Below are 71,346 nucleotides of genomic sequence, written 5' to 3'. Positions count from 1 at the left end.
GCTATCTGCAGTAGGTTTTAATGTCTTGTGTATAAATCTATTCTTAAATTACACCAACCATCCACCCTAGAATAAGAAGTAAGACCAGTGCATTATCTGTATTCTGTGCAAAGGATGAAGTGTAATGTCTCCAGTGATACAGAACAGCCACGGGTCTGTCATGCTACTGCACCAGACAGATGTGATTGGAGCATCATTACTGGACAAGCAAGAAAGCAGAAGAAGGTAATTAAGGGAATCTGGAACACATTCTCCCTATAGGAGCTGATGATGTGATGGTGTCTTAGGCCAGCAGAAAAGCTGGTCCACTGAAGCTTATCTAAGATTTTGGGGTTATTGAGTTAAAAACTACTAACGGTATATTTTCACCTCCAGCTGATAAGGAGATGGGTGCTCTGACTAATTATCCTGACTGAAGAGCTTGTTTGGAACAAATAGATGAGCTTTCGTAAATCTGGAGCTATATGTGGTATGACTGACGTCTTGCACTTAGCTAGCTTTAATTGTGTGGTATTGGAGGATGCTTCAACTGGGTAGGGAGTGACAAAGCATGCAGAACCAATGACACAAGGGTAAAAACTAGGTCTCCCTTCTCATTTCCACTAAGGCCAATGGGAGCTTGCCTTGTGTTTCAGCATTAAGTATGTTAGGATAAAGGTGCTCAATTCTGATTCCACTTGGATCCATGGTAGTGAGCCTGGTTAAGTCAATCCTGTTTCCGATTAGGATAAGCAAGATCAGAGAGCAATTCCTAGCAAAGAAATTCAGAAACAGCTTTAGGAGCTGAAATCCCGTTTCTCCCTTCCCCAAGTTTCAGCTGTATGCTTCAGGGTAGGGTAGGATAAGAAGAACTAATAGACTGGACTCAGGTCTGTCTTCCATTTCTGATAAATCCTTTCAGTCCCAGAGCATTCCCAGCTTACAAAAAAATCAGCTTGCATGCATGCACAGCTACGGCTGTAAACGACTGTCAGCGGCTGTCCTTCATCATTAAAAGGACATTTTGCCAGAATCTTTATTCTTCCATCCAGTGCCACCCAGAATGGATTGGTCAGTTTTTGCTCATGTCATTTAAAAGATTTTGCCTTGGAAAACTGTTCCAACCCATTTTAATCTCAAACTATGAAGGCCAGATGGGCCCCTACATTGTGCTTGCAGGGAGCTGGGGCCTTATTTTAAGGATTTTAAACAGTCGCATAAGCTAACTCTGATCTACAGCAATATCTGCAGTGAGCAGGTCCAAGAGCTGCACCTCTCACTCTCCAGAAGTGAGTGTAGCAGGTTTGCAAGGATTAACTTTTGCTCTGATGCGAGAGGGAGAAACAATTGGGGTGTAGAAAGAAAGGGCTACCCTCAATAACCGACCTCTAACTGGTACATCACAGTTCTCCCATTCCTTCATGATTTCAGCACTTACTGTCTTCTCTCAGACAAAAAAGCAGCATCTCATAAATTGATCATTTGAAAGGAAAAAGGGGAAAAAACAGTGAGATTAAAAAATTTGGATCAGGGGCACTTGAAACACTATGTTTCAAGCATTTTGAAATATCTTGCTTTGATTTAATAGTAAAAGCTTTACAAATTTGTTTTAGTGGAAATTAACATTTCACAAGTAAATTACTCAAGTTCTGGAAAAAAGGAAATTTATGTTCAGTTTGAAAAACTGAAAAAAGAAAATTCAAAAATTGTGTTTTTCAGACAAGTTAAATTAAGAAAAGATTTGAAACCAGAGGAGAAACGTAATAAAAATGTTTTCCATTATGTTCCCATATGTGCTGAAAGCCAAATTTCCTAAGTTTTTAACCTGAAGGAGACATGGTAAATGCATGCTGTCCCAGCCAAACTGTTATATGAATCTGTAATTTTTAAATGGAAATCTATTATAGCCTGAATTCTGAGAAAGGAAAGGATGCTGCCTAGCAAGCAGGACATTATTGTTTCATTGGAGAGAAGAAAATAACTGAAAAACCTCCAACTAAAGGTATTTGTTAAGGTTTTACGCATAATAGGAAACATTGCACGTTTTTAAACAGGGTGCAGTTGTAGTGGCTTAATGACAACGACCACTGAGTTTGTGAGGAGGCACGTGTAAGTGAGACATGGGGAGAAGATTTCTCCAAAATCTTACGGAGGTTGTGGCATGCAGATTCAACACCAAACTCCTTTTGTAAGGTGTGGTGCTCCCTTCATTTTTTTCTAGTTAAACTGTATCTGAAAAATTCGTTGGTCCTGCAAAGTTTCTTTCATTTGCAATGAAAAGCACTCACTGGGTGAGTCAGGGCTGCAACTGAGCCCCAGCTAACTGTAAAGTAAGTTGCCACGTGTGCTTATTGCTGCTTTCAAACACGGGCACTCTTATATTTTTACGTATGAAATAAAACTGTGGCTCCCACCAATGCTCTAAACACTGGTATCATAACCAGCACTCTGTAGACCTGTTTAGACCTGTATTGCATTTATTAACAGCTCCTGTGTTTTTCAGTCAGTGAAAATGGAGTTAGCTTTTCAACTCTTCAGCTTTTAACAGTAGCACCAACACTTGGCTTCTATCAGGGAAATACCCTACTGTTTCCATTCAACAGTATTGTTTGCAAATAAAGACAGTCTTTCTCTTGGTTTGCATTATGGATTTAAACAACTTGACCAGACTAACTAGGAACTGTTTCTCATTTTCATTTCTGCCAGGAATCACAACCATCTATCTGAACATTCAATTCGAAGAAGGTTAGAGGGATCCTGCACTGCGAACTAATACACCAGGGCAATATACATCATGCACAGTCTGAAAGGTAATGTCAAGACATAACTTGAACAGCTATCAATAAATGGCTTTTGCAATGTACAAGCTTCATCAGTTCTACAAAATATGGGGGCTTGATGCTTCTATCAGTCCTACAAAACTAGGTGATAGCAGGCTAAGTGCTGTAAAACTGCAATGCTCTGATGACTCCTTCTACCTCTTTTACAACTTTGCTGTGTGTCATCACCACCCAGGGAAAGAAACGCGTAAATCTAACTTGCCACCTCCCAAAATAATTTCCAAGACTGAAAAAGGGAACTGAAATAACGACTATCACAAGAACTTTTTCAGGAAAAGAAATGTTTTAGCCTTCTTTCCAAAGATTTCCATATGATATCCAACTGATGGCTTGCTTGGAAGGGACAGCTACATTGTAACAGGTTCATGGGTTATTTCTTTTCTGCCTGTGTGTTCTTAATGATAAAGGATAAATAGGTAGATCTGATGCCTGGGTTAGCAAATTTGCGTGGAACTTCTCCAATTCAGAGGGATGAGTTAATTTTTTTTTTTCTTTCCACTGCTATTTCATGCATCATATGACAAGACACATCTGTTCAGTGACTAATATAAAGGGAATATCCCATGCGTGTAAGCGGCACAAGCCTGCCTCACAGTCAACCTTTCTGAATTTTTTTCGAGGGCTGGTTATGCAATAAATAAATGGGGACAAATTCATCCCAGGGAAGAACTTTTAGTCAGCTTTGAAAGCAGCAATTTGGCTTGGAAAAATATCCAACATCAAAATAATAATGAGTGCATGTTGCTGATGACAGTCCTGGAGACAAGAATTCTCCGTGCATCCAGAGCCAACTTCTCAAGTCCTCTCTCCTTCATATCTTAGCTCTTACATATGGAAGACCCTCAGCAGAGGGGGTGGAGGAGGGGAGTGGGAAGGGTTTGTAAGACTAAATGCTTCGAGATTTGGCTTTCAGTGAGCAAGCATGCCAAGCCTTGAAAACCAGCAGTGAGGACATTGATGGCACCCTTTGCTGTTTGCTCCAGTGCTGAGTCTAAGGGATCCCACAGGGAAAGAGAAGGGTAGAGAAGAGGGGCCATTGATGTCTTCACGCTGACTAAGGTGCCAATAAAACACCAGACATTTGCCTTTTGCAATCCATACGCAGGTTCTGTAGGACCTCCCTGTAGGCCACTGAGCAGTCAGCCGAAGCGAATGGCATTTGGTCTGTGCCATCTGGAGTTGTCAGTTTAATGATGTAGGACTCAGGGAACAGTTTAATAAATAAATCTAGCCAGTAGCCCTAGCAGTCCTTGGAGCTTTGCAATACTTTGAAACAGTTGTGCAATAAAGAGGAAAATAAGAACGTATTGAAAAGGAGTATTTCATCAGCTAGAGGCTGGGGAATAAATCAGAGAAAACCATGTACTGAAAGTAATGTATCTGCTAGGTTTGGCCGGACTTTGGGATTTGTTTTCCTTTTTTTTCCTATTCACAAATTATTCATCTGCAAATTGCAGTCCACAGCCTCAAATGGTGTATAACTGCATCATGCCGTTAAAATTTATGAACCAGTGTCACCAGTGGAGCTCTGTTACTTCCACTAGCTGTAATGTTGGCCTCATGTATGTTTTTATGACCTTTTTCATTATTCTTGATTGCTTGATGATGACAATATATTCCTTCCTTTATGTAAGTGACCCACTATGTCTTTCATTCTCCTTTTTGAGAAATTAAAATTCACAACAGAAGTAATCGCTGGCATAGCAGAACCCTTCGGATAAGGGAGGGGAGTACTCCAGGGACAGAGAACAGTTATAGAATCATAGAATCATTTAGGTTGGAAAAGACCCTTAAGGTCATCAAGTCCAATTGTTAACCTAACACTGCCAAGTCCACCACTAAACCATGTCCCTAAGCACCATGAACAGGCTTAGCTCATAGCTAGATAATCTGCACATGAATCACCATCCACTGCATGAGGAATTGGGTCTGTGGAGTCTATCTCCACCATCTCATCCTCTGTAACACTGGTGGCACAGGCATTCTGGGAACTCAGTGAGCCCTAAGACAGTATTGCTGGTGGTAATGACAAAACCAGAAGACAATTGTTTGGTCCTACGAGAGTTTTAGAGTTGTAGAAGTTATTTCCTCTTCCAAAGGTGAGACAAAAAGTTGAGCGCTGAATAATTTACTCATTACTTTGCTAAAGTAGTTTTGGAAGGTCTGTATCTTCTCTTTCTCTAGGTGAGTTTTAATGTTCTAATCTGGGTCTTATTTTAACACCCAGCCCACCCCTCCAATGGAGCTTTTGGATATGATGACATTTAAATGCAGTTTGTTGTAAATAATAGCATGCTTTTCTGGACTTGTTTAGAAAGGGGATATTGTCCCTAGCTGACTGTTTTCCATTAAGACTTTTGATTTTTAACAAACTATTTCTAACAGTCTGCAATCAGGTCTAATGATTGTCAACCACAAGCTGTAGATTAAGCAACTGTACCGTTCCAGTGTTAGCCTTTGACTGAAGCTATAGCTCAGTTTTTACTGATCAGCACTATGGATTTATCCTGCTTAGACACTCCTTTGAAGCACGCAGGCAGTCTTTACCACGTCAGTGGAAAGATGAGGGTAATATTGTGAATGGCAAGGTTCCAGTTCTTCATAACTGAAGCCGTGGGATGACTGCCTTTTGTTTAAATGTCAGAGGATCATAGATGTCAGAGACGAGAAACGGCCTTTTAGATCATCAAATCTGCATGACAGCATGGAAGTCATAGAAAACCGAGGCAAGAGTAACATTGTGTGAGCATCAGTGTTATCCCATTGGAGTTACTGTGAATTAGCAGTTCTGACTGACATCCCAGCCGAATCCAACTGATGGAGGGGCACATGGCATGAAGTATTCACTGAAGAATTTTACTGAAAAACACATATGGCTATATTTTATATTTCACGGTTAAAGTAATATGAACTATGTTAGGAATTAACATGAAGAAACTTTGGAGGCCAAGGTAATCACAATTCTTTAAAGTATAGGCAATGAACCATAACCTGGATATAAAATATTTCCCAATAGCTATTATAATACAACCAGCTGTACTCTGATTCACTTGCACTGGTTAGCTCTTACACCAAAAATAGCTTTAAGATCAATACTACTGCTCATGAAGGAAAGGACTGCTTTTGGTACAAACCAGCACAGCTCTGTTGGCAGCAACACAACATCCACTTCTACTAGCTGAGAATCCAGCCAGTATTTCTTTAATACTAATACTGTTATGTAACCTGGAATAACTGTTACCCCTCTTTCCTTAATCTTGCTAATTATAAACCAAGAATACATTTATATCCTTATCTTTCTGGGTGTTGCTCAAGCACAGAGTAGTCGAAGAGTTTACTATCTGGATTGTGAGGCTCAATTTGCTTCAAGCAGATTAAGACCTAAAGTAGCACTGTGAGGTTGCAAAGTTCTCCTGTCCCTGTTTCAGAGATGGTAAAAAGGAAATACTGGAAAGTTTAGTTGACTCGGTGAATTCTCTGGCAGAGCAGGAAAGCAAAATTACACTTCCTGACACCTTAGTTTACCCACCAGATTAGCCTCTCTCTCTTTTGCTCTACATTTATTGTATTCTCTTCCTTTTTTCCTTTTTTTTTTCCATGGGTTAAATCTATTTTTTTTTTCCATTTTGTTTTTTTTTTTTTTAAATGTGCTTTGGCAGGAGTTGTGATTTTTTGGTTAGTAATCCACTTATTTTGTGGTTTAGAAAATATCTCAAATAACAACTTGGACACGTTGTTGACTGTCATTGTTGGCCGCTCATGTGGCATGAGGAACATGCAAGGAAACACGTCCTTTCATGTTTAACCCCCTCTTCCCCCCCCAAATTATCCACTTCCTACCATGTGCATACCTTTAGGGTTGGAGAGGGGCTGCAAATTTCATATAAAAATACTCACAGGTATGTAACCTTGACAGATAGATATAGCCACAAACATATGCATATCATTATGTTTTTGTCTCTCTGTACTTCTCTACAAGTAGGTGTATGTATCTGTCTTCACAGTCAAACATAAAAATTCACTTTTTTAACTGGAGTTATATTTGTTCCTATAAATACATTTGCCTGTGGTTTGCATTTTCAAACACTGTAGCTGCCACATAGCTCAAATACTGGTTAGATAAAAGCTCACTTTTTCTTTCTTTTCTGTAAACTTATGAACTGATGGGGGCATTTTTTTCATAACCCATAGATTAAGTCAATATGCCTTTTTCTCAAGGATGAGGAAAAGAAGCTGAACAAATAGCAGCTGTCTTTCAGTAAAATGCATATGATGGCCGTAGGATGTTTGAGGATGTCAAATTTCATTGGAAATAACAAGTTTATTTGCGTACGTTTGTTCGTGCTTGTGGTTACAAGAATAAAACTTGCGCTGAAGATGAAAGCTAAGCCCTTGAAGAGCAGATGTATCATATAGATGGAGTAAGTTTGTTGTATATATTTATGGTGCATTCTATAGGTCCCAGTCAAGGTCTTGGCTCCGTTGCGCTAGGCACTGCATAAACAATTTGCAAGAGCCTGACTCTTCTCCAAGGAGCCTAAATAGGCCAGGGAAACAGTTTGACAAAGGAAGAATTATTAGTTCCTTTCCACAAATAGAAAAGCAGGCAGGGGATGAGGAAGTGGCTTGCCAAAAATCATGTATAGCTAGGGTGACAACCCAGATCCCCCAAGTCTCAACCCAGTGCTTTAAAACAGAAGATCAGAGGAAATAGGGGCATATACCTCCATAAAGTAGAAGTTTGGAGTCTCAAATGCGTTTTCGGTCAACTCAGGTTACGGGCTTGGAGAGCAACAAAATTTGAGTGGGGACAGAATGTGAGGGATGCCGAAGTAGTCAGGTTTTATCGGCCTGTTGGAAAAAAGACGACCAAATATTATTAATGGCAGCATCATTGTTGAGTGTTGCCTGACTAAAGACCGCAGGACTCTAACCACGCTTTCGAACCACTGTCTGCACAGGCCGTTGCAAACTGTTCCATGGAAGGCATGCTGCCACCCGGCATTAGACCTGCTTCACTTCCTCACTCTGTACTTGCCATCAAAGCTATCATTCATGTTAACATGTAACAGGGGAACCTCAGGCTTGAATTTGTTATGAAACCCTTGGAGTTGAACCAGCCTGGACAACCAACCTTCTGTTTAGCGGCTTCAATGTACGTTTTTATTAGGGAACCAGTATGGACTTCCTGCAAAGTGATTCATAGGTCATCTTCCCTAAGCTGCGGTGATTATTGCAATGGTTTCTTGCTTTTTAACCGCGTTCACTTACAGACTGTCATTCGAAGACTAATAAATCTGACTCCAGTCACCAGACTCCGTGGTATATATTAGGCGACTGGAGAGTCTAAATTGTTCACCACTGTCTTGTTTAGAGGCTGTTTTGAATGATGCTTTTCCATCATTACAGGCTTTACTAATTATTTAGTTTTATTGCAGTGATGCTAACAGGCTGAGTACTGCAGCGGCACAGCGCTAGGCAAACACACAGTAAAATGTCTGTGCCTGAATCCTGACTAAATACTTAATTAAGTACCCTGGAGGTATTCAAAAAGCAAGTGGACAGGGTACTCCAGGGCATGGTTTAGGGGGCATGGTTAATGGTTGGACTTGATGATCTTGAAGGTCTTTTCCAACCAAAATGATTCTATGATTCTATGATTCTATGATTAATTAGCTCTCACAAATAAATAGAGGGCTGGAATGCTTATAGTACATTTTAGGTTGGGTTGGACCTCAGTGTGGATCCTCTTACAGATCCTCAGCAGAGGTGGCAAACTCCCCTTTAGTGGAGTAAAACTCTTAAGGTTCAGAAAGAAAACTTTCATATGGCCTTAAAGAAAATCCTCACACTAGGTGAAGTTGGCTGAATTTGGTTCTTTTGAGTCTTCTCTGTATGGAAACTGGTTTTAATACCACCTTCTTGAAGATACAGTAAGCTTTCAGACACATTCAGGCTGTGTTAATTTGTTAAATATTGGAAGTTCTGAGTATTAGTCCTTCTACTGATGGTTATTATCTTCAAAAAGATAATGAGAGGGCGTTAAGCAATGCTTTTGCTTGAAAGCCCTCTCTTGTTTCTTCAAATGGAAAGCTGCTCAGAAGGTCAGAAAAGCAACAGGGAAGTAAGAAGTGACTGTGATATAAAACTTCCTGGGATTCCCAGAAGTTAATAGCTCACTGATGCATCTCACAGTAGTACTTAGGCGCGCAAGCTGAAATAAAATACTGAAAGTGTCAGAAAGATGTTCGTCAAATACTCTACAAATATAAAATAAAAAACATAAAAAAGAAAAAAGCCTCAACGGCAATATTTGGAAAGATGGCCAGGATCCCAACTCCCTGTGGGTGCTATGTACCTAACTGATTTAAATCTTCTCCTACATCCAAAATTCCGCCAACCGTACCTCAGAAGAGTCCTTTAATAATGTTGTTCAAGTTCCATGTTAATAACTAAACGTAGGCTCTGAAGTGAAATGCCTGTATTAGGGACACAGTTACATTATGCTTCTCCTGCTGCTGAGTGCAGTTTCGTAGTCACCGGACATTTCTCTCCTTATGCTTTTGATGAACCCTATCGGGCATCTTAAAATGATGTTGTAATGAATTCAGCACTGAGAGAGTCTGAGGCGTAGCGCAGCATCTGGAGAGACAAACTGGATGAAGTCAAGTTAGCTATTGCACTGCAGAAAGGCATTTCAGGTTTCGTACAGTTCAGACAAATACTGCAGTTGACGTAATTATTGTAGAGAGATGTCGGGGAACATAGGGGAGCAGTAACTGGAAGTGACTGAAGAGCCAGAGACTAGAACTTCTGACATAGAGCTGGATGACCAAACCACCATAATATTCTTTTTTTCCATGTAAATAACATATGATGATGAAGACAGTGGAATTTTACAGTGGTTCGTAAGCAAACTAGATTTTCGGGTTCAGTAACATTGCAGATCAGTAGTTGCTGCTTTCAGTTCCCAGGTTAATTTTATGGAATATTTTCCATTGTGCCAGACTCTAATTCAATCCAAATGATTTCTGCTTTCTCTTATTTTTTCCCGTTTTGCATGTTACTGTCTTACAAAGGAACTAAACTCTCAATTTTCTCTAAGACCGGTAATTATATGCATAAATGATGAGAAATCTCAAACATTTTTCTCCAAACCAATTACAGACATTTAGGATAAGGATAATACACTTCCTTAAAAAGACTTTAAAAACTCGTTTAAACAAATACAAATGAAATAACATTGCTAAGCTACTGAAGAGAAATTTCAAGGTACAGTTTTAGAGGACAAAAAACCCTTCTTGTTTTTTGCACGGTATTTTCAGACTATGATTTCTAATATATCTCAAGGAATTGTGACATTTTTTCAAAGCAAACTGTTTCTGGTACATCAGCTTGTTGAACTGAATATTGGCCTGCTTGCAGACTGCCTTGGATGAAGCACTTTGTAGTTTTAGGGTATGCTTTTTGCATTCATTTTTTCGAAGAATGCTTGGGATAAAAATCAACCTGATAAGAGACACTTTCTACAACGCAGAGTTGAGTTTTCAAGAACTTTAGCTAGCCCTTAGTAGCATACACGTAGCCTAATGTAGACAGTGCCAAAAGAAGCCTAAAATTTCTGAGCAGATGAACCTGTTCCCTTTTGCATCAGACAGATGGAACTAACGTGGAGATTAATTCATGTAGATAGAAAGATTTGCACTGGCATCTCTGCGGGTCTGCTGAGAATAGCCAAAATGACTACAGATGCTTTCTTCAACACGGGGCTGCTGATCAGTCTTTCACCGCTTTTGAAGATTGAAGAATGCATACAACTTCTTCTTGTTCTGACTTGGCCTGTGCCAGAAAAATTGTCTTCCATCTCCCCACTTCATTAATCAACCAGTGCATTGTTCAGAACTCCCTCTTCACTGCCACTTCAGCCTTGCAGCTTGTTTTAATCACATGTTAACATGCTCAGGTTTATTAAGCTCCTGAATCACAAGATCCCTAAGCAGAGGGCTGAAGAAGTTGCTGGGGCATTTCTTAGTGGCAAAACACTCACCCTGCCCTTGTGTCCGGAGAGTCAGCAAATGTTCCAAGTTGGTCCTCTTGTCCCATAGTGGCAGCTATTGGAGTCAAGTGTTAGGGTGTCCGCAGGAGGAGCCAAGGGCTCTGCCAGGCTGGGAGAAAGTCATGGACTACAGGCATGGTTCATATTCTGAATTTCTTGGATCACGGACCTACAAAGGTCAAGTCAAAGGGGGTCAAGGACTTTTGCTAGAGGTGGTACAGCAAGGTTTCTCTGCTGCCTGTGGTGTTCTGTCTGTTTGCGCTCCCGTCTTTATCATGCCAGTGATTTCCTTCGCTCGCCTCATTTGTAATAATGATAACATTGTAAAAGCTTGCCCTTTCAAAGAGCGGGAGCCCTTTGAGTCATAGACCTGCTCTGCTGAATCAGAGCCCTTTTCTTCCTTTCCAGTGCTCTCTTCTTCCCATCCTGCCTCCCTGTTCAGGAGCCCTGCCAGGTCCCAAATGACAGCGTGAAGCCTGTCTTTAAAACAAGAGTTTAAAGGGACAAAAAAAGGAGAAAAATTCGGAAAGCGAAGGCTAGAAAAGCAAAGCATTGCTGCCTTTTTGTGTGCATCCTCCCTCTTCCCCCTGGGAGTCAGGAGCAGAGTAACCCAAGTAAATGCATGAGACTTTAATTCGAACAAGTTGCTGGCATGGCTCTGGGCCAGCGTCCCCCCCGCGCCGGCTCCCAGGCCCCCAGGAAAGAGCAAGGCGGGGGTGGGGGCTGAGTCAACAGCTCAGATGCACTTTCTCAGCAGTCAGCTGGGAAGTCCATTCGGGTTAGTCTACTTGAGTGGGATTTCTGTCTCTTCTTATTGATCTGTTTTGGATACCAGGCACCAGTGTTTTCATATCCAGTCATGAAACAGGAGGCAGAGGGGTAAAAGGGCTGAGGTGAAGGAGAGTGCAGATGCTGAAGCAGGCAGTATCTGCAGCGTGGAGCAAATGTGCAACAAGTCTGAGAAGAGGAGAGTGAAAACCTGGAGTGGGTAGAAGATAGTGGGGGAGGTGGAGAGAGATCAAAGATGAGTACAGTAATGGAAGAGCCAAAAAAGGAGCAGGAAAGAAAGAGGAGAAGAGAGAGACTGCCAGGTATGGGGGCAGGTCTAAATGGCACAGGGCTGCAGCGCTTGGTTTATCGGACATGCCAACAAATTGCCGTGGCTGGGAGTTGAGGGACAGTCTAGCTGTGTGCGCTGAGAAAGCAGCAGGCTTTTAAGTAGAGACTGATTAAGAAGGGGAGGAAAAAGAATAAGGGGATGATGCAGCGAGGGACCAGGAGGGTGATGCGGTGGTGGCAACAGAAAACAAAGCATGAGTGTATACAGACGGAGGGATGGACAGTGGACACAACCGTCAGGCCCAGAGTTGTTATAAACATCCTGCCTAGAAAGAATCTTGCTTTTTCAGATATTTCGGTCTGAAACTGTTCCAGCTAACATCTCTCCAAATAACAAATACTGTAATGGATGTTTACCCCTACTTCCCCCCTGCACACACACATTGTCAATCATTATTTTGGCTAAACATTTTTATGACTACTCTCCCTTCCCTAAAGTCGTGTTTATTATTACAACTAAACAGTGAATTTTCTCATAGCCTTTTTATACATCCTTTTAAAGGTCTTCTCTAATAATCCAAAGAAAATTCTCGTAAACTCCCCCTTAGCAAGAGAGGGGCAAGATTGCTTGGGCTGATTAGCCCGGCACATTTTCACTGCTGTATATGTTTTACGGAATATGGTCACTAATAGCTAATGCAGGACTTAGAAAGCCACGAGCAGGATTTTCATGAGATATTCAGCTGCCAAGCTTGGTTACTATCAAGTTTATGTGCTTGTTTATGTATTTGGACTGAATAGCACCCTATTTTTTATTTCCTTATAACTTCTAGACAATGAAAAGCATTTGCTTTTAAATCCATGGGTAAGAGGTCTGAACATCTCGGGATTTAGAGCACAACCATGTAGTCCTCTTTCATATCATACTGAGCAGTAACTCACAGAAGCTTTACCAGTGACTTACCTCCAAAAGAACCTGCTTCCCCGTTGCTTCACACTGTACAGAGTCATTAGTACTCATGAAAACTGCTGCCTTATAATTAGAGTAGAAATTGTCCCCACTTAGTGTTCATAAGCCTGACGGCCTATTTCCTGCCAGAGGTTAACGACAAGGCTCAAACCTACCTGTGCTGTAAGGTAGAAGAAATCGGAATTCATCATCATGGGCAGCTTTGCTCCACAGTGAGAACTAAAGGTTCAATTAAGTTTGTGGTCATAGAGATGCCATCAGTCTCTAATCACATCCTGGGTTTTGTTTTCCAGTTCTGGGAGCTGTGCGCTCAAATCCCTTAGATTAGGCACGTTGAATGTTTGTATAGAAAGCTGCCTTTTGGTGAAGAAATAATAATAGTAATGATAATACCTGGATTGTAGACACTGCTTCCTACAAGTACTTTTCAAAGTGTTTGATATTGCATTTAAAGTCTTTAAATCGCTAGCATAGACCTTTGTTTTTCAGGGCCACAGTGCACAAAGTGAGAAGGGGCAGGCTTATGCTGCAGCAAGAGTGACTCAGGTTAAATACTAGGAAAAACATCCTAGCAATAAAGAAACAAAGTTTTCAAAAGAGCTTAAACTTCACATAAGTTTGTAAAGAATTTATTGCTTTCCAAGAGCAATTTCTAGCCCAAGCAGGCCTTATGAACAGGCCGAACAAAATCTGCTTTTGGAAATGACATAGACAAAACTGTTCCCATCTTGGAAGAGGGTACTGGATGTTGACCTGGAGTTCCCTTCTGACTCTGCTTCTATGAATATCCCCGCTTTATACATGGGAAACGAAGACAGAGAGCAGTGAAAGGCCATATCCAACGTCATGAAGCAAAACTGCAAGTAGAACTTAGGTCTCTTCTCTGTGGGGGCAAGCGAAAAAGAGGGAAAACAACAACAACAACAAAAAAGAAAAGTAAATAATGGATTCATTACAGGCTTTTCCTGCCTTTCAATCCTAGGCTTTCCTGCATTTCTTCAGACGTATTTGAAAGGAATCTTTACCTGCAGTTCAAGAGTAGACCAACTTATCCAGACCAACTTACCTTCTATCCTAGCCCCTCAAAATCTCCTTGTATGGATCAGAGTACCCATGGATAGCCAGAGGAATGCTTGTTTCTGGGTCATTTCACCTGTACTTGCTTGATGGATAGTGTGCAGCATTTGTGCAGTACTAGGTCACACCAGCTTTAGGCAATTTGCACTGTGATAGCAGAAAGGAGCTGCCTAAACATAAGAAATTATTTGTCCTGTGCAATTTTTTCCAAGCCAATAAAATCTATTTTATTCTTTATGAATTTTTTGGTCGCTTCGAAAAAAATAATTGTAAATGCAAAACCTATACACTGAGCAGTTAAGAATTAGAAGGGAATATTGGTCCTTGCAGTGTTAGTAGTTACCACTCATTTGAAAATAATTGCGGCCCAAGATAAAAACCGATTGCAATAGCAAATTTTGTTCAAGAGCACTGTTCTCATTTTGAGGTTATAGTCACTGTCCTCCTCCAGTTTTAGCATCGTTTGGTATTCAGGAACTTGAAATTAAGACAAATGCTGCTGGTTTTGAACTGGGTTTCAGCCATTAATCACCAGGGATGCTGGTGAGATTCTCAGCTCGGATAAGTTAGAGACTGTCTCTTCATTACCTTCCTTATGTATCCAAGCCTGGTATGAGTGTGCAGCTTATCAAGAATTTATTGAGATAACAACTAAAACCTCCTTCATACTGAATCCAAAATTCTGTTGAATTCGGAGAGAAAAGCAAGAGTAATTAGCCTGTGGATGAAATTCCTACTGAGGTAAGCCTGAACCAAACCCCATATCTGTGCACCCCTAGATGTCGAGGGGAAAGTGAAAAGAGAGGCACAGCCTGGTCTCCTAACCTGGATCCAGTTTCAAATCAATCTGTACCCCACCCATGTAATGTGCTAAACCAGAGAAGTCTAGGCTTTGGGACTGGTAGAAAATTCTTTTGAAACTTTCTTCTCTCATTTTCTTGTATAAACTTGAGTGTTCAAACTAAATTGAAAACATTCACGGAAAGCATGTTTGCCTCAGTTTTCTCATGTTTTCACCAGAAAACAGCAAATCCAGTTTTATCTGCAAACAAATAGCGTCAACTTTTTGTCAAAAAATAATAATCACAAACTGGAAAATAATCAGTTTTTGATGCAAAGTCATAATTTTCCATGGGAAAACCTCCAAATTCCATTTCAGGGCATGTCAGCATTCTAGATGAATAAAACAGATACAGGCAAGCTTTAAACTAGCTCGTTCCGGTACCAGTAAGAGTTTAGTACTGGCAGTATGAACTCAACATGGACGACTCTACCCACTTCTCCAACAGAAATCAGCTACATGCACAAGCTCCTATTAATACCATGTTGGACAATGGCTCTGAGCCATCTTTTCCTTTGCCTCTGGCCAATATCTTCAGAAAAACATTAATGAACTCAGTAATAAAATTAGTTAATCACGTCCCATTCTGTCTTCAGTACCAGATGTTATATGGAGTTGGAGGGAGAACACTGCCAGTGAAGAAAGCTTACGTTTTTCACCCTGTTGGGGAGTTTTATTCTGCACCTGATCTCTTCTCTGCAGCTTCTTCAGTGCAGAGGATCTGCAGAGAATCTGCAGGAGAAACGAACCACCGGTTTTGCTTGCTTTGTAACAAGGAGCAGCCACTGTCCCTGTTTTGGGGAATCTGAACCTGACTGATTTGCAGACCATCAGGCAGGAAGCGTGTGAGGAAAGCTGAGAACGGGGCCCAGATCTCCGCCACCTCCCATCACTTAACAACAAAGTGATATTTTCCCTGTGCAGGAAATTGGATCTCAGTCTTTAGAAGCAAGACAGTCTAGAGAGCAATTGCCTCTCTCCTGGCCAGACATATGCCAGTAAGTGTTGGCATTAGGCACAAAGAGAAAAGGACAAGAGATTTTCCTATTGACCTTTGCAAGCTTTAAAAAGGCTCCTGTTGGTAATGCTAAAGGCAACATACATTATTGTTCAAAAGAGAAGTCCCTCTAGCAAGTTCCTGATGGATAATAGTGGTGTTTACTTAAGGAAACTGGGTAATCACAAAGGTTATTTTTTATTGGGTGCCATCCTTTTTAGCATCCTCGTACACAGCCGACGTCAATGTGTGTCATTAACAATGACTTGTAAAAGGATACAGCAGTTGCTAAGGAAACCTCTGTTGCACAGGAGCTAAACAAATAACAGCAAATTAAGCAGGGAGCAGAGGCCACGAAGGGCCCGATTCTGCAAATCTTTACCCATGCAGGCAGTCTTAGACTGCCGAACTGGTCTCTGGACTTTGCTAGTTGATGCTCAACCCCTCGCATGAGAAAAAGTTTGTAGAGGCAGGTTGCTTGTCAGAGACTCCTCAAACTTTTATGCATTCACTAGAGCAGATCAAAGGCAGCCTACAGTAGAAATAGCACATAGCTATTTCTGGCCTCTGAATATAATTAATTGTCATTTGAAAGCATCCGTGTAATCTTTGTTGTGATATTAATTTCACTGAGAGATGCTAACAGGAAACATCAATGTACATGGCCTTCAATCCTCCGTTAATCTTCAGGAAGTGTATAGCAGATTAGGCACCTTTAAGCATTAATGAGATGTGTCCTTAGGACATACCCAGGTATCCCTGTGTGCTTCAAAGAGCCTGAGAGATTTGCAGGGAAGGTTGTTCCTGGTGGTAATGGTTGCTGCTTTGACTTACGGGCTGGATGGGTGAATTAATAGGACCCATATTTCCAAAGAATTGACACCCCGGCTTTACAAGAGTTCCGCAGAGATGCTTTGAAATTCTTTTGCCTGTGAAAGAGAAACAAGAATATTAGTTCAGCAGAGACTTTCCTCCATGCAAAATCCTGGTTTTTTAGGGGACAGGTAGTTTTCACTTCACAGTGATTAGACAGGATCAACCATGAGAGTCGGTCTTACAGAAAGACACAACGACGCCAGCCTGTACGTAGCCATGTAACAGCTCCTGGTGGAGAAGGCTCTGCAACGTCTCCAGGTCATTCATCACACACCACAAAACAGCCCCAACAGCCTGCAACAAATGCAGGGTTTGTAACAAAAAGCAGAAAATGATGACTTGAATGTTATGAAAATGTGTAGATCAGATAGGATGGTGTAGCCCTGCAATGGCAGATATTTTTTACCTGCATCCAGGTAAAAATAACAGGGTCTTATGACTGCTGGAATTTAACACTGAAAGAGGCATTTCAATACAAAACCCCACAAAGTTTCTGACAGTGAGGAATAGCCTCAGTCCACTCAAGGGAGTTTAAGTGGTTTATTGAAGTTGTGATTTCAAACTGGTTTAGTTAGAGGGTTGCAAATTGCTGAGTAAACATTGATTCTTCAACTTCAATCAGATTTGTTTCAGTTCAGTTCAAGCCAGGGAGGAGAATATTTAGCCTATGCTGGGATAAGCCACTGCAACCGAAATAAAAGTGACCATTGTGAATTTGTATCAGTTTAAGTTAACCAATGTGAAAGTCTGTAAGTAGGCAGTAAGATCTTTAGAGGAAAGGACTCTCTTTTATACACATTTCCACTGAACCCAGGACAATGGGACCAGGATTACAGGGTGTTACCACGATACAAATGAGACACAGTATTAAGAAAAACAAGTGTTACCATAGAAACAGCTGATAAATGGGCACATGCAACAAATTTGTCCTTAATTTGCTTGTTTAAATGGGAGGGGAACTATTTTGATCCTGCTTAATTGCAGCTGATCCTTTTTAATTGCATTTTCTTCTACCAAGTCCAATACAGTGTCACAGTTAGAGCAGCAGGATAAAACTCCAGTGATCTGTAGTCTTAGGTCCTGCCACTGGGAAACTGAGGCAAGGATAGATGACTGTGCTAGCTCCCACCAGCTTTTTTGGCTTATCCTTATCTCAATTTCATCTATCTAGAAAAGTGACTGTATAGTAGGAAAATGAAAATTAAAAAATGCATGAGGGAAAAATCTTTTGCTCACCTGCTTAGCTTGAGTGGGAGGAAGATCGGGTCCTATGGTTGCAAAGAAGGGGGGTCTTCTTTTCCTATTTGTCCTTTGCAAGGTGCTAATGCTGATTTTAAGGTCGCAGGAAAAAGAGCTCCACATTTAGCAAAGCGGAAAAACAGCAGCTAAGTGTGGAGAATCGGAAACCTGATTTGAATAAGAGTAACCAGATTGTAGGAACTTTAAATAGAATGGCAACTAATGTAATTAAAATGAAAAGGTTCAAAGCACATTAAAGGGCATTAATATGCAATAAGGAAATTCTTAGCTTGCTATATCTCCAAATACACAGTCCTGAAGGTGAAAGGAGCAGCGCCCATAAAAGCCATTCTTTTAGGGAGGGCATTGGGTTCAGTGCATGAGAAAGGTTCAGTCACAAAAGCCTTCCATGGAAAGTTTAGTTATTGCAGGACATTTAGCGTGATAGAGGCTTGATAACAAGCACTAGGCACGCTCAAGTCATGGAGCAGATTCACGTTTGAGCTAAACAAACCTTCATCTTACAGTGGGATGCACACAAGCAAAGTCCTTCAGTCTCTCAAGGTCTGCCAAGGCAGATAAATGTATAAATAGAACAGAGAAAGGGCCACAGTGGTTCAGTAGTCCAATTGCTCTCTTGAGCTCTCTCCTGTAATGGCTGGTACCAGCTGCTTTGAAAGAAAGTGTGTTCTGCAGTGAGCAGCTCTGAAATAACCTACCTTCAGGGAATTTCCTTCCCAGACTCCCTTGTTAGATGTTAGCTTAAGTCCTTATAACAGATTATGCCCCTAAATATAGCTTCATTTCAGCAGCACATTGTTTTATTTTAGCAGTAGAAGTGGAGATGACATTTTTTTGGACTGTGGAACAGCATTAATAGCATCACTATTCTAACATTTTTCAAAGCTTTAAAGAACTAAATGAAAAATTCCTATTACATATTATCCTTTCTACATTGAAAGGATTAAAACCAGCTCGTCAACACAAGCCCTGTATGTCCTAATTAACTCCTTTTCTTGTAGCTTTAAACGATTCATTTAAGCTCCCTGCATAAATAGATATTTCACCTAGTGGAACTGGAACTTTGCCATAGATACCACGCCAAGCAGGATTACACCTCTGGGCATCAAAGTAGCTGGGCAAATATAAACTTCTTGATTTAAACTCCACGAAGATAGCAACAAATGCTTAGAAGAGGAACAGAAAACAGGAGCTGGTAGACAGCAAATTCTTCTTGTTGGGACAGAAATATTTCTGTTTGGAGGTGTCATAGTCGCCTCTGGATGGGGAGTCAAAGACCACACGCACTCATTCATACCTACATACAGGCTCCGAATACTCTCACAGGAACTATTCCCAAGCATATGGTTAACAGATTAGGTTACCTACAGTAACTGCCATATGCCAGATCCCCCAAATTAAAGACTTAATTTCCTTGCATGGTGACAATGCAACTTGTTCTCCTGCAGGAATCCTCATGTCCCTCCTCAGACTGTGGTCCAGGGAAGGCTGTTAGACAGTTTTTTGGACCATGCATTCATCAAGAGCTGCTGGGGCATACTGTTTTCCCAGTATTGGTGTTTTAACTCAGAAATGCGATGTGCTGTCTGTTTTAACTATAGGGACATAGTTCTCCTTCTTGAATTTTAAAGGACTGCAACTAACAGTGTGCCTCTTAAATATTTGGTTTCTGTGATCTCCTTTTTTTGCCTTTTGAAAGGAAATCTTAAAAAAACCCCAAACACTCAGTTTCCAGTCTCAGTGGAAGTTGTTTCCTACTAAGATAAATAAACAGATGTGAGAATAGAAAACATATACCCATTCTAGTTACATCCTAGGTATTTATGTTGCTGAAGCATAAAAAAGCCTCCAGTTTTAATCCCACATAATGGAAGATGGTCCTCCTAGGGATAATGTTTAGGCAGGAATCACAGGAGTCCATCCACAGCTTCTTAAAAATAATAGGCCCATGGTTGAATTCTCTTCTCTGGGATTTGCAAGTGTCTTTACAGTCTCTGTTGGATGACAGTTTTCTCCAGAAAGGACGGTGTTTCCCAAACTAGAAAATACCTTCTTACTACAGCAGGGAAGTTTATCCCTCCTCTTCCCCTCAGTTGGTTCCTTTACTGGGGCTCTCGCCAAATCTGAATGGGACAGGAAAGACAGAGAGAGGGTGTCCTCGGTGAGGGGTAAAAGGGGCCCAGACACAGTGCCATGGCGGATGTCACAAGTCGGAAAAATGAGGGTTGTGTCTCAGCTTTAATTAACAACAACAAATCAGCAGCGGGTGAGGTCTTTGGCTGATGTACATCCATGGAGCTAAGTCAGCAAGTGGACCCAAAGGCATGACACCACATACGCTGCTATTTTTGTTGTATCTGCTTCTGGCCCCCTGCATAGTTTTTAGCACTTAAACTGATTTTCTACTTCTCTTAACTTGCCTGCTAAATCACACAGGTTCCTCCTATTTTATTATGTAACTTCATTGTCTTGAAGCAAGAGTTGAATCCCAATGATTTTCGTTCTCCTTCCAGCTGCTGTTTGCTGTTCTGTTAAGGGAAAGCCAAAACCCAAACACAACCCAGATGCTAATGTGAATTCTAGAGACTCTGGTAGGATTCAGTATTACAGTTTTTAGCTGAGAAACCAGAATATTCTGAATCCAGTGATGGAAATGTAACTGAAACCATTTCCAAAGGGAGACACAGTAATGCTAGAAGAGTGGATAACTAGGAAGTTTTTATAATTGCATCAATTACAGATATGACCACACTCCATTTTGCATTTGAAAGGAAGTGAAATAGATGCTCTGGGTTCAAATATCATCACATATTGGCGTTATTACTTGATATGAAAGAAATCTTTGGCCCTGAAGGCTTTACAAAAGCCTCTTCTGGATTTGTCGGGGCATGAAATGAAGTTCCTGCTGATTCTAAGTGTATCTTTCATAGCCCAACATGTCAGGGTATAACATTGGCTGGTCTGAAAATGAAGCTGACACCAGACTTCTCAGTGTCATATAAAGGAATGACCTTCTGGATTTCACAGAAACTACTGAGATTTCAAAGGGAATTTGTTTCTAATTAGAAGCCCAGAGCAGAAGTAGGAAACTTATGCAACAAAGTAATTAAACCAAATTCCTCTCAGTCCCTGTGCGCCTTATGTCCCATCAGGCAGGAGTGTCCATTTTAACAAGCCGTGTTTGTCAGCCAGGGTCTCGTGGTGGGTAACGTCATGAGAGTCAACGGGTCCGTGTTCATTCATGCTAGCTGAGAATGTGTCTAGGTGACACCAGAGGGTGAAATACTCAGGCTGGAATAGAAAGAAAGGCAGAACATGTCAGTTCTGCATAGAAAAAATTGGAATGTTAAGTCTTAATTGTGACATGTAAATTATGTGTCATTAAGCTTATGAGGTCTCTATTGAATCCTCAGTGGGACTGGAATACTTGCACAAACTCAGGGTACTACTCATCAGGTGGAAAATAGGTTCATCAGGCTCAGGGTTTTTTAAGTGTGATACAGTTGTGCCTTGAATTAGCCCACTCCCTTCCAATGACCTTTCTTGCAGCATATTTTGGATATTAAGAAGAGCTGGATCTGGGGCAGAGCAGTTCATCCCTCAAGCCAGGAAGCTGAGATGCAGCCAACTCAGAGGAACTTTTTTTGTTGGGTTTTTTTTTTTTTCTTGACTGCATGTGTTGCCAAAAGATTAGAAATGGCAATCATCAACAAGAACGAGAGCCAGGGTAGGACAGGGCTGCCTGCAATAACAGAGGGAGCCCCTCTGACAGCGCTGGAAATGCTCCTTCAGGGTTCACAGAGGCCAAGGGGTTCTCAACCCTTTTCATAGGGTGGATGATATTTTAATACTGAGATTCTCTGCTGAGAACATGATCCCACGGACCCCACCTCTCCTTTCACTGGAAAGAGAGAGAGCTTCAGCAGTTGCTTACGTGGGAAGTGACGGTAATGGGAGAGAATTGAATGTAGCTTTAGCTGCCTTTAAATGATTTAACAGCTGGATATAAGGAGATGTGACTGCCACTGAAGTTGCTCCATTGGTTTTAGGAGTTGGACTGGCTTCCAAGCAATTGAGCCAATTTAAGAGATTATATATGGTGTCTTGTGGGAACCCCAGATATGAGCACCAGTTTGGGACAGTTATCTTCTTAAGGTCCCTTTGAGAAAGGGAGGTACAGCCAGCCCCATCATGCAGCCAGGGAAGTGAGGGTGTGATTTTAAGATGCTTTTGATGACATTGACTTTGTCGTGTTCACACTTTGCTTGCATTTGAACTTCTGGGGAGGCGCTGTGGCAGAAATACCATTTTAAACTTTCTGTAGCACCACAGGCCACAGTGAAACGGGATAGTGGCCTAGGTAGCCTTTTCCTCTAACCATGGCCTTTCTTACATAAACTAGTAAATCCCAAACTGCACGAAACCCGCCTTGTTAGTATGCATTTTAAGTAGGTAGAGCTTTCAACCAAAGGCCTGAGAAAAATGTGTGCTTGCCCAAAATAAATCTGCTGGGTGTTCCTTGGGGCAAGAAGTTTTGGAAGAACGAGTAGTTAATGAGTTCAGTAGAAAACACTTCTGGAACAAGTGTACCCAAAAGCACACTACAGAGGGAAAAAGCCACAAGACTTCAGTTTTCATGGAAATCTGACTTCTTCCTTCAGCAAAGTATCTTTGCATTTCTTGCATTTCTCTCTGACAAACTCCAGCTCTGTCCATTCTTTCCGGTGTGGGTAATCACAGAGTAATGCTTCAGAGTTCAGAAATCTTTGTCCTTGTCTAAACTTTGCGCTACAGGCCTTGTTTATGAGCTGTCTGGAGAGGATCTGTGAATCAATGGAGCATTGTTCAATAAATAATAAAAGCCAGACACAAATAGGTTTCTTTTTATATGAGGCTTTTCCCATAGGAGATAGTATATAAAAAATTCTGATGTGTAAGAACATGGTTTCTTCCTCTATAGAATATAATTTAAACTCATCAAATTAATTACCACTTTGACATACTGCCACTTGAAGTAATTTGTAACATCACACGTGAAACAAAGTCGCTTCGTAAGACGGGACCTTGTTGTGATTTAGATTCTTTTATTATCATGCTGGAGGAAGCTGTAATTAATTTCTGTCAGTGTGATATACAAGTGGCATTTTGTTTCATGTTTAATACAAAAGAATTAAAATGGCCTTTCTGGCCCACCTCACTTCTGTTGAAGAGTCAGATTTGTCTTACGTCTTTCATTCTACTCTCAGTTTATCATACGTATGGTAGTGCTAGACCAAGATGTGATGTCTGTCTCATTTAAAATGCCTACACAGTGGTCAGGATTAATGTGGCAGATGTTCAAATTTTATTCATACTTGCACAAGACTCAGAGTAGATAGTCCTGCTCCATAATCACTCTGTTTTTCTCTAGTCAGTAACACTTGGTTTCGTCATCACTGAAAACATAGTTGTTGAAACCAGAGGTGCATGGAAGGCATTCCATGATAAAGAGAATCAAGCCTCTGATCTTTCCGAAATCCTGTTACTAAGCAGTGCAAGTGGTGACAAACCCTTTTGCTCTTCTTGTTCCAGGCAATTCCTGATTTTTTAATAAAATATGTCCCTTTTTGAATCAAAGTATAAAATTGCAGCCTGTGCTCTGGTATTACTGCTTTTTCTATACTTACCTGAGTTAGCCGGTACCCGCTGCACATACCCATCAGCCTCAACCTCTTCATTAGTTCTTCTGTTTGAAAGATACAGTGATCAGGCATGAAAAAAGGCTTAAGATAACACAGTATGATCTCTGGGAATATGAGATAAGTGATATTAGTAATGAAATGTTCCATAAATCATCTTTATCTGCACAGCTGGATGGGACTTAAAAGGAACCGGGTCAAAAAGACAAGTACGTGTCTTCGCCTTTGCATTAGTCAAAATGCCTAAGGCCAGACTGTAGCTTCACCTGACACGGCTTTCATCATGTTGCCTTGCAGAGCTTGTCTTGTTAGAAGTGCTCTTACAGTTCTACAGTATTACTACTCCTTATTGCAAACAACAATATCTCATTGGACTCCTACTTCGTCTGCCAGGACTGTCTGATTATGTCTAAATTTTAGTGGCAATAGAAAGCTCAGGAGTCTTGTCTTTGCTGGCGGTTTGTCTTGCCATAACTCTGTCTCTGTGTGTCCATTTTATGTTTAGGAGGAGCTAAACTGAGCATATCTGCAGGAGGACATGATGTGACAATGCTCTCTCCATCTACTCATAACCACAAGTAGAATTTGGGGACCTTTGCAAAGGTGTTGCTGGGGCTTCTCCACTCAGGGATAGCAGCTGAACCACGCCAGCATCAGATCTGAAGGTGAGCACCAGGTAAGCAATGAGGCTAGGGAGCAAGTTTGACCTCAAGCCTGTCTTGGAGGCAATTCCAGGCAGCAGGGCTTCATAGCCTTAGTCTGGGTGATGTGAGGATAGATATGGCTAAAGCCTGGCATGTCTGTAAATCCATGTGACAGATAAATCCCACCTGGAGCTTTGGGTTGTTATTTTCATTAAAACAGTCTCTTTCAAGGATGTGCTGGATTCTTAAGGTTAACGTGGGAAACAGAATAAAATAGCTGGTTGAAAAACCACTGTGTCCTAACCCAAAGGCCAGTGAAACCTGGGGAACGATTCTTCTTGATTTCAGTGAAGTTTGGATCTGGCCATCACCTGCCCTCTGGCTGGGAGAGAAGTGGAGAGTAAACACAAATGAGAAGTGGGCAACCAAGTATGTAACTTCTGCTTGTGATTGACCAGTGAATAAGCCCTCTGTTTGTTCAGGATGTTCAGTGGCCGGATCCACACGTCCAGTCTTGTTTAGATCGCTCTCACAGGAAGGCAGCTGCATATTTGTGGCAGGCTTTAGTTGGGAAAACTTCAGTCAAGCCTGTAAGTATCTGTTCTGCTCTACCACCATCACCACCAAAAGCCATCTGGTATTTTAACAAGCTTGCACTGCAGATTTCCATATCTCCAGAATAAAACTGCATCCATGGTGGGGGGAAGGAGGAAAAGGAGTCTCAAACCAAAGCATTCGGGAAACCACAAAAAGGAGGCTCTGTGGCTAACATCTATCTTCTCAACCCAAGCTGGATGCACTGGAGTAGAAAGTCTTGCTCAAAGTGCAGAAATTGGAAACAGCCTGTACTGACAGCTTCCCCACAGGGTCTGCCAACGACAGAGAACAGCCCCTATTTCCAGCACTGCACTAAGGAGGACAGGGTTGACTGGGAAGGTGCTGAGCGCTTTAATGCACATGAGCATCAGGATGAATCAAGGACAGGAAACAAGTTGCCATATGGGGCTTCCTTTAAGGGAAAGACACGGCAGATTCTCATCACACCTCTGGTCTAATGCAGGGCCGGCTGAAGTCAGTGGGCTTCAGTGGATGAGGCCTTGACCACAACAGGCTTCGAATTGCATTTCCAGAAGGATTTGCAGAAGTGTAGCTCCAACGATTTCAGCACTGTGTCTTCCTAAATGAGTAGAAAATCAGGCCTAATGATGGAAACTTTTCTAAGCAACCTGATACTCCAGAGCCTCCTAAACACAGAAGTAGAGGGATAATAATGGTAATAAAATAAGAGCCATCCTAAAGGCATGATCCAAACTGTTACCAGTTTCATCCAGTCCTTTCTGTCTGCTTTTCACCCTGGTTGACTGTAATTCCTTTTAAAAAGGGAACGTACCTAGAAAGTACCTTTTTTTGTGGTGATCATAGGAAACATTTGCAAAGGAATGTGAAATTTTTCTGGGTGTGTTACACACACCAAGTTCTAGGTAAGTTGTTCAAATAAAGTGACACTTCATGAGAGGAGGGCACTAAGGTATGGCTGAGATTTGCCACATTTGAGGGCTCTCAGTAACCCACATAATGCCTACAGCACATGAGAAATGGCTCTATTTCAGAGCAATAGAAGATGGCTCCAAGAAGCACTTCCGTGCTTCTCTATCTCATCCAGGATTGTATGTTTAATTGATCCATCTTCATTAAGCATTTTGAGATCCTCAGAGTTACACAGCAGTACCTTATTTACATTCTCATTAAGGAAAGCAGATGAAGTGAAAGAAGAAAAGAGAGTGTGAAAGACAGCATCAAAGCAAAAGGAAAGGAGGTTCTTTGCAGAATGTTTTCTCAGGTGTAAGAAAGGGTAAGACTGTTTCTAGCCAAAGACTTCAAAGGCAGGGAGCCCCCTCCCCAAGCTGTTGGGCTGGTTGGGTTTGGTTAGGCTTGGCTCAGCAGCTGAGGAGTGACTCAGAGTGACGGGGAGCAATGTTTTTCATGTGTAATCCGGAATGGGTAGGAGCCTTTGTTTGGGAACCTTTGCAACTCCCTAAGTGAGTTCATACCAGTGAGGTCAGCGGATAAAACATATCGGAGACAGGTGAAGAAATCACCCTGGCTTTTTAACACTTGTGTTTTTAAATACTTCTTCAGTGCTGCTTGGATTAGTCCTGTGCTGTGTCTGTTCTCAGCTTGGTTCTCTTGCCAGCAAGAGGACGCTGAGTGCAATCAAATAGTCTTGTGGTTACAGAGGTAGCTAATGCAGGACCCTTTTCTTCTGCAGACATCCTGCATGACTCGAGTCCTTCCATCTTAGACCCTCATTTGTAAAATGGCAACACCTGCAGTGTCCCTGGAGAAGTGACTTGCCTGGGTGTCTGCAGTCCCCAGCCTTGTGCTGATTTCACAGAGCCTTCATAAGTTACTTAAGAACAAAGAATAAATAACAGTATGTTGCTCAATAGTTACGCCCCACAAATGTACATGGTTAGGAAGAGAATTTCTCTCCCACATGCAACAGAGCAAGATTGTTTGGTTTGTGCAGGAGATTGTATGACACAGCTTCTCCTCGAGCAGGGAAAAGAAATACAGTGACACAGGAGACCTCCTTCTTATCCCTACATCCCTTTGACTAAGGGACAGGGACCGAAGGCACTTGGAGGGAGATAAGGAATTTTTAAGCATGGGGCTGCAATTTGGAGCACTTTGAAGTTGCATGGGCTAATGAAGAGAACAGTTTGTCCTGGAAAATGGGAAGTCGGGGTGGGACCGCTGGCTCTCGATGACCTGTTGTGTAGCACTGGCTAATTTGCCCATTGTCTCTCCCGTCTATTTAAATCTGAAGCTCTTGGGGGCACCATATGTATTTACACAATGGGGCCACGATTTCCATAGCGCTTGTGCTAATTATCCAACACAAATAATTAATGGATGGAACAAGTTCTGGCTCCAGGGTTGAGCTTCTAACCACCTGCCCTGCTTATGACTTTAGGCCAATTTGATTGCAGCAGAGTGAACACAATGCCGTGAAGAAAACCCAGCAAATGATTCAACTTTTTTCTAACTGTAAAGGCTAAATATCCAGTAATCCTAAACCACATCAGCCCTTTTCTTCACCTAGGCTGGCTGCATCCTCCTATAACTGCTAAATGCAAATAGTTGAATGAACCACCAAAACCTTAATGCTGTTAACCACTGCTGGATATTACTGTGTTGCAAGAATAAGAACGGCAGCAGCAAGCTCTTGGATCAATGCCATCACTTTATTACTTATTACTTATTTTTATATAGCCTTTGGCATGGCAAGAAGTCCTTCTTTAATTATAAACAGGAATGAAGAAGCCACAAGAGGAAATCATACAGTATTGTAGCCGGATAACTGGTACTGCACTGATTACACAGGGGCTCTTATCAAAGCTGACACAGTGCTGGGGCTGTGCAGATATTGTGCTGGAAGCCACAGGCTGTGCGTGGGAGAGAGCCTCGAAGCGGACGTAAGAGCAGTGTAATTCTGCTGAATTGAATTCTCCATGGAGAACTTTTTTGTTTCCTTTTTCTCTCTTTCTCCCTCTCTCCCCCTGCATTAAGGAAATAGGAGAAAAGTAAAGACAGGTCCTGGGAGACAAAGAAATAAGATAAATGTGTAACCTTTTCACTTCTCCTTTCAACATGTTGGGGCAGGGGGGAGGAGAAACCTCGGTTTGACACAGAGATGAGCTATGGATAACGACAGTTGTTTGTGGAACCATGAGAAAACTCTTGAATCCCATTTAAGTCTCTCCCAAGAAGTGAATAACTACTGTTTGTTTATCTTGCCAAAGCCTTTTCAGTTTTCTGGAAGGACTGTCAGCCCCACCTTCTCTGTAGGCTCTGAGGATCCTGTCCATAGTAGTCTCAGCTTCTGTCACTTTACCCTGGTCTGCGCTGTCCTCTGCGCTCAGCCTCGCCGATATGTGAGGCTGCTCTGAGCACTCCCACATGATCTCAGAACAAGTTTGCCTGAGACTCAACAAGAAGTCACCAAAGGGCTGCTGAAGCAGAGGCCATAAATCTCGAGTTTTTAAATTGTTCCTCCACCAGCAATCTGCTGTGAGACCATGGGAAGATTTCTTCTGCTGTTTTGGATGCCATTCTATCCACGGGTAGATGCATCTCTGGGGAGAACAGCACAAGGCTGTGTCTGTCCCCTTTCAGCCCTGCTTTAGATGGAGCTTCTGCTGGGCACTGCCATTGCTCAAGCTCTCTGCACTGCACAGTAGGGACTGTGCTTTTAGCAAAGGTAATGTTGGCCTGGTCAAACCTTTGACTGCACCAAAACAGTGATACTATGGATCAGTGTTCCGCCCTGCTATTCCCTTGCAGAGCAGAAGGCAGCTGTAAAAGTGCTAGTTTTGGTTCTACAGCTGATAAAACCCTTTCTATCATTTCAGGCTATAAAACGTCTTAAATTGAAAGTCAAGGGAGGTTTGTACACACACATGCTCAGGGCTTTAAGCCAAGCTGCCTCAAGTAACTGTTCTCCAAACGTGACCAATGATTTCATTTTTTTTTTGCTTGAGATCTTCCCGTTTGGTCAGATGTTGGCCCTGTCTCTGTAGATTTGAACTCTTGCAATGCTCTTGCAGCAAATCCTGTGGGCAGCTACAGATTTTCAGAAGCCCCTTTATTTTGTGGGGTTCTATATTAGCAAAAAGAAGCCTATTGAGCCTCATTGTCTTGTTTTTCCCCTCAGTTCCCACTCATGATTATTTTTCCAGCCAACACTCATTGAAGGCCCATAAATAATCGTGTCAGAGCTGCAGACATCTTCCAACCCTTTTAATTTTTTTCCAAAAGCCCCAGATACTATCTGTGTTGACTGAAGCCAAGCACTGTGGAGGGTTGGTGAACTTGAAGCTTTCATTGCCTACAATCTATAAAGGAGTAGAAAGCCAGAACATATTTTTATTGTGCCCAAAGGGGATTCAGATCAAGGGGTTTGGATGAACTTCCTTGTCTTTCTTTGCTCCAAGTACTCCTTTCTTAAAACAAAGTAGATAATTTACTAGTGATTTGGGTGATAATGTGGAGCCAAATTCTTGGTGGTTTCCTTCAGTTAGTTCCCTCTGCAGAGAACTATGTTCTGGTGACATTTCAGCACTATGAAATAGAGTCACGGACAGATCCTGCTGAGAGCAACCACTCACAGTGCTGTACCTGGGGATTACATCCACTCAGGAGGACTGTCAGGTCATCGGATTGAACATAAACACCAGGTAGGAGAAAATCCTCCTGAAATGTAATGTGATGGCAGATAAGGGATGAATCACCTGATTAACAATGGGAAGATTTCAACAGCTTAGCTCTTTCTCCAAATCATTAAGAAGACATTAGTTCCATTATTTTTCCCCCCTCATTCCTGCATCCTCTTATCTTTAGCATGGGGATAAGGCAAGGACAGGCAGAGATTCTCCTGTAGTGAGCAGAGTAAAAAGAACAAACTGGGCACAGGACAAAGATAAATTTCCATCACACATCCCAACACAGCTAGCTCTGGCGTGACACTGGGATGAACGAAATCTGTTTCATTTCTAAAAATGTTCAGAAGCATTTTGTCCAGAGGTTGAAGCACAAATTCCACTAGAAAGACAGGAGGGCACATCCACCTAGGCAGGACCAACATCTCCGTTGAGAAATTGGCTGAGCCCAAGCCATGGCAGTGTCAGTAAAGAACTCCAACTTGAGGATCAATGCAATGTCTCAACAGACCAGAGCAGTGTGTACGTGCATTTAGCTAAATACTAAAACAAGCGTCATACACAAAAATTATCTCCAGGATCTTCTTTACCCACATACCCTGTTATTATAAAGTTTTCTTCCTTCACTTACATTAGTCAGGTTTGTTAGCCATGTATCTATCATACTTCAACCTGTCTTGTACTCCCTGGGCAAAATAGTAATTTATAGTCTCACAAGGTGCAGTGAAAGATCTACCAGGTTCAGAATTTTGCATTTTATTATTTTTACTTTTATTACAGAAATAAAAATTGAGCCTGAGTTGCAGTTCCCAGTTTACCTGCCCTCTGGCCCTTTAAATTGAGGTGGGAAAGGAAGAAAGTGTGTTTCTGCTAGGGTAGCTGTTTGCCACCTGGTTCCTATAGGCTTATATCCCTTCTAACTGGTAAGTTTGGGGGGTTCCTGGTATTTTTTATGACTGCTCTTCTCCTTTTTATTCTAAAGAAGAGGGTAGGCCCTCAAAAATAACGCTTTGGAGTGGTTTTGAGTGATATACACAGCTCTGTGTGAGGTTTTCAGATGCATCTGATTCGCTATGTGTTTGTGACACTGAATGGTTTGATTCACGTAAGGAAAAAGATTATTTCCAAAAGAATTTGTTTATGGTCTTTCCTTGGCTGTCCTGCTGTTGTGAAGGACTCTCGGGCCCCAGAATAGCTGGGTAGTGCTTCTGTTGCTTGCTGCCTTGTCTGGGATCTGGTATAATTTAGCTGTGAGCTCCAGTGGGATCTCCCAAGAACTGTTATAATACATTTTTCTCTTGAACAGCTCAAACTGTGAATAGACAAAACAAACAAGGGAAAGGTGGGAAAAACAGGGGCACAAAAAATTATATAACTGGCCCAAGGTTGTGCAGTGCAGTTAGAAATAGGCCATGTATCTCTAATACTCAGCTTAATGCCTTGCCCATTTACCCCTGTCTTGCTCCATCCTCATCCGTGGGATGATGCCATGGGCTCCATCTGTGCACAACACAGACAAATCCAGCTGATGAGGGGAAAAACATGCTGCTCACCTCTGAGCTCCCTTGGCATTGAATAAGAATGGCAAAGGCTATATTTGACTAACTTTCTGTATTTTTTATTTTATTGTTTTGCCGGGAGATTTCTGATAATGGACTGATTTTGTTACTTGTGTAAAAGAAAACTCTCAAGGCCCCAGTGTAAGGACCAGCATGTCTTTAAACTACTGTACCGAACACAGGCCCAGATATTACAGTGTGCGGTTGAAACTGGGGAAAAAGGGAAGAATGGCAATGTGAAAAGGGACTGTCCCCTAACAGGTGGAAACTGAGGCAAATGATCTTCCAGACCTGACCCTGCAAACATCCACCTGTGCTTAATTTTAAGCATGAGTGGTTTCTTAAAGTCTGTGATTTAAAGGATTACTTGTGCTTAAAATTAAACACACATGTATGGATATGGGGAACTGGATCTTCCATCTTTCTGTGTGTGAATTGGTCACTTCTAACTTGGAAGCATCTCCATGCTCCTCTAACTTTATCGCATAGTAAATACCAAAACAATCTTATCAGCAACGTCTAGGGGGTTGTATAGCACCTAGCACAACAGATCCCTGCAATTATCTGGGGCCTCTGCTATACTAGTACAGGAAAAAATGAACATTTAAGCTGTGCTGTTTCCATCCTTGTCTTCTACCTGCACCTCTGGGGTCTCTGAAGTTTCATTTTTTAGGATCTGCTTCAGCCAAGGGGCAGAAACTTACTCTCACCAGATTTTATTCATCTACCCTGAAAGGGCTTTACTTTAAAACCTTCCCATTCTGTCACTTCTGTTGGTTTTGTGTAATGTAAGTAATCACATTGGGTCGCTTTGAGGCTGGGAATAATGATTCTATGCAAGATTGAGAACAACTTTCTTCTGCCTGTTAAGATGTGCTAGCAAGGAGGAGGACATTGGCACTTGGCAGAAAATAATACTCCTCTCAACCCCCGGTTATTAAAAATGGGTCTCAATTTGAAGCATGAGGGTTTTATGTTCTCTTTTAAACCCTTGCCTGGCTTAAAACTGCATATTCTTTATCTTTATTCATGTCTGAGCTCTTTTTAAAAATCCTCCTACGTGTCTTCAACAATATCTTGGAATAATGAGTCCCACTGTCTAATTATGAAATATTTTTTCTCTCAAAGCTTTTTTTAAATTGTGAAAAGTGAGGAAGTTACGATCTAACCCCACAGTACCTCTGCAGCAAGAACTCCAAACTCTGCTCTGAGTTGGGTTGCATGTGATCAGTATCATCCTCTCTCAGCAGCTTATCACCAGCTGCTCCTTTACAGAAACCAGAGATAGAAACACTGCACTGGGCACTTGAATAAAATCAGGGAGTCGCATCACCTACCCTGAACACTCGCTTTAAGTGCCATGTGGTGCAGTTTAACTATTTCTGGAGAACAGCTCTGAAGTGACTGCATCTTGTGTGCCAGGCGTGCGATTGTAGCAAGTTAGTGTACTGTAGTTTTTGCCATTTCTCAAGTCAGGCAGTGGCGTGTGATTTATCAGCAGGAACCGCGTTACCAGCATGTCTTCCAAATTAAAGAGAAAATGTTCCATCCTGCCTCATTTAAGCCAGGGAAAGGGGAGCCTGTTTTCCTTGCAGCTTTCTCCATCAGCTAGCCTCTATGTCACTGAATAAATTTACGTAGCTTTGGATTTGTCTTGCCCAACTTTATTGTAGACATCAACCTTTCAGAGTGAGCAGAGGCTCAGCCTCTCCAACACTGTTGGGAGGCTTTTCCCATTTCTGCTCCTCTTGGACCACAGACTGCCCACCCCCAGCAAGGGGAGATGTTGCAGTAGTCTGGGGTGTGGAGGAGGGAATGGGAGAGGATGTGGAGCAATTCAGAGGTGTCAGCACTGGGAGCTGGAGTCAGGCTGGGCTTTTTTCTTTCCCGAGAGAATTTCGGGAGCTGCAATAGCAGCCCAGCTAAGTCCATCACCCTGGACCACAGATTGTGATTTGCACCCTGAGGACAGCAAATACTCTCTCTGCCTTTCTCTGTTGTTCAAGTGATGCAGAACAAAGCAGCAGCAGCAACTCAGGCTTGGTGTCATCTCTTTCCATCTGACACAAGCCCTCTGTTAGGGCTTACTTTTTTTTTTCCCAATGGCCTTCTTGGTTTCTTTCCAAGCTACCAGCATCAGTACAGATGTAGTGATGGGTTTGGGTCCCCAAATTCATCTTTTTCTCCAGTCTTATTTTCCAAGAGGATGGAGGGCCTGGAAAACATGACACAGTCATCATTTGCAAGGTTTAGAGCCTGAACTGAAGCTCGCAATCCACTCTCCCTGCTCCCGCACAGTGGGATGCTGTGAAATTCAGCAATGCTGGTAGTGCCTAACAAGCAGAAATCGGCCATGCTGCAGGGAGGGTTGTGTGGTGAGGGTTTTATGTAACGTGGGAGAATAGGGGAACCCACTGTCTGAGGAGGGAAAATTGCTTATTCCATAATGACTGTTCCGCTGCCTAGTACAGAGTGGAATAATTAGGGTTTCTTTTCTCTTTAATTAGAAAATGGCAAACATAGATTAATCAATTACAAATGCCTCTTTATACTGCAGTGCACTGCAATTAACATTACTTAAATGTGTTAACAAAGTAGGAGGCCTGTATTTGTAAAGCAACTTCTTACGGCTTTTTCTTTCCCCATTTTCCCGGCTCCCAACATGTCTGAACCCTTTCCGTTTTCCCTTTCTGCTCTCACCCCTGCTCCTTCTGCAGAGATTTAACAGTTCTAGATGAGATTTTTAAACCATTATATACCGCATAGTGTTAGTGAAACTGCTCTTTCCAAAAAAGCCCTTTTGGCCGGGCTTGGAGGGCTGGAGGAATTAACCAAGGGGAAGAAGTGGAATCGGCATATTCACTGGGGTCGCACACTACAATAGCAGAGTAAAATCCAGGAAATACAATAACTTGATTCATTACTTGTTTCTTACGCCGCTGCCAAAAGCGTGATTAAGTCACAAAGAGTTCGATTAGGGACACTTGGTAACAAAACCTCAGCTCCATTGACATGGTCTATTTTCAGAGTACATCTAGTGCTTGTGCTCGCCGCTACAGGCCTCTTCCTCATTCGGCATTTAATAGCCTCCACCACCGAACAAAAGTAGCGGAGGACCGAATAGGGGAGAGCGAGGGGAAGGTTGGGGGGAGGAAGCCGCTTGCATTCAAGTGCACAAATAATGAAGCAGCAGCAGCAAAAGAGGGAAGGCAGGGTGGTCCGGAGGCTGGAGCCCAGGGTGCCTGGGTCCTGCTCTGCACCCTGATGCTGCCTGAGCCCTTCGCCTTTTCCCCGGGTGCTCACCTGTGCCTGAGGCTGGAGGAGGACTGGGAGAAGTGCCTGTGTCTCCATCCATTGCTGCCATCTATTGGGAGGAATCGGCTCGCTCTCCCCCCGATTCCCCGGCGGAGCCGCATTTCGGGAAGAGCATGGGACTTCCAGCCCCAACGGCTGTGAGCGTGGAGGTATTCCTGTGCCACCACCGCCTTGATGTGGGTTCTTCAACCTGGAGGGGTTTAGGGCATGCCCTTTCTACACACGTTGCTTTCCTCGTATCTTTGTGAATTGTGCGGTAGCCTCAAATTGACCTCCTGGACTCCCAAGCGTTGGCGGTGCAGTTCAGGCTGAGGCAGCAACAGCGTTGCTTGATAATACTTAGGTTTGTGGTGTCATGGTGGTTTTATGCTGAAAGGAATGGCCCTGTGATTGTAACAAGTATTGGATGGATAGAAAGTATTTGGAAGCAAGCAATCTTAAATTTGGATGCTCTGAAAAATCTGGTCCCTTGCACTGGATCTGCATTGCTATTTGGGGTGGATTTTGTAAAAACCGTGGTGACTGGAAAGAAACCCGTGGCCTCTGGAGAGGGAGAGCCATGTGTTCACATGGTGCGTGTGCTGCTCTCCTGGCAGCATGGCGTGCCCTGGCCGGGAGGTTTACAACTGTAGGAAGCAACTATCAGGTTTCTGTAGGCGGTTGTCTGCTCCTTTCTTCTCTACTGTAATTTAAAGACACTTAGCACCTTGGATCTACCCCAAGATGAAATAGGTAGAGCAGGGAATGATATCGCTCACACGTTCATCACAACACAAAGCTAATGGAAAAACAGGTTTTGCTGTTAGGTCACGTCTTTGTCCAGGTGAAGACTAAGGCACGGTTCAGCATTTTCTGCCCTGCCTAGTGGGTACTGCTGATGTGATGCAGCGTATTGCTTTGTTTTGCAGTGATCCCCCCAGTTCAAGTAGGTGGAAGGGGAGTTTATGCAAACACAAGCCTCCCCATCTTGCCAAGAGCATCCCCATTCTCCGAGAGGTGGTCCCAGTCGTCTCCCTTAGATTGGCGACAGGTTGTCCCCTTTTGTACTGCCCTTGGTTGTGGCTGGTTGCAAGATGCTGTCTTTTAGGGGGTGATGGGCACTGCATCAAATGAAACAGATGCTCCTTCCCAGCAAAATCTCTCAGGGACTAGCCAAATATAGCAGCAGCGTTCTGCTCTCTTGCAAAGCAGCTCCATTCAAATTCACAGCTGGTGTGTTTCTACCTCCCATATCGCCGTGCAGCTCCTCCAAGCCCCTCTCGCTTCTGCCTGAAGGATATGTACTCAGGTAGCTGCTCTGCCAGCATCTGAGGAATGGGGTGTTCAGCTCCAGCCCCACTTTGTTTGAAGCGGAGAGGGCAGGATGTCATACAGCGAATCTGCATCGCTTGGCTCCATTAAGAAACATCTCATAAAACAGAAGTCATTTCTCAGAGCGTTCATTGTATGCCACCTGTGGTTTGTTCTCTGTTGGCACATTGCCACAAGACCTTAGATAAAAATGAAAAGGGCTTTTATGTTTTATTTCAAAAATTTCTAGAACTGAGTAGGTGAAAGACTCCATCTTTAATACGCCGCACATGCACTGCTTAGTGACCTGACTGCCAAAATCTGCCCTACCCAAGAGGGAGAACACGTGCAGCCCTGTATGGAGAGATCTTTCCTACTGTGGGTGTCTTCTGGTGAAGGACATGGACTCTCCAGACCCCAGAAGTTGGTAGAAAGCAGGAGCCTCTGTGCTATGCTGCAAGCCTGGCCCTTAGGAAGTGGTTGGTTTCCACCTGATAATAAAGCTAAGCATGCCCTGAACTACCTGCTGAACTGGGCCCCCAAGGAAGGAGCTCCACTGGCTTTCTATATAGTTTTCTTCTTTTAACGAGCCAATATGTGCTAAGTTTGAGATGTAGCTGATTAGGGTGCTAGCTATCAAGTGTGTGGTTTCAATTTGGGATGTTGCTGGCCATCCTCCCGGGAAAGATGCTTTGAACTGAAGCAGCGGCATGTGGCTCACCGCAGCTCTGCTGACACAAGAGTCGCCGAGCCTTTGAGAGAAGAGGCAGAGAGCAGAGCTGCCTCCCTGCTCCTTTCATGCCGTTATGTTGTGAGGAAGCAGGGACCACAGAAACACGCTGGGTGGGAGGCTAAAGAGCTGTCTCTCCTCCCAGATATTGGCTGGCTTGGAACAAAAGTGCGTGTGGGAGGGGTTGCATCTTATATGCTCGAGGATGCAAAGGCAAACAGCTTTGTTATAATGTCACCGACGATGATTTTGGAATTGATAAGGCCAAGGCAGCTGGCACTTCACAGAGCAATAAGGAGTGCTGTCATGAGGGCGAGGGGGGAAGGAGACCAGAAGTTGGGATGCCAAAGGGGCTGTTCCTGCTTTGGAAGAAAATGGGATGCAGCGATTAAATAGGAGTGACTGGGAATGGGGCTCTGGGGTTCTATTCATGTCTCTAGGAAAGGATTTTGATCTACTGGTGAACAGTTGGGGGTCAGGCTGCCTGCGTCTTCATCTTATTCTGATTACATATGTGCATCAGTTTTCTGCTCTGTGGAATGAGGATAGAAGGCTTCCCCTTGAAAAAAGTTTGTGGGACGTCATTCATGAAGTAAACTTGAGTGTTGGAGGGAAAAAATATACTATCCTTTTTATTTCTTGTTTTCACACAGATTTTTCACTGTGTGGTTAAGATTAACTTGTCAGTTGGGCTTGTGTTTATCCTCTTAGAAATAAAAAGGCTAACTGAATCAACACATGAATGTAAATAGGGTAAAATCAAATTTTATTGCATGTTCAGCAGTAACATGTGCTTACCATATCATACAGCTTATGTATGTTTAAGTAGCTGCTGTCCGTCATAGTGTGCATTTATATAATAACTTAGCTAGAAACGGGTTATGCGTGGGGAGATCAACTTTGCAGTGTTGAATGCTTTCAATTTCCTGGAAACATGTTCAGTGCAGTAACTCCTGGTTAGGCCTCTTTTATTAAAAAAAAAAAAAAAAAAAAGCTGTTGAAGACAAAATCTCTTGAAGATGCATTTTAAACCTTTTGTATATGAGAGGGGCTGGACCTGACCAGCATAACCTGGAAAGTGACAATTGCTTTTTTTAAGTAGGGGTACTTGGGCATTTTGTTGCAGGCATGTTGAACTAAAAATCTGTATGTTTCTTAAACAGGAAACGTTTACTGAAGAAATAACTTGCAACTAACAAACATAAATAGACTTGCACATAGCTTGAGTTCCAGCTTTGTCTTCTTTGTTTACCAGGAATTTGTCAGACAACTGTCTAGGGCTCTAATATAACCCATAGAGACTTCAGGCAGCTACATAATATATTGCAAGAAAAACTTTATGCAAGGCATCTCTTGCCCAGAAATTCACAGCCTGTTCTAGTGCTTCTTGTTTCTAAGCATAACTGTGCTGAAAAACTCGCCTTATTTAATAACTGGTGAAAGGAGTACGTTAACTGCTTTCTGACACTTCATAGGTCGCCCAGAGAATACCTGGTTGTCCTCCGGTCATGCGCTGTCCTGTGCGTGCTATCACCAGTTCACTTCCCGTGAAAAGAGACAGTTAGTGCAGAGTGCTGCTCACCAACACAGCGGACTGTCAGTGAATGTAAGTCTGTAGATTTTATAACATTTAATTCTGGTGAGGACACCTGTGCCCAGGTCCCATGGTTAGAGGTATCTGTAAATGTTAGGATGTGTTTTACTGCTGCTGGGTTCCAGCCATCCACTCCACCCTCCCAAAGACGAGTGATCACTTTTGCAATAATGAGAAGCAGCCTTTTGCCATGCAGGTAAAGACCCCGTGGATGAATTTGGGAAGGGAGCAGGGTTGCCTGGATGCTGAGACTGCTACTGCCTTTGCAGGCAGACGTGTAACAAGTGCAGCTCTATTCAGCCGTTTTAATGAGGAAGCTGAGGCTAAAAGGCTGCTGGGGGGATGGGAAGGCAGGCGCAAGTCTGGCAAATCCTTTGAACAGTTTGGACCAGCAACTGAAATGTATTTAACCGTTAGATATGAAACTCCAGCCTTTCTTCCCCCCTCCCCCTTTTCAATTAACAGTTGGTCCCCAGGCTAACAGCCTGCTGATTCACTCACAGTGGCCATACAGCTGATGCTTCATAAAGTCTCTGTGTTAATCTAATCCCTAAATAGCTCTGGTCTCCATCACAGTCGCAGCGGTGATTTCAGTTCCAAATTGTAATTTTATTCTTGTAGCCTCTGAAAAGTCAATAGGTTCCTGGAGGCGTTGCCTGCCCGTTGGGCAGCTCAGATGGAAAAGGGCTATTGTAAACCCAATTTAACATGCCCTTCGGTATGGACAGGGCATGACCCAAAGCCTGCTGAAGTCAGAAAGGCTTTCCGAGAGCTTGGAGTGGGCTTTTGGAGCAGGGCTGTCGCAGGCTATTCTCAGTTTCTGTCTATATATTTAGATGGGAGTCTGTGCCTCTATTAGGGCCTTTCACTGCTTCTCATAACCAGAGTAGCTGAACAACTCTGCATTCTTTGCATCCTTGCCCAAATTTGCACTTTTATTCCCGGAAGCCATGCTGAAGTGCAGAGCTGGTGTGAAGGGAATGAGTTTGCAGATTTTGCTGTGTGAGCTGGCTGCCTAGTGGCATTGTACACTAAAATAACCAAAACTCCAGACTATTTTTAGAACTAGAGCATTCTCAAAAGCTTCCTGCCTTGATTTCCCTACCTCCCCCTGCTATTGTTCACTACTTTGGGCTACGCTGTTGCTCCAGGAGTAGCCCCAAAAGCATACCTGCCCCAGAGGAAAAAATTTCAATTTCTGTGACATGGACTGGAATTCCATTCTTGCACCCATACCTCTTTTAGCCAGCTATTAAGTGCTGTTAATTAGCTAGCCTTCATCTTACAGCTTTAGGAGATTTTTGCTACCCTGAATCCAGGCCATGGTGAGCATTTCCAAGTGAGACCGTACTTCTTGCCTGTGATCTTTGGAAAAGATCTAAGCCATTTTCACTTGTTATTCCAGGCCCCTTTCTCTCTCATGAACCCTATCTGGTAAGCAGGAGGCTTTCAGCATAGCTCTGAAATCCCTCAAAATAATACCTGCAAATACCTATCATGCACCATAAGAAGTTCTCCATAAGAAGACACAATCTCAGCTGAGAAATCAGGAGTATCCTGGTATAAGATTGCTAAAAGCTTTTCAAAGCTTTGGTAAGCCCTTTGGATTAGCTATTCGGTAGCTATTACGGCGGTTGCTGTGGAGCAATTGTCTTGCTCTGGGACGGACTGGACACCAGCCAAATCGTCCTGTAGCCCCATTGATAGTTCCCTGGCTATAGCAATCTGCAACATCTGAGATTTCAAAGCCCTGCCACTGGATCAAAAGCATGGTTACCGTAGTGAAGGACAGGGTGTATTTGGGGGGAGAGTGGGAATTTCTAAACAAATTGGCCAAAAGGTAGAAGAGTGAGGATAAAAATGATGGTAAAATCTATCCGGTCCTTCAGCCCATCTTTCTGAATAGTGCAGGTTGGTTTCCAGTTTTCTCAGGCTTTGTCCAGCCATGTCTTAAATATCACAAGAGATTAAGCTTCAAATTACTTGTGTAGTTTGTCCAGGTCTTAAATATTTAGATCTTAAATGAGCGATTAGGGAGTGGCTGGATGCTGCCATGACACGTACGGGGGTCCTGAGCAGTGGTGGCTGGAGACACCCACCCGGGTCTCTTCAGTGGGAAGGCAGCTGGCAGGAAACGGGCCCCTTCCTCACGGAACGAATAAGTATTTCCTTGAGCGCAGGGATTAACAAAGCCTGGTTTCCCACAGATTTGTGTCTTGTGGGCAATTGTTAATTGCGATTGAAGCTTTTCCCACAACTGGGGCATTTGACATCTCCCTTCCCCCTTCCCCCATGGAGTCTCTGGTATCCCGTGAGGGGTGATCAGATGCTGTAGGTTTTGAGTGGAGTGGTTTTTGGGGTTGTCTTCTAACAGCTGTCCTTTTTAACAACTTCTCACAAAGCTGCCGTGATGGGGGACTCTGTGGCATTATGCCTCCATCAAAAGCAGCTGAAGGTGCCCAGAGAATTAAAACGGTAGAAATGTGCACGCATCCATGCATATACAGTGTGTTTGTAGAAATGGCACCTTGTTAAATCAGGTTAAATTGCTAAGGATGGATTTGAAAATCATGGCAGACTTCATAAACTTCATTGGTTTTGAGTTAACTTAGTGGTTTGGGGGCTTTTTTTGGTTTTGTTTTATGGGCTGCGTTTTTTTTTTTCCTTTGTGGTGGATTTTTGGTTTATGTAGAGCTTGGTCTTGAATTTCTGGATGAAAAGCATGCAAGATTAAATTCTGCTAATCTTGAAATGAGGATTGTGAGCATTATCGTGTCTTTCTTCGTACAGGCAGAGCAGGACCAAAGTCCTGATTTTTGTTTTATGATCTAGCTGAGATACTAGTTTCTTGATATTGGCCATCCACTTGTGGATCAAGCCTTAAAGTCTCTGTATCGGTTTCCCAACTGTTACATGGGGGTAAAAGATCTCCTTTGTTCTATTTAAAATTAAAACTGTGAGCTAAGACAATGGAGTTTCCCAGAAAAAGACCTTCGGTGTTTGGGTGTTTGTGATGGACAAAGCTGCTGTGCTGTGCTGGGAGATGTAAACTAGAAGTCCCCGGCCAAATCTTTCAGTGTGCTGGCTTGAACTGGGGCAAATTCCCTGTTCATATAAGGGCCTTAAGATGCTTATTCTTATGGCTGCACACCAGATAAGTGACAATTAGAAAAGACAATCAATTTGTGGCTGCGCTGGTTTTAGTTTCCATCTGATGCAACTGCAATCTGGAAGACAAATCTTAATTTAGGACTACAAAGGGATTGTTCTCTCAGAAGATAACACGCTGCCAGCCAGGCTGTTATCTTCCGTGAAAATTGATTGTCCCGTTTAGTGATGTCTCTATTTTCCCATAGCTGGTTCAGAAGGAGCTGCTGAAAAGTGAACTAAATTGAGGTTGTGGATGCTGTGATTGCTGCTGTGAGAGGACCGTTAATTATCGCACCTCTTCTCCCTTCACCTTTGCAGGCTTCCTAAAACTCACTTATTTGTCCTGACATGATATGGATGTTTGAAACTCTGTTCTGTAAAATCTGCTTTCCTCTCACTTTTAGGGATTGGTATGAAAAAGGCAAAAGCCGGTTTTAAAAATGTGGACACTGGAACTGTGATCTCTTCTGTATTACTGCGTGCACAGCTAGGAAACGGGTGGAGGTGAAATTTCCCATGGCAAATACATAAAGCCTCCTTGGAGGTAGAGGACGGCCTCAGATTAGCTTCTTCGTTGTCACCCCTAGTGTCCTTTATCCTTTTCCCTTTCATTTGGTCTACTCCCTAGATTCCAGTTTCTTTCTTTCACTTACATCCCTAGACCTCACTTGGCTAGCTGCTTTGATAACACCTTCTCCTATCTCTTTTCCTAATAAATGGGCCAAAAAAGGTCTTCAGACTAAGCTAAAAAATCAAGTTCTTCCTTGCTGTTCTGCTGGTTACCGCACTAGCGAGAAAGCTCGGAGCAGCTGTCAGATACTTATGCAAACCCTTTTCCTCTTCTATTTTAAGTTCAGTTTTGATCAAAAAAGAGGGGGGGGAGGGGGGGGGGGGAAGAAATCAGCTTGGAAACCACAATACATTATTCAGAGCTCCCTGCTGCTTTTTCCTGCTCGTTTGCAAAAGTAGGTGTGAGGTGTAGTGACGAAACGCACTGTTCAAACTGAACCTGCTGAAGGAGGCAGCAAGCAAAGGACCGGAGATGCTGACTTGCTTCTCTACAAAACCCAGCCTTTCTCACTGCCCAAACTGTGCTGTCGAGTTAATCATCGTCTCCCTTGGAGGCCAACCCGCAGTGAACTTCAGCCAGACAATACACGCGACTCTTCACAGCCCTACTTATTTAGCAATGTTCAGGGTTTAACATCCAAAGCAGCAGATGGGGAGGATAGCATGCGCTGGGGAGGGCGGCAGGCAGAGCGGGGTTGGGAACAAGCTGTTCGAGGCCTGTTTCTGCATGGATTTAACCTCCCATCTGAACTGGAAGTAACGCTACGCTCAGCCCCAGCTCTGGACGTTCCCATGGCTTTGCATTGCAAGTAGGACTTCGTAGGGGTGAAGCATGGCAGAGAAAGCTGCACCGTTCCTCTCTGTGCAGGCTCGGAGAGGAAAGAGGTGTATGGTACTGCCTTTCCCTCCAGTTAGCGTAATAAATATTAAATCGTAAGGTTTCCAAGGGCAGTGAAGCACAATCATTGTGGTTGAGTTCACGGTTGAGTGAGAATATGGGGGTATCTTTTCTTCTGAGACTGTCGCTGAGCCAGTGGTTTTTATGAGGAGCCCTAAAAGGAGAAGAACGGCTGTGTTACTGATGTGGAATCTCAGAGGAAATATGGAAGATTTCCCTGGTTTTCTTCATCTAAAAATACCCTGTGAATGTTTCTACTGTGACAAACAGGTATTGCATACGAGTATTTCAGAGCAGGGACTGGGACAAGAAGCATCCACTGGCCTTTGCTTTAACTAGCCCAAAATCCAGGAGGTACAATGATTTCAAGGGACCTTCAGCCTCTGCAGTTCTGGGGTTGCGTCGGCTGCGAGTCAACCTCTGGCACGGAGACCAGAGGCCATAATCCCCAGGGGAGATTTCCCATTTGCTTCTATATGTTTTGAATTATGCTCTACTCACTTGGCGCCTCTTATCTAACAAGGCACTGTGTTATTTAGGCCTTGGCAATTAATAGGTTTTCCCTGAGAATAATCTTTCTAGCTTCTGAAAAATCACGGGGAAAGAATGATTCTCATGTTAAATGTTCTTGTCAGTACAGTCACCAGAATATTTAATATACTAACTTTAGGATCTGTGACTTGTTACAGTAATAAAAAGAAAAAATACAAAATGACACTCTTGCAAAACAAATTCCAGTAACTATTGGCTAGAAAAGTTTCAAGAGACTTTCTCAAGAGTAGAGTGAGGGGCTGCCATGTCATTCCCTTTTTTTTTTTTCTTTAAAGAGCTGCTGTGCAAATTGAAATGTATATTGCTGGCTGATGCCTGCTTGCCTTATTTCACACCTAGTGCTGAGGTCACCCTGCAAGAGGCTGAGCAGGGAATGCTCTTGCCTGCCTGTAAACAGGGGAAAGATCTTCCCAAGGATCCTTCCACAGCACACAAAAAAAGCAAATTCATGATTCATGAAGGCTCTGGCCATAGATCTTGCAAAGAAATGCTTGGCAGCTTTAGAGAATAGCTGGGTTTATTTTAACCTTTAAGAATGACACCAATTTCACAGCTGTTAATGCTATGTGGCTCCTACGCTTTCCAATGCAAATTGCACATGAAGGGCTAATGCATTTTGATGAAGGGGGGGGGGGGGAGGCAGAATCTCCATATTAATGTGCCAATATCTTTGTTCTGAAGTGTTTAATTTTATGCTTTAATGAGAGATCCACTTTCTGGTTAAGGCAAGCCTTTGCAAGAAACTATTGAGATATTTGCTAGTGTCATCAGGCTCTGGAGTCGGGGGAGGGAAATACTTATTGCAAGTGCTGGGTGGGGGGCGTGTGGGGTGTGCCTCTGTGGCAAAGACCGTTGTGGGGGGAGTCTTACCCAGAGCCCCTTAAAATCGGGTTTGGGATTAACTCTTGCTGCAGTCAAAAGCATTGGGGATTCTGGATCAACCGCCTGGTGAACTGCTGGCTGCAGGGTGGAAAGTATATGTGATGGGTGTCTGACCACTCTAAAATTCTGGGGGGCTTCCTCCCTCTCTTCATCTGTGCCAGCATCTCTGAGCTCTGATTGCTTTTAGTTCAGGTGAACAGCTCTGTCACTGTGTGCAAAACCTGGCATTCTGTCTCCCTGTGCATCCTCCAAAATACATTACTCATTGGCATGATGCGGGATAACCTGCCAAAGCATATTGCCGTGTGTAAATGCAACTTCCTCGCCTCCGTGAGCCACGTCCTGTTTCTATAACTCCTCTTGGCTAGTGCTTTAGGGCTGGGACCGGGACTGGCACATCTACCTGCTGAATGGAAGGATTAAAAAACTTCTGACTCTGTTTTTCAGGTACAAATCCAGTCCAAGCCAGTGATAGCCGCATTTGGTTAGAGTGGAGTAAAGCTGTCAGCCTGCCACAGCAATGCCTTTAAAGGACTGTTTCACCTTCCACAGATGAGTATTTTCACTGCCTGGATCAGGCCAAGGTACCAGGAATTGAGTGCTGAAAGTTCTTTATGTATCTGATATGTGATGCACATTTGGTTTTAATCAAAATCCCATTGAAACAGGCAGTCAGGATTTAGAGCATAGGATTACAAGTAATACTGGGTTATTATTAGTAATCGCTTTTCATCATGCATTGCATTTACAAGATACAAAACAATCCCAGCAGAAATATACTAAAATACATAATTCCTTTTATTAAAAAATCAAATTGTGCGAAGTGAATAAATCATGTAGTACAGTAATATGAGAAGACCTTTAACTTGCCTTCATTTATGTTTCCAATTACCTCAAACACAGTAGAAGACAATAGTTGTAACCTTATGTTGGGCATTAAACAATTGTACCTTAAACATACAGCGGTCGCGACACAATTAAACCTCTTCTGACTTTCTGCATATAAACCAGAGATATTAAATCCCTTTGTTTAATAAGAAGATATTGAGCAGGTTTTTTGTTGTTGTTGTTGCCAGGTTTATGGAGCGAAGGCCAAAGCCTGTAGACGGATCCAAGTGGCTTTGTTGGGGCAGACACCCAGGTAACTCTTAAATTGTATCCTGCCTTTTGGAACAAGTTCTGACATCGCTTGCACCGGTGCAGCCAGGGTTATTCATTTGGGCTAAGCAAATTAAAAGGTTCTGCTTAGCCTCTCCCTTACTTTGCTTTTATACTGTCAGTGTAATTGAAGCTACTCCTGGTTTATAACTCTACGATGGGGAATTGCATCCAGACAGCGTGTAGTGACGCATCAGAATAATGGTGTAGATGAAGGGCTAATATTGAATTCGGCGGTTATACTAATGTACACCTGTTGAGGATCTGGTCCAGCGAGATGTGCGCAGGCGGCTGGCGAGCTATCAAGGCCTCGAGACAGCGCGGGTTTGATCCTTACAACGCACGGAGCGTTTCCTGTGAGGTTCAACACGCGCTAAAGTTGCGGTGAGGAGGGAGCGTGCTCTGCCCCTTGCTGGACACGGGTCCTGCTCCATGCGAACCTACCCCGTACGCCCGATGCTGCTCCGTGGCGGCTCTTTCCAGCCATCCCTTTTGCGTGTTAAGAGAGTTAACTTGCAGCGTGTCAACCGGCCGAGCCGCGAGGAAAGGGTGGGGTGGTTGCGGACGTGTGTGCCAAAGTGTCGCTGCTGCGAGAGGCGGCCGAAGAGGAGGTTCGTTTGCTTGGAAGGAGCAGACGTGCAGGGACGAACCAGCGGAGCGTTGCTAACTCCCGAGGTGATGCAGTTGCTCACGTCCCTCCAGAGCGGAGCGAAGCGAATGGAGGGGTCCTGTGCTGGGGAAGGGGGGGCTGCAAGGTGGGCACGGATCGAGTTACACAATGGCAGGGGGGGCCGCTGCCCTCGCAGCAGCTTCCAGCCAGGGAGCAGCTGAGCACAAAGCGGGGGGGGTTATTGACTTCAAGTTCCCCTCTTTTCTTTTGCTTCTTTTCTTTGCCCCTGTATTTCTTATTGAGGTTGGACAAAAATCTTAACACCTTGGGAATAGACTAACAGTGGTACAATAGTGCGTACTGTTCGATTTAACAGGATCTTTTGAATGGAAATGGAAAGAAGGGGACAGTTCACTCAGGGCTAACAGTGCCTTTCTTTTCTCTCTTTACATGTATCAGCCGGGAAACAAACCCTTCTACTTCAGGGCAGCATTCAACCTGTAAGGGAAGCTACAGAGAAAAGTCTTCCAGCAGGTCATGCTGAGCCTTTAGTAACAAAATAGTGGAACTTCTTTGGGGTTTTTATTTTGGGGTTTCTTTTATCTGCTGGTGAGATGTCTAGGGTATAGGCCAGCTATTAACTGAGAACAGGAGGAAGGAAGATTTTTAGGGAAAAATCTTATCCCGTAATGGGTATTCTTCTTGTGTCCCTAAACCTTCTAGCAGCAGTGTTAAAGGCATGACCCTGGAATGGGCAAACCACCGATATTTGAACAGTCTAATGATTCCTGCGCTGGTTGTTTCTTTTTCCCTTTAAAAGCTTGGGTACAAGAGAGAAGCCAAGCTCCTCTGCCATCATACAGTGAGTGCAAAATTGAAGTTACAGGGGGATTTTGCAGTTCTTGTTGCCTTCGGTATGCAAAATAAGTAATGCAAATATGCTCTGGTACCAAAGTACTCAAATGTCTCATGCAGAAATTCGCTTGTACAAGTCTCCTGCCAAATTTGACAGCAACTCAGTACGGGTCCTTCACTCCTGAATTCATTTTCCCACTTTCTTAAAGCCGTAATAAAGGTACTGCCTTCACAGGGTCTTTTTGGAGACTCGATAAAGTTTTCCTGATGTTATAATGTTTGCATGTGTCCCGATCCAATATATCGCACTGTATTGTAGTGCCCACTCCCATTAGCAAACTGAGCCTCATCTTACAGTTGATCTCCTGTTATTGCTGTTCATAATTAAAACGGGTTGCTTTGAAAATATGCAGCAGGTACAAATACTAAATATGTCCCTAAAGGAGTAAATCAGCCCTGGAATAATGATATGAGAAAGAACAGAAAATGTGCTGGAAGAATTTTAGTAGTTATAGGAGCTACTTGCTACTAACTGTTCCTTACACTGGGACTCAAATGAGGTTGTATACGTGCTCAGAGGGCCAGGACAACCTGTTTTGTTTTGCAAACTACTTACAGTTCAGATTGAAACATTAAAAAAGACAAGTAGGAATTTTCACCTTGGGGGTGAAGGGGTGGAGAAATCAGGCTTTGAGTTTGAAATTCAATTTTGTGGAAAATGCAATGCTTCCACTCCGAATAGGACTTAGATAGAACGGTGATTCATCCCCCATTGAAGTCAATGCCAGAGTTGCTTTTGATTTAATCAGAATCAAACCCTATGGGATTATTCTCACTTGCAAACTGGACTGGTCCTATTAAGTAGAGAAACCACAGTGCTTTTGCAGGACTGCTTCTTTTTTTTTTTTTTTTTTTATTTAATGAAATTGGCTCGGTGTCACAAAACTGAGATGAAACCCGAAACCCTTCTGTTTCAGTGCTTTTTGAATGTTCTTGGAACATCTGGCACAGCTGTTATTTTGACCCCAAGGCAGGAGTACAACCTCGCTCCTGTTCCTATTCCAATTGAAGCTGACACCAAATATGCCAACACAAATGGGGCTGCGCAGCCCAAACTGAGCTGTCAGCTCCTTCTCGGAAGAAATTGGAGCTCAGGGATGGGGCGAGAAACCAGAGTGGTCCCGTTGTCATGGTCAAAGCTGTCAAACCTAGGCAAAAAAAGACAGGAATGAGGTAAAGCAGCGGGCACTGTTTCTGGAGCTCCGCTAAGGAAGAGGCTACTTCTGTTTTTCTTTAAATTGCTTCCTTATTGACTTTTAAATGTAGCCACCCATAAACCTGAATGAATGCCCACAGGACGAGGGTTTTTTGCACCTCCACTTAAATGAGATTTGTAGAATTGGTTCATCCAAATGGAACTTCTATACGTGGACGGATCTGTGAATCTATTCCAGCTGCTTTTCCTTGCCTGGCACCACAGAGAAGAGAGTATTTTTCCTCCGACAGAAAAGATTGTGGGGATAGCTGAGTGAGAATCAAACATGCTCAAGATCCAAAAGAAGCTGTCTTGTCTCTGATAAGTAATACCCGATACCTAAATCTTTCGACTTACTCTAAGCTGCAGGAACTTGTAACTTTTTATCTATAAATCTTCTTCCTCCATGCACCTTCCTGATTTCCTTTCAGCTCGGAGGCTTTATACTACTGCTTATACTTTCATCTCTTAAATACTCAGAACCTTAAATTGTCTCTGGTGTACAGGATAGTTAGTTCTCTAGTGTGTTAATCCTCATTATGTGCCTATTAAAATGAAGATTAAATGAAGCATTAGGGTGCCTCCTCCCGTTAAGAAATCTGAAAAACAGGATTGAGTTGGGGGGGGGGGGGTGGAGCAGGAAAACCACCAAACACCTACAAAATTGTTTCTTGAGCTTCGCTGGGAAGCAGTAAAAGCAAGACTGCGCTGAAGTCTGAGGTACGAGCGCATGATTTTGTTAACGTAATTGTGCGAGTGAGGGGAAGATAAGGACTGCAGTGTACTAGGAATAAGGTTTTAGGCACCAAGAGGGTATTTGCATGTGCCTACGTGAGGTGTAGTGTGTTCGTACATGGGTTCAGCGTCGTACACACGTGCTTTGGCAGGCAAGAGGCGATGCCTCCCATCTGCACGCACACAGGTACGTCCTCTTCGCCTTTCTGGGGGGCTGGGGTCAGGTGCAGAGCCGACCCGCTGCGTGAAGGCTCGCTGCCAGCCCCCGTTGTACGTGCTGTCCAAAAATGCCCCTTCCCTTCTTCCAAGCTGCCGTAACCCTGGGATAACTGCTAAACGGATGGGAAAATCTCTTTTCTTAAAGGGCAGGTGATTTTTTTGGGGTGGGGGAAGATTTCGGACTGCCCTGTCATTTCCTTGAGCTCAATTATCCCTAGGAAGTCCCCCCCTCCCTTTCCCACCGCCTCTCCAAAGATTAACTTTTGGGTTATTGTTGTTTGGCAGGTACTTTTAATTGGCTGGAAAATATTCTTCCTGTGAAGTTGCAGTTTTCTGGGGCTTGAATGAGTCCAGTCTGCCATTGGCTCTGCCCAGCGCCTCCCGATTGGCTCGGCAGCCCGCGGGGGGACCGATAAGGGCGGCTATAAAAGCCCTCGGCACTGCTCCTGGTCCCCCAGCGAGCAGGAGCCAGAGGGGCCAGGCAGAGCCGGGCTGCAGCACGTCCCTGAGCCTCGGCGGACTCCTTTCTCTCTCCCTGGGAGCGCGTATCCAGATCCACATCTTTGCTCAAGCCGAAGTGGAAGAGGAGAGAGAGAGAGACACACACACACACACACACACACATACACCCAAAAAAAAAAAAAACCAACCCACCCAAAAAACCACACTTAGCGGAAACTTGTCAGAGAATGCTACTAAAGTCTGGTTTTCTCCTGCTGCTGGTGATCAGTGCATCTGCATCCTATGAAGCTGAACAGAATGATTCTGTGAGCCCCAGGAAACCCAGGGTTGCAGCCCAGAACTCAGGTAACACCCAGCAAGGAGGGCTTTGAGCCTGAACCCTGATGTGTTAAACTGTTTCAGATATCTCTACTGCTGATTTTTCTTTTTTTTTTTCTTTTTTTTTTCTTTTTTTTTTTTGCTTATAAACTTAATGGCTGGTAGGAACAAATATTGATTTAAGGGTCTGATTCAGGAGGATATTGGTGCATAGCTGGAGAAGAAATCATCTCCTTTCAGGAGCTGGGTCAGGGAACCGGTGTGTGATCTGCTTGCAGGATGCAATCCATTCTCTTTCCTCCTCCCCATCTACTAAATGAGTTCCGTGTACTTTTTTTTCCCCTGCTTGCATGTATCTTTATCTCTTCTCCAATTGCAATCATACTTTGGTGTTAAATTCCTTGCTTTTTAGGAAGTTGATAAAATCCGTGGAAATTTGTCTGAACCATTGTTCTGCCAAACATCTGTCTATTCAAAGAGGGGGAGAGAGATATGCGACTTTGAAGAATGCGGTAACCTAGAAACTGTCCACTGCTAGCATTTATTTTCAAAAACTGATTGCTATCAGTTAGATGGTGCCATAAAAATACGATTGTGACATTTAGCAAACTTGCTTTTACAATGGATAAAAAAATTGCTGGCAAGTCAGGTCTGGATGTCTCTACTTTGTGCACTATAGATGCTTAGATAAGTTGGACACATTGTCTGGAACAATGGAAATTAAAAATCTGTCTTCTAGTATACTGAAAAGATATTAGGTCTCTAATTTGGACCTCATTAACAGATGTCTTATTTTAGATCTGCAAGGCTCTGCAGCATTATACTAGGGTGTTTGCTCAATTTCCTTTTGTATTTGGTTGCTATAGAAACATAGGGTCTCACTATTGCACCGTGCCTAAAACAATAAAAGCTTAATGCATACTAAGTCTACTGAAAGCAAAGTTATAATTTGAACCTGTGGAAGCATAATTATGGGAATGACTTGTGCGATGGTGAGGTTATGAACTGGGGAGAGGATGATCTTACCAAATATTTCTCCCTTCAGGCACGTAAGCAGGAGCGGAGAATGAGGAGGGGTTAATTGGGTGATTTTTTAAAGTATTTTTTTTTCTCCTCTTTTCTGTAGAGATCTTAGTTATATAGATACGTCTTTAGGCTACAACTTAGCTCTTAATAAGGTGTGTTCTCTTCCACTAAATGCAAATCCTCACTTTTCCCACACCTAGGATCTTGATGGGAGACACCGGCTTTGCATTTCTTCCTAAAGAATGTCTCGTAACATGATCTGCAAAAGTAATGAATATGCCTTGCACAGACGCATAAGGGGACAGATGTTCAGCTTACCAAAAAAGGTTAATCCCTACTAATTTCAGGGCAATCATGTGGCAATACTGCTGATTCATTGTTAAAATGCATAGTATCTGCACTAAAAAAGATGGGATGACATGGATACCCTCCTGTTGAGACTAACTACTGCCTCAACGATTTTAATTATACATGGTCAGCTCCATTACCTTAACTTTCTCTGTCCAAATGTCCCTTCTCTTTGCAAATCTTCAGCAATATGACCTCTCTTGGCTATGCTTGCAAACTGCTGGGTACCAGGTTAGTATTTAGCACCAAGCTGCTCGTTCAAGTCCTTTGTAGTACTGATAATTGACACGCAAACTAAAATCTTATTTCTCGATACTTTACACTTTTTAGAAAAGCACAGATACCTCCAATGCTAGCAAAACCAGCGCTTCCTCGCAATAAGTGCACATTTCATGCCAGCTTATTGGCAATCGCCAACACTTCAGTCTCATTTTCAAAGGAGGTTTGTGAGCCAGATGCTGCCAAGCTGCTCTGACCTCCCCTCGGTCTAAGACCGTGCAGAAGACCTCACCGCCCAGTGCTCTTCATGGGCCCATCCTCATTAACTTCTGCCTTCTTTAGAGGAGCTCTGAATAAAGCTGTAAACGCATGCAATCAGAATGAGGTTGGGACGGACCCGTAAGTCTCCATCTAGCCAAAGCCTACCAGGTGTTGCCTCTCTTTTAATCCATATGTAACCAGTTGAAGGTTTCGGTAGTTGCAGTTTCTGTTCCTCGATTGGCTGGTGATCTGCTGCATGACTTCAGCGTATAACTCCCTTTGGCAGTGCCTTTGGCCTGTCTTTGTTACCTTTCGCTCCAGTCCTGAAAAGCAATAAGGCTACTGCTTGATTGCAGTTGAGCATGACTTGCCTTTGCGCTGGAGAAGGACTTCATGGCGCTGGGCATCGGGGAGCGGTGCGTCTGTAATGTTGCGCCTGTGCCTCTCTCTGCAGCCGAGGTGGTTCGCTGTCTGAACAGTGCCCTCCAGGTGGGCTGCGGGGCCTTCGCCTGTCTGGAGAACTCCACGTGCGACACGGATGGCATGTACGACATCTGCAAGTCCTTCCTGTACAGTGCTGCTAAATTTGACACTCAGGTACAGTACGAGTATAAAGGGGACGAGAATAATACCTCACCTTTAGAGCTCCCTTTTCATGCCCCAATTCAATAAAGTGCTTTTACAAGTCCTGCGGCACTAAAGCACGTGCTTAAATACTTTGCTGAATGGATGCCTTAATTTCTCTGTCCTCATGGAGATGGGGTCTGTGCAGGCTTAACCCTTCCTTTCTTGCAGCCCTTCCTGCTGCTTAGGTACTCCTCTGAACCATGATTTTGATTTTTGGCTACGAATGCATCCTTCAGGGCTATTTTCTACAGTACATTTTCCACATACTGTATGCTATGTGTGAGGACTTGGCAAGGAGTGTTTTGTGGGGCGGAGAGCTAAGTTTCCTCTTCAGGAGGAAATATAAACGTTCTTCTAACAAAGTAAGTCTTCTGACTGTGTGACCTGGCACAGGGCTGGGATTTGAATTGGAAGTCTTCGGGCCTGGGAATGCACGGCCAGATCAGCCTCTCCGGAGCTTCAGTTGCTCGCAACAGAATAAATAGGATAATATCAGAGGACTGTGGCTCTGCCAAGGGCCCTTTTCCCTCGTACTTTCTTCCCAAAACGCGCACGCCCCCTTGTTCCCTGTGCTCTTGCTCCTAAGGACAAACTTAAAAGCTCTTAAAGCATCTTGAGGTCTGGTGAACCAGATGTATTAAATCGCTGGTATGCAGTGAGTGGTCCGGCCCTCTCCCGGAGGGCAGAATTGGCCCATGTCTGGTGCTGGCACTTTAGGTCTGTTCACGCAAAGGCTTCCATTGCCTAAATCTTTTGGGACCAGGAGCTCGCTGTTCTCACTGGACTGTGTACATCTCAACTGAAACTGCTATGAATGATAACTATGCAATAATTGCGAGCATTTAGGGTCCAATTCCCTGCCGTACTTGGTAAGGGATCTCCAGCAGGTCTGTAATTGTAGCAAGGGTAATTAACAGCAGCCAGCCACAGCGGAGTATCTGTTAATACGTCCCTTTCTATGAAATCTGTTGCAGTTTAAGGTTTTTCTTCTCTTTCCAGGGAAAAGCTTTTGTGAAAGAAAGCTTGAAATGCATTGCAAATGGGGTTACGTCCAAGGTGTTCCTTGCCATCCGGAGGTGCTCCACATTCCAAAGAATGATCTCCGAAGTGCAAGAGGAGTGCTACAGCAAACTGGACATGTGCGGCATTGCGAAACGAAATCCTGAAGCCATCACGGAGGTCGTCCAGCTTCCAAATCAGTTCTCAAACCGGTACGTGGAGCTTTCCTCAGCTGAAATGCATCAAATGCAAAAATGTGGAGCACAGAGAAAGAAATGAGAGGAACCAAGTTGACTAACTTCTTACAAGTCCTAATATAGCTTAGCCTAAGTAATGCTCTCTGCCTTTTCAAGTTCTTGTTAAGTTTTACCAGCATTCTTCTGATTCTCTTTTTGGTAAATACACTTATAAACTTCTCCAGGGGAGAATCATAAAATTAGCTAGACATATATTACTTCAAAGCCTGGAGTTTGTTTAAATGTTAGTTCTTTTAGTCTGAATGCAGTATAATGGTAAACAGCTTTTAAATACCGAACCAGTTCGATTAATGTAGCATCTCTGGCATATTGAACACTTAGGAGCTTCTCAACCTATTGCAACTTCACTCACTTCTTCAGACTGCAGCCATCCCTTTCCTTGGGTTTTTATGGCACCTAGCAAATGAGGCCTTGCCCTTCGACTTACCATGGCAATATGAAGAACTAGAAAAGCTTAAAGGGAACCAGCGAACCTGCTCCTCTATAACCTTACTCTGCCATGACCCAGAAGTTCATATTTCTAGGGGTAGTCTGGTGTTCTTAATGGTCTCTTTTAGGGTTGTCTTCACCGCTGTTCCTTCTTGATAGCAAAAGCTGCTGCAGAAATGTGCACGTCACGCTGCTCCTGGTGCCTTTATCTGAGCACAGAACTGCCCTGTCCCCATCATCCAAGGACAAGGGACAGAGAGAGGCTTCAGGGAGCTACTGCAGTCTGCGCAGTCACGCTGCAAGGGCAGGGATTTCTCCCTCTAAATCCTGGAACAATCAGTGCTGAGTCTTGTGATTGGGATAAAAGGGATCTTTTTGAACAGTTTGAGTAAATATGCTCTAGAATTTGAGTGCAAAGAGACCAAGCTGCAATTTAACATGTTGGCTGGCTGTGGCGAACGCTACAGCTCCTCTGGGGTGGCTGTTTGACTTGATCTAGAAGCACCTTAAGCCTCCAGACCTATCCTAGGACAGGTATGCAAGTGATATATAGATGTTGCATCTCTGACTAGCGTAAATTTATTATAGAAAACTCTATTGTAGATATTATATCCAGAAAACTATACTTGTGGGAAGGCAAAAATTATACTCGTGTATAATTGTGTCTTTCCCCTCTTTCCCCAAGCAAATTTGGAAGAGGTTTGCTTCAGCCTTCCCCCGAGGGCTGGGACGAGGAGCAGGCAGTGCTGCGGCATCAGTGTTTTTCAGGCTGAAAGAGCAGTTCAGGTTAATACGATGGATTGTAGAGTTAAAGAGTCCTTGGCAGGACTGTAGGGGCATTGAGGTGAAGGAGGGACGTGTGGACACTCGAGCGAGGGAGGATGCAGTGATAGCAGCAGCAGTGTTATACGTGTTGGGGACGTTCCTCTCCAGAGGACCAAGCCTGAACTGGAGCTGCTGTCTGCCAGCTCGGAGGGAACTCCTCCCCCACAGCCGCCAACCCTTGTCAAAGCCAAAGGATATTATGACATGTTGAGTAACAAAAGCAGCAGGATTTCCCAGCTAATAGTTTACATTGAGGTCTCCTAAAGCATCCTGCTTTCCCAGCCCCTGTCCCAACATAGCCACAGAATAAGAATGTGCCACTTGGCCTGGGACACTGAGAGGAAGTAGTTAAAGGTCATAGCATCTTCCTGTGATTTAATCTCATGGCAGGAGCAGGAGGAGAGGAAAGCCTTGTTGCCTTTGCTTGCAGTCTAGCTCCTGAAAGGCATTAGCGAGCTGTTTGATTGCAGTTCTAGCTATGGAAACCACCAAGCTGTATTTGTATGAAGGAGGTGTATGCAGCACACCAGAGGAAGGTGAATAGGATCTGGTCCTCCTGTCTCGACTGGGACCGATTTAAGCTGGATGCATGGTTCGCACAGATGTATTCATCATCAACTACGGTGCATGCTTCAGACCTTAATATCAGCACTGCTGAGCTGTGCTTGCACTGTGCTCCACCGTGCCAAAGCCTGGTCCTTTTGTACTTCAAGTGCAGCAGAAACTTTAACCTCACCTGACCTCCACTGGCTGCTCTAAAGGCCAGAGCTGAGAGTTAGGAAAGGAGTTTGAATGTGAACTCTCATTTCCCTCTTCCTTCCCCTCCTCCACCTGCAGGTTATTCTCTTTTCTGCTCCTGTGGAAAAATGTCACGGTGACCTTAAAGGCTTAAAATAAGTTCCCCAACGTCCTTTCAGGCAGAAGTAGCCCAGCAAATACGGGACTGCTCCTCTTTTCCCAACTTTCTCTCCCTAGGAAGTTGTTCTCTTTTACAGTGAGGTCCCACTTGCCAGCTTTGCTCTCCGTGCCCAAGCCAGGCATGCACGCAGGGCTGTGCTGATTCTGCCTTAGCCCCACAGAGGATCGTTCCTTTGAGCACTGTTCTCTGCTCGGCTCAAGCAGCGCTGGGGAAACAGATCAGCACAATTTCCTGGCTCCCTCCTTGAGCATGGAACGCGTACTCAAGGCTGCTGGAAGGCGAAAATGCAGCAGCAGGCTGTAGAGGAGGCAGGCACGCAACAGGGCAAAGCATAAGGTCCTCACTTGTGATTTAATGCATGGTCAGCTTGTTGGAAGTGACAACTGATTGTATGTCCTAAAGATCTGTCCCCGGGGAATACATGCATCTGTCAGGCTCTGACTTGGACTGAGTTTCCTTCTCCCTCTTCTGGTCCCTGGCTAAAGGCTGTGCACGGAGGGGAAGGGAGAGGAACAAAAGGGAATGGTGCCAGAGGGATGGCTGCATTCATAGGAAGGGTCGTACTGGCTCAGACCAGTGGTCTGTTTAGTCCGTTATCCTGTCTGATGATGGGCAGTATCTGTCTATTGGAAAGCTGCAATTATTTTTTTTGCTAAAGCTCTAGAAATTCCGGTTCTTTAGCAGAGAGTAAAACACACGCTTAAGCCAATTACTACATCGTCTTAGCTCCTGCTCTCACCTTCTTCCTGATCCACCCAGGTAATGCCAAAATCACTTGTGCTTATAGCCTTACCTTTCAGAGCTGGAGCAGCTGCTCGCTTAGGACAAGTCCATTAGAAGTTTGATGGGTTGCGTTCCTTCCATATGTCATGGGCACAGCATCGCCAGGTCCAGGGCATTTGTTAAATGCAGTAAGAATACGTACGTTGTGCACTGTCAAAAATCATTTTGAGACACGCCCTAACAACTTAAAAGTTCTGATTCTCATAGTTTTGTCGCTTGGACTGGTGTCCTGGCTTGAGATCAGCTCTTACCTTGTTTCTTTTGTCTTGCTGGGGGATGCCTTGGGATAATGGATGGTAACTCTCATGCAGGTATTACAACAAGCTGGTGAGAAGCTTGTTGGAGTGCGATGAAGAGACTGTCAGCACCATCAAGGACAGCTTGATGGAGAAGATCGGGCCCAACATGGCAAGCCTCTTCCACCTGCTGCAGACAGATCACTGCGCCCAAGGCCACCCGCGCACGGACTTCACCAGGAGACGTATCACTGAGCCGCAGAAGCTAAAACTCTACTTCAGGAACCTCCGAGGTGAGGGGTCCGTCCCGGCCCACACAAAGCGCAGCTCCGCCGAAAGCGCGTAACGCCTCAGGGGAGCAACAATGGGTGTGTAAGGGATGCTAAGCACTACCAAAGCTGAAGTCTCTCTTCTAGAAGAGTAATGCACCCAAACCAAGTGTACTGTAGCTAGTTTTAATAACAACTAGGAACTGGTTTTAGATTTAGTCATTAATATTTTCTATTCCTCTCGAACAAAACTTTTGCATGGATCTGTGTTAAGTGTCTCAGCTTTCCCGCCGTCAAAATGTCTCCATCTCTTTTCTTCCCCACAAAAAACATATCCCAAACAATCTTAGTCTTAAATATAACCGTACAGTAGTCAGGCCTTCAGACACCAAACTCTAAATGTACTGTAGCGCTAACACCATTGAAGTCTGAAGATTTGGCACCGAGGAGAATAGTTTATTCTCTCTTGTAGTAAGCTGGTAGGCGACGATAGATGCACTAATAACTATTGCACATCCTAAAGATGTCAATGGAATTCGTGTTATGAATCTGTGCTGGCCATGGACGAATATGAATGTCATATTCCTGGTCTCTTAGTGTCATACAGTCCTAATCCTTCCAATACAGCTCCGTTAACCCGTTGATTTACCAAACTCGCTAGCTGTGGATGATTCTAGTTACCGTGACCTGGCACCACAGTGCAAAATGAGTTAAAACTCCCCCCCTCCCCGACACACACCAAATCAGGAAAGGAACATTTTGTACTACGGAAATGATTAAAAGAGGTGCCAGTCTATGGTTGAAGCTAGTCAGAAGGTTACATAATCTTGCATTGTATTTAAAAGCTAACATCTATGTACTGTATTTAACTGTCTAAAGCTTTAAAAGAAATCTAACAAAAACAAACCCTGTCTTAAGACTAGAGTATTAAAGGTCTTGCTCTAACTGTGGTATAAATAGTTTTAAAATCTGTCATGTACTGTACATAAATTCCACGAGAGTCTGCTTAAAAGGAGCAGAATATAATAACTTTATTGCATAAACTTAGTTTTGTAAGTTAGCTATTTCTTTTTTCCTGGAAACAGTATCTCTGTCATATTCAAGAGTTCACATTCTACTCTGTGGCCTTCTTATAATGGAAGAGAGAAGATGTTTAGGACAGAAATTACCGGGCCAGAAACAAGCCTCTCTTCTCAGTTAAAACGGGGGAGGGGGGGGAAGAGTTCAGACTGGCCAGTCCTATCTCCACAGAGCTGCTGTGAGATGTAGTTATACCCAAGGCACCAGTGCCGCTGGAGAGCTATTTGGGGAATTATCAGATGGCTGACAAAAAGCTGCTTTGGGATCTCATAGCTGCCGCAGGGTAAAACTTCCTTTAGAAAGTTGATTTCTGGGGAAAGGCAGGGAAAATCCTTAAATTCTCTTAAGCTTCGGAAGTAAAGCGGTGTGCCTGCCTTTAAGAGGACGCATGCATTAATGCTCTCAGACCTGCCTTTCCTCCCATCCACCTCTTCGGCAGCCTCTGCGAACAGGAGCGGAGCAGCCGGTCCTGCAGCAGTAGCTGGGGGCCTCCCCCAAACGCCGCTCTCTGCACAGTAGTCTGGCCGGGCTTCGGTGAGCCAAAAAAAGCCACATCGTGGCATGCGATCAACAAGGCCGGTTCCACGCTCCAAATCTACCCCGTTAGAGTCCGTCTGCAGAGTGGATGACTCTTGCTCAACTAGTTAGAGAGCTAATAAAGGAGGGATCTATTTTTCTTTTCAAAATCTAAAGCAATATAACTTTTTTTTTTAAACCACAAAGCCTTTAAACAATAACTTGCTGCTAATATATTGAAACCAGATGCAGTGGCAGCATTTCTAATATTGCTGTCTTCATTAAATGTAGCCCAAAAGTGCTGTCATAAAATTGTAAGCAGCAAAAAATGTTGCTGACGGTAGAGGGTTGTTGTTTTGGTTTTTTTTTTAATACTCTGAATCGTGCCGTCCAGGGCAAGCAAGATGCAATATTGCTCGTTCTTAAATCACAGTCAGGTATATAGAGTCCAACACAAAGAAGTTTTGCAAGGTGAAAACCAAAGGCCCCTTGAATATCCTGACCCTAAAAGTTTGACTTATGCTTAGGAACTGATCCCAGAACTGTGCACGTGCAACTCCACCCTACAGCATTACACCTCACGCTGCACCATTAGGAGACAGGGATTACTAAATAGGGAAGTCTGCTGGGGTTTGTGCATCAAGTGCATATTGCTGTTTGGGGAAATTGTTACGAAAAGGTCTTTACCCGGCGCGAGGCAGTGCCCAACCAACCGCCTGGATGGCTGCACTGGTGCTACGGAGCCCAGCTCTGGGCTGTGCGAAGCAGCTCCCGTTTTGGGTACCCAAGGCCTCCGTGGGCTCGCACCAGCAGAGCTCACTGAGGACATCTAGCAGCCACGATTTTCCATGGAGATGCTCCTCACGGCAAGTGGCTTCTCTGTTGCTTTGTGCATCCATTTCCATGAAAACCCAAAGAAGGTTTGTCAACTTGACTGGGGGCCAGGGAGGAGGGTTAGATTGCCCCAAACCCTATCTTTTTGGGTTGTCATAATTCACTTTCTTTTTCCAGTAGGAATTTAAACTTGTTGTCCCCTGAATATGGGTGGGAAGATGACCGGGAAAATAATTCCCCCCGATTCGATTTGCTGTGGTATCACAGGTAGACATCACCTGTGCAAACCAAAGCTCTGCCTCTCCGCACTGGCACTGCTGTTGGGCACTCACTGGATGGCCCGTGTCAGAGAGAGCCTCAACTACGTCACCAGATTTTTGAGCTGCTTTAATACGTCACTTTTTTTTTCCTATGCTGAAGTAGCAAGGAAGCCGCAAGCACACATCCGTCAAATCAAAAGGCCTGGGGTTCACCTTGCCTAACTTTTACCATCTAGCCTAAGCTGGTCATTTAAAGCTCTCTCTTATCAGGGGAGAGGGACAGGGAGGTGGGAGAGGCGCTTCCCGTCGACTGGGAAGGATGCCTGATTTTAGATGGTTTGAATTTGGTGAGAGAGATCCCCCTGGGGATGGGGAATGATTCTCAATATTAAGTCCAGCTATTTCACATTTTATTTAATCTCTAATGCTTTATTTTTTTAATCTTGCGTTCATTGCAAAATGATTTCTCTTGGGGGCGGGGAGGGGCTTATCTAGAAATGTTTGCATGATTCTCATTGTGATTTGTTTGCACTTTAGATGTTTTGTGCCATTATAAATTTGCATTATGTATTTATAATTTAAAGATACTTAGAAGGGGGAGAGAGTTTGGGGTTTTTGTTTTTTTGCTGAGTACTGGAATAAACAGTGAGCATATCTGGTATATGTCATTATTTATTGTTTAAATTACATTTTTAAAGCTCAGTGTGTTCATATAAAGGTTATTTGAAACATATCATAGTAATGAGAAAGATGCAAGTTATTTTCTTTGCTTATTTTTATAATTAAAGATGCATAACATAATGAGGCCTATGTTGGATTTTCTTCTGCAATGAAATAAAATGTCAAATTTAAGGGTTTTTAGTGTCTGACTCTTTCATTGAACCTTACTGTGACTGCTGATTATGATACTAACAACAAGCAAGTTGTTGCACTTACCTTGGACTGAGCATCATAGCTGTTACGTCTCTTCTGGATGCTGAATATCTCGGGTTCGGATCCTGCAGTGTAGGTGATGGGAAGTCAGAGGTTCAGCTCACACAGTCGCCAGCAGTGAGGCTGGAGAAAAACAGGTAGAACGGGGTGAGCGCAGAGTAAATGATACCTGAAGTAGCTTTTCGGCATCTAGACCACCGTGCCGAGTATCACCAGAATAATCCTTTGGATACGTTTGCTCTGACCAAAACCTCCGATCCCGGGCCCCGCGATGTCCGAGAGCAGCTGTAAATCCCAGTGCTGATAAAGCTCTTGTCATGGTTCTCTTTGACAGCAGCCTGACCTTGTAAGTTGTATCTTATTTAGCCCTTATTTAGCCTGAGAACAAAATTAAGGCAGAACCATTTTTTAATGAATGCATCCGTAACAGCGTTGCAGGAAAAAGAAAATACCTTGGTTTTGGCTTTGATGTACATGTAAATGTGCATTTACACTTCATTCAGGAAATCTCTAATTTCCAGTGGAAGATCAAAAAAAGTGTAATACTCATCAGAGGAAGACTGGCAGACTAATTCAGATTTAATGCTCCAAAAGCCACCGCAAAGTTTAAAAAACCATTTCCCCCATCATATTAGAGTAAGATTTGTCCAAGAGAACCAAGGAATAAATATTAGCAATACAGTTGGATTTAAAAAAAAAAAAACTCTTGTTCCTTCTCGTTTTGTCCAGCAAGGTAGAAATTACTTTCAAAGGGGGCTATTAAAACTTTGCTTTTGTTGAAATCCCTTTTTAGTCAAAAGCGAAATTTGTAACGAGGTACAGTAACTTACCAAAATCAGAATTTATCATTCTTTGCAAACAAATAAGCTGCTGTGGTTCACAGCAGTGGGAGTTGATGAGCCAGAGCGACGCTTATTTAATATTGCTGCAAACCAGGGCTGAGGTGCCAAGGAAACGAGACCTTCCTTGAGCTCCCGTTACTGCTATTAATCCATAGATGGTGACGAGCCATCCCCCCACCTGCTTACCTTGATACTGTTTTGGGAATTCTCCCTGCTCCTGGCTCCAGGTGAGCTTCACTGTTCCAGCAGCAGTTGAGCTGGTATCTCGGAAAAAGGCAGGAAGGGCGATTGCGTACATAATTCGAAACACTGGGCTGTACTGCCAGCTTGATTAGGTTTCTCATAAAATCCTTTCCCCAAATGAAAAAGTGAAAAGCAAAAAGGATTGCTAAGAAATGTTGACATTGCTGCCATAACTGAGCATCAAAGCAGTTAGGTTTACAAAAGGAATTCAAAACCAGTTCCCGTCTATGTACAAGTGCCACTGAGTCGTCCGACGTGCCAAGGTTCTGAGAAATGGATGTCACCTCTGACTTTCTCATCTGCTTTTCCGTTAGCAGGAATCCCCAGATCGCTTGCTGAACACATGCGTCCACTCACCTATCCATAAATCACTGGCTGCTGAAGAACATCCCCCCCCACCCCACTTTCGAGAAGCCAAAGCAGCAAAGGGAACAGCATTCAAATAGAAATGACAAAAAAATTTAGGGGTAAACAGCGAATTACAGATTGCTAGAAACAAAGCCTTGCTCTTGCAAAGAGTGCCTTGGAAACAGTAGAGATGCCACGCTTCCAAAAGCTGGCTTTCACAGCTAGTTTGTAATTAATAACCACGATGAAATAATTAGTGTCAATATGATGTAGTATTCATATGAAATCTTCATAAATCTCAGCCTTTATGTCTGCAAACCACATCCCTAAAATGAAGTTGTTCTTGGACAATTTGAGGATTTTGCCAGTCCCGAGCACCTCACCCCGAAGCATGGAGTCACTCAGAAATCTGGACATTTCTATAGTAATTCTACACAACAAATTCTGTTTGAAACCCTGCTAATTCTGGGTTGGGGTTTTTTTTCTTTCTCCCCTTAGCTCCCCCGAGTGCTAAAACTCGACCCCAAAATGAAGGGAATAAATGACACGAGAACTCTCCGGCATGGTTCAAAGCAGGATCAGCTGTACTCCACCAGAAATTGCAGCATTATAACACAAGTTTTCCTTTCTCCTCCCAAATTCAAGGCCGACCTTGTGGTGAGGATTATATATCCTATAGATCAAAATGTCAACAGTTCATTTACATAGCTCATAAAGCGGGCAGCATGAGTCAGGTGAAGTTCTTTAAAAAAGAACGAAGGTGTTAATCAGGCTGTTTGGAGGGGCATTTTTATTATTATTATTATTATTATTATTATTATTATTATTATTATTATTATTGTATGGGAAATTTTTACCTGGTGTCCCAACTGCGACAATATTTCTGAAGTGCAACAATTTCTCAAGAGTTGGGAAAAAAAATGACATGTTTAGACCAGTGCTAGTTAACTAGGGTTTTGATTTCAAAAAAATGGCAGCAGCCGGGTCTAATCAAAACAGCGACCATGGTGGAAAGACTGTGCAGAAAACAGTCCTAGAAAAGGAAATCTCGGCTCGATGACAACGAAGAGCTCAGAGTGCATTAAAATCCTGGTTATCATCTTCAAATGGAACAAACAGACCAGGAGTTAATTCGATTTGGCCGAGGCCCAAAGTACATGATTGACTGATGTTCTTGTCTTGTCCTTTTTTTTTTTCTTTTTTTTTTTTTTTAAGTTTCATTACAAAACAAGGGGAAAATCATTTCAGATTTTCCTGGTCCTCACCCTTCCTGCTTGCTTTGCTGTTCTGAGCAAGGGGGGAGAGAGAGAAAGAGCGAGAGCCGGAGAGAAGGAGTGTGATCTTTGGCACTTCGAATGACACCAGGCAAAACAACTGGGAGTGAAATTTGGGAACAGACTTCACTTCCTGCCTCCCGTGAACTTAGAAAAATAAAAAGCAGAAAAAAAACCTTCCACAATATAATAAAGGACATTGTCTTTGCCATCATGATTCAGCCAGTACGACCGGGAATATGAAAGCAGTTTAAAAAAAAAAAAAAAGTGAAGTAGGATGCTAAAAATATATTCAAAGTGCAAACAAATTGACTCCGCAGTGGTCGTTCCCATCATGCGAGGTCCGATGGGCGAGAAGCAAAAGGAAGAGGTAGAAGAAATGCAAATGGATGAAGACTTTACCAGATTATAAACCAGGGAACTCTCAGTTGCAGGACACTGAGCTATACAAATGCAGTTGAGGTTTTTATATATTTCAGTGTAAAGCAATGGCCCAAAATTATACTGATGGATTTGGGGGGGGTAACACTGCTTGAAATCCCTCTCTTTCCAAGGCCTGATCAGAGGGAGGGGTACTCAGCACGTATGAAAAGCTTACAGAGAATATTGTTCGACAGCATAAGGCACTCGCAAAAATTACTTTCTTTCAATAAATCAGCATTTTCCAAGGAGACAGCTCTTCCTCATCTGGTTCACAGTATACAAACCTGTATTTTCAAAGGCTGGGTTCCTCCTTGAAAAGGCCCAGTTAGGCATTCGAGATAATTTCAGATGATTTTTGCTGTAAGCCCCCCTTATCTTGGCGATGGAGAGGAATCCATGTTGCAAGCGGCCGGAGAACCTTAGGCAGAAAATACCTGGGAGAGACACGGGGGTTTTAGTCCAGACAACAGCTGGAAAAACTAGTAAAACCTGTATGAGCTCATGAAGGGGGGGGGGGGGGGAATGTAATTATTTTCACACAGATGGGATTTTTTTTCTCCTCTTTTTTTCCCTCTTTGGTTTTTATTTTTAAGCAGGATGAAATACCAGGATAGCCCAGATTGTAGCTACAAAGGAAGATCCCTGTTACCTGTGCCATCCCGCTTCCCCCTCCAGCCTTTCTCCTGGCCGGGGTGGATGCTGAGGGTCCAGGCAACAAAACCAAGCTGGTCATAATGGTTATTTAAAGAGAAAAATCATTTTATAGAAACTGCGTTCCCCATATTCTCAAGCTGGGAGAAAATTCCAGTTAGTTCCTTTGAATTTCCTTCAGGGTTATTTTTCATCTGCAGGCTTGGAGCATTTTGTGCTGCAAAAACAAATCCCCGCTCTTCTCTCGATGTGCTGTTTGGCTTGGAGTAATCAACCGGGCTCAATAAAATCATCAGCCATCTCCAGCCAGTCGTGCCGAAACCCTAGCACGATTTTGCTCTCAAATGGGGAATTGAGACAGTCCAAACCAGCAGAAAGAGCCCAGCGATTTATTTTTATTACTGTGCTGATAATTAATCCTAGAAGTTTTTTCAGGACTTAAAAAATCTTTTTCTGAGCTGTTGTTTGCTTAACTGTTTCACATGTGTTTCTTAGATTCACTTTTATTCGCTGGCCATGATTTTCATGGGAATGAGGTGTCCGTCTGTGGGATTTGAGTTCACATTCGTGGCTAATTATCCGAAAAAGGTCCCTTTGATCTTTTCCTAAATACGCCTTTATTCCTACAGCCACGGTGAAGAGCACAGCCCCCATCGGGTTGACTTGCAGAGAAGCCACGAGCATGAAAATCTTAAAAATCAAATTAATCTGAACAATAAGAGAAGAACACAGATGTTTTCTTGGGTTTATCATTCCTCCATCACGTTTGCTCGCTCCAGTGCTCCCACGCACGAGTTTCCACGAGCATCGCTCAACTCCCTGCCCCAACAACCTTCCCCTTTGCCCAGCGTCTCCTGGCCGGGCAGGACACACTCCTGCCACGCGGCCGCGAATCTTTCCTGCCCGAGGTAAGTCTTTCCTTCCTTTGGGCAAAGACACTGTCCTCAGGAAGAAGGAAGGACGAGGCTGAGAATCCCGGCGGCTCACGGAAAAGTGCGTGACTGGCTAGGTGGAGCTGCCATCGGTGAGTCAAGAGAGTCCCAACGACGCACGAGCGTTTTCCTCCTCGTCACTCGCGCGGGTGCCGGCGGGGACGGACACCCCAGCCCCGAGCCCTGCTGACACGGTGAAAGCTTTGATTGATGGAGCTGGAGAGGGCAGATGTTTTATCGCTGCATCAGAGGAAAGGGCTCCCGGCAGATCCACCCACGGGGCCCCCGGGGAGATGCGCCAGCCCCGGAGCTGGATTCCCAGGTCAGGGAGCAAACTTCCCTTAAGGATGGGGAGTGGTACGTTCTGGCCGAAAAAATGAGATTACCAGAAGGACAATATTGGTTTTTCCTCTGGTGTGGAAAGGCATTCTGCTCTGCTCCCAGCATTGTGCGGCTTTATTCTTCCTAGGGGTGTATTTGGAGTTCACGGAGCCTGACGCTCACCCCATCGTTAGTCACTAATCAGAGTCAAGTATGAGGGACCTTTTGCCTGAAGCCTCGGGACCCCTCGGTGCTCTGGGAGAGATCAGCATCCAGAGGAATTTTCCACAAATACCCGGGATTTTCCCGGCATCCCCTTCTGGGGCTGCTCAGGATGCTTTGACAAAGCCCTGGTTTCAGCACACGGGTATTCGGCAAGGCTGAAAAAGCAGATCGACACCAGCTGAGACAACCCCAGCCCAAACATCAGCCTTTCTCCAGCGCAGCGGGCCACAGTCACCACCCACGTCCCGTTTACATGCAACTGAGTTGCCAGGAGCATCTGGCTGTGACATCTCCCAAATTTCACATCCGAGCACGGCTAAAAAAGTCACGTTACTGTTGTAGAAATCCTGCACACATTGGTGCCCGGCTCAGCTTTACCATCTCCTAGTCAACTTTGCAGCAGCTAAGGGTTCCTCTGCCATCCAAATAGCAAATAACCCTCTGCTCTGCTATTCAAACTGCTAGAAAAAGCTCATCGTTTGCCTTATAGAGAGCAAAACCTTCCCTATAACCTGAATTTCCAGCAATTTCCTAAGCAGACACCGACCGAAAGGCCAGTGGGAGCAGCACACATCCCGCTGCGTGGCCAGGCTCTGGCAAGATGCAAGTTTTTTCAGCATCCCCTGATATTCAGCTGATGGGCACGATATGAATGAATGAATAATACAGTGGTTTTTCTAAATTACATGTGTGCTCAGAGAGGTCTGATGTGCTCTGGCTGCTTGTCACGCAGGCGGCAGTTCCTTACCGAGGTTGTAAATGTTGTTTTAATGCGGTAATAAGCTTCTCGCACGCTGAGTGAAGGATTAGCCACGTTCCTTGCCCCTAAGTACCTTAAAAGAAGTGAGCCAACTGTCCCAGCTTACTGCCACTTTCAACATCCCAATGCTCGGCTGAGATCTGAGCTCCCAAAAAATCCTGTTCACCCAGGGATAAGTCTAACTGAGCCAAACTAAGGATGGATTTGGTTTAAGCAATGACAGGAAAGAAAACATGGAGATGCTCTCTTCTGGCGAGGTATTTTGGGCTCCCAGCTCAGATGTAATTCGATTCTACAGACAATTATTGACAAAATCTCAAGAAGTTTGGGACTCGGGCATCCTGGCAAAGGGCAAAACTGAAGCTCAGTGTTAATCCCTACCGAAACCCCTCCCGGCTGCCCTGCTGGGAATGGGGCGAAAGCTGCGTCAGCCCTCGCACAGCATCACTCCAGAGGATTTCTCATGCAGCTCCGGGGCTGTCAGGAAGCGATTAAGAAAGCAAAGGAAATAAAAGCAAGTCAAAGAGTTTTGATCCCGCTCACCCTCTTCCCCCCGTGGCGCTGACGCCGGAGAGCAGGATTATTCAGGGTCCCCTTTGAAGCCACGCTTGCGTCAAAGGACGGCACCTGAAAATGGGGAATCATCGTGATTCCAGCCCGGATTCGGTGGCAGAGAGGAGCAGGGGCTGATTCGGGGCAGAGCCTCGTCTCTGCAAACTCTTGCGTGGTTTGTTCAGTCACTGTCACCCCAGTGCAGCTGTCCCTAACAGCACGTTTCCCAGTACTGCTACGGGGATTGCACTGAGCAGCAAGAAAACCAAAGCTGGTCTACGTACTTTCACCCAAGCTGGGCTTAAACCTCTTCACGGCTGAGCCGGCAAAGTGCATCATGATCCACATCCCCAGCCCAGTTGGGGAGCGCAGCCCCGCCGTGTTCAACTGCTCCCGAAAAACTGCTCTCGAACGTCACAAAAAGACGCGTTTCGGAGCAAACAGGCAACCGAAAGGTTGATTTCTCCAAACCCACCCAAAAAGCCAGGGGTATTATTTGCTTTCCTCCCCTCTCTCCTCCTCCCAGGAGGCTCCGATGTGTTTTCAGCTGGTTCGGCCGCCCCCGGAGCCATCGGCGCGCAGCCTGACGTCACCCCCGCGCTGCACCTCCAGCTCCCATTTATGCTGGCAACGCTCTAAAGATAGATCCGAGCAAAGATTATCAGCCCGAGCGGTATTAATAGGAGGCAGCTGCTCTTTAAAGAGGCTTTTAAATAATGTAAAGGAACTTTGTCGTATTTTTAAAAGCCTTTTAAGTGAGCCAAGCTACCCCTCCTCTTCTCTCGCACCCCCCCACCCCGAGCCCACGTGCACCTGCACCCAGGCGATGTGTTGGCCCCGAAAGGTGCCATTTTGTCACCCTGCCTGCTCAAAAGCCGCTCTCCCATCGGCGTGGGCCGGGGGACACGGCTCCATCCCTTTTTCAGCCCAAAGGGAGGGTGGTGGCAGGTTTGCGGAGCCGGGAAGGGGTGAGCCGAACCCCCCCCGGCTGCTGCACCATGCCAGCTTCGACCAGCGGCCTCTCAAAAAAAAGCCATCGGCAGAGCTGGTTTCAAGGAAAACACAGTGAGATGCCTAAACTAGCACTGAGGAGAGCAAATACATCCCCGTGGGTCAGTGGGGTAGTACCTGGGGTCTTCCCCAATGGGACCACGCAAGCGGCACGGCCACGAGCCTTGGGACGGGCTGGTGAGATGGGCCAGCGTCCCGCTGCCGTGTCTGCCGGCTATTTTAATGGCACGAAGGGAAATAACACAAGATCTCGGTCTTTCCTCCAGCCAGCGCCGGCTGCCGGGGCCGTGCTTCAGCCAACTAAACGGCTCCCGAGTGCAACAACAGCCCGAGAAAAGCGTGAAAGGCAAAAAATAAATATTGTGAAACTCGCGGCTGTAGAAACCAGCTGCAGCTGCCGATGGCCACATCTGGCCGCCGTGGCGTGGCACAGGCAGGGACCCGCTCGGAGGTCGAGGCGAGCGGGCAGAGGCAGCGTCTCCCCTGCCTGCCCCGTTTGCTGGGGACAGGAGGGGGATGCTGCCCTGGGTACCCCCTGGCAGGAGCCGTGCGGTCCCCGCAGCATCGCCGTTCCTCTGCTCGGTAACCTCATCTCCCTGTTAACTGAATAATGGAGTGAAACCTTAGCTGTGCTGCCCTCAGCCTGAACATAAAACCCTCCAACGCAGCGCAGGCTCCTGCTAAACGCTGCTTGGGGTTGTCTGCGCCGAAAGGGGAGTGGGTATCCCGTAAATCCCATCTTTATATAAAACCGGCGAGTGGCCGTACGACGCCCAGCGCAAAAAGGGTCTGGGTTTGGGCCGGAGCAGGCAGAAAACACTGCAGCGGAGCGTGGGTACGGTCGCAACCTGCCTGCATCTTGGCTGCCTCCGTCTGGAACAGGGGGATGCGGTCCAGGTTTGGGACTGGGCTCCCAGGAGACTCCGACTCTCCCAGCCGTCAGGCCAAGACCCGTGGAGGAGTTTCTAACCCTCAACGCGCACAATTCACACACTTGTGTTTTTAAGGAGGCTTTTCCTTTTGGCAGCCTTTTAGTTGAAAGCGGAAAATTACACAGCTCACCCTCGGAGCTGATGGCCGTACCATTAATCATGATTTTTTTTTTTTTAATTTAATTCCAGAGAGGATGCCACAAACATGAGCACCAAATGGGCTGCTCGGATTGACCTCCGATTGCTTTGACACGTATTTTGCTCCAGCTCAGGAAGTTGCTCACAGCCAGTTTATGTATTTTAAGGGTGGGTAGATTGACAAATAGGAAATCTATGACATGTAATAGCTGATAATGCATGATGCATTTCCCCCTGTCCTGTGAATTATTTGAGGCTGCATTTTATTTAAATATTATCATGCTGAGGGTTTCAGCGTGTGGCATCCACAGATGACATCAGAGAGAAAAAAATTCAGCAATTCTCCTTATTTTAGGAGCTTATTTAGTCCAGATATTTTAAGTTACTTTTTTGGCCCAGTATCCAAGCGATCTTTCTTCAATCTAAATAAATGTCTCCCATTAAAAAAAAAAAAAAAGCAAAACAAAACAAAACACAAACCCAACTGATGTGGTGAGCCCCGCAGTTGTTCCAAAGCAGAAAGCAAACCCAAGCACGTTTGCCAGGCCCCGTCCGCCCGCTTAACTGAGCCTGTCAAAACCAATAATAAAGAACACTTGCGCGGTGCTTGATCTTTGCAAACCGCGGGGCAGCTTGCGATGGGGACATACTGAGAGCGTGGCGGGGGGGGAGGAGGAACCCCCTTTTTTTTAAGTGAGGATGTTGAGGTTTGGGGTTCGGGGAGGTGAAGTTGGGAGGGCGGGTGATAACAAAATTCAGCTTTTCCCTGATCCTGCACACCTTTCCAAAATGCCTCTCTCGGGTGGCTCGGAAGGTGCTGGAGGATTTTGCCCCCCCCCACTTACACAGCTGGAAGGCGGCGGGGGGCACACCTCGGCAATGCATTCGGGATGCCGCTTTGCACGCTGAGCATCCAAGAGGCGCAGACTGAATTCCCCCTTCCCCGAGGAGCATTTGCATCCCAAACACCCCATACGTTTCCCATCACGTCTCATCCTGATTTTCCTTGCCGTAGCCTTTTTTTTTCCCTCTTACCACCGTGCTCACAAGCCCCCTCAGCCCCCTGCTCCTGGGGCGTTAAATACCCCCTTGGCTCCCTTCCCAATAACCCAGCCAGGAGGGTCGCAGCCTCGCTGCCTGGTGAAGCAGCGGGATGCAGCTGTGGGAAGCCTGAGGATGAGTTTGGGATACTCCAACCATAACGGAGCTGCTGGTGGGAAAGATGATAGACTGGGCTCCTGCTGGGGCTTACTGGGAGCTGTGGAGGAGGCTGGAAGGGACCGGCGTCAGTCGCCTGCGGTGCCTCCTGCTCTGCCCTTACTGCTCAGCAAGCTGCAGGGTGATGCACTCCTTTTTATTTCCCCAATTTTTTTTTTTTTTTTTTTTCCCCAGCAGCTCTGCTCCCTGCCCAAGGCGCTCAGCCACGGCTCTTGTGCCATCTGCTGACCAAAGGCCGCCGGCTCCAGGGCAGGACCCAGCACCCAGCACCCAGCACCCACTCAGCCTGCCTGCACCCACCTTCTCCCCTCCGGCAGCCCCCAGGTACCTCCTTCCCTCGTCTCGCTCCCGCCGCCACCTCCTGCCCAGCCCTACTTGAAAGCATCCCTGGGAATTTGGCTAAATCCCAGAAAGTCCAAAGATGGGAAGATTCTGCTCCTTGGTCATCCATCCCTACGGCCACCCAGGAGGCCCCAGCGGCAGAGGAGGATGGGGAAAGGCTGCACCCCAGATGCTTTTTGCGGGGGAAAGGGGATAGAAGCAGAAAGGGTCTGGCCAAAATGTCCAGGTATAGAATCATAGACTCATTTAGGTTGGAAAAGACCTTTAAAACCATCAAATACAACCCTGAATCTAACACTGCCCTGTCCAAATGCTGGGAAGGGGCAGGCCAGTGGCTGCAAACCCTCCGCAGGGAGACTCTGCTCTTGCTCAGCATCTTCAGCCCAGGCGCTGCCGCCGGCCCCGGCAATCGCCCCAGCGCAGCCCTGCACATCGATGCTGTAACACGCACAGAGGCAGAAATTTGTCCGCCCGCTGCAAACCAGAGGTTTGCACTCTTCATCGCGGAAATACACGGGGGAAGGAGCAGGTAGCCCCGACGGTTTGATGAAGGATGCTTCCTACAGCTGTCTCCTTAGAAAAAGTGACAGACAAGAACCCAGAATGTAATTTTGTGAGTTCAATTTTCCTCCATCTGCCAGCACTGGGGGACACTGAATTAT

The 71,346-nt window shown here is 44.3% G+C and overlaps 1 protein-coding gene and 1 long non-coding RNA gene across 3 annotated transcripts; one reads left to right on the top strand and one right to left on the bottom strand.

Annotated features, from left to right (window-relative positions):
• Positions 1-49,020: 49,020 nt before the first annotated feature.
• Positions 49,021-60,391, top strand: STC1 (stanniocalcin 1). Its single transcript, XM_052805998.1, has 4 exons — positions 49,021-49,678; positions 51,960-52,102; positions 53,132-53,343; positions 56,656-60,391. Exons 1-4 carry the CDS (start codon positions 49,561-49,563, stop codon positions 56,924-56,926), a joined length of 744 nt encoding a protein of 247 aa, XP_052661958.1. The 5' UTR covers positions 49,021-49,560; the 3' UTR covers positions 56,927-60,391.
• Positions 49,752-62,695, bottom strand: LOC128150101 (uncharacterized). 2 transcript variants are annotated; one of them, XR_008237936.1, is made up of 3 exons: positions 61,501-62,695; positions 60,476-60,595; positions 49,752-53,363 (listed from the first exon to the last, which is right to left on the bottom strand). It is a non-coding gene; the product is annotated as an uncharacterized LOC128150101 (long non-coding RNA). The 2 variants fall into 2 exon arrangements; XR_008237935.1 differs by lacking the exons at positions 60,476-60,595; positions 61,501-62,695 and adding exons at positions 56,301-56,494; positions 56,596-56,768.
• Between the last annotated feature and the right edge of the window lie 8,651 nt (positions 62,696-71,346).

This window comes from Harpia harpyja, chromosome 13 (genome assembly GCF_026419915.1).
Source record: "Harpia harpyja isolate bHarHar1 chromosome 13, bHarHar1 primary haplotype, whole genome shotgun sequence".
NCBI classification, from domain to species: Eukaryota; Metazoa; Chordata; class Aves; order Accipitriformes; family Accipitridae; genus Harpia; species Harpia harpyja.
The sequence above is the reverse complement of the archived record's forward strand: the minus strand, read 5'-3'. Positions and strand labels throughout refer to the sequence as shown.

Bases quoted from the DNA above. Each gene is read 5' to 3' on its own strand.
- STC1 (XM_052805998.1), top strand. From the start codon at position 49,561: ATGCTACTAAAGTCTGGTTTTCTCCTGCTGCTGGTGATCAGTGCATCT. The intron at 52,103-53,131 runs GTACAGTACGAG...TTCTCTTTCCAG, and splicing joins CTGCTAAATTTGACACTCAG to GGAAAAGCTTTTGTGAAAGA. The intron at 53,344-56,655 runs GTACGTGGAGCT...ACTCTCATGCAG, and splicing joins CCAAATCAGTTCTCAAACCG to GTATTACAACAAGCTGGTGA.